Source organism: Acanthochromis polyacanthus, chromosome 9 (assembly GCF_021347895.1).
Source record: "Acanthochromis polyacanthus isolate Apoly-LR-REF ecotype Palm Island chromosome 9, KAUST_Apoly_ChrSc, whole genome shotgun sequence".
Classification (NCBI taxonomy): domain Eukaryota; kingdom Metazoa; phylum Chordata; class Actinopteri; family Pomacentridae; genus Acanthochromis; species Acanthochromis polyacanthus.
The window spans coordinates 31323647-31395735 of NC_067121.1; the positions used below are offsets into that span (position 1 = coordinate 31323647).

Here is a 72089-nt window from a genome sequence, read left to right on the forward strand (position 1 = left end):
AAATTCGACATTTTAATGTGAAGTTTGTTCATCTTAATGATTAAAGCTGTGAAAATTAGAATCCTTTTGATCAGGGAGTTACTCTAAACAGGCCATCACATGCTGCTGTTGTGATTAAAAAAAATCTTTCATGTGAATTTCTGGGTTTAATCTCTCTCAAAAAAGAAAATTTAAAAAAATGCTTAATTCAGTTGGGATTCCATCATCCAACTCGAGAAGAGAAATCCCTCTAATGTGGAATTCTACGTTTTCAAATGAGATTCATAAATCCCTGATGGTAGGTGATTGTGGTTTCTCATTTCGTTTCCGCATTTGCTACATCGACAGTCTCACACCTGCTTTCAGGCCAGCTCTCTGATCTGTATGCCGGTCACTATTAAATAAACATTAGCAGCAATAAATGATAACTAGCAGTCAAAGACACCTTGGCTGAGGCTGACATCACGCCTGGACGCTTTAATTTCAAAGTGAAAATAAATCAAAAATACTGTGCGACTGCGCTCCTTTGGAAGTACAGAGACGTGTTAGCAGCTGCTCTTGGGAAATCAGTGATCTCAGGTCAGTCATTAACAGCACAGAACATGTTTTTTCTTTTTTGATAGAAAGTGACTAATAACCGGAATGTCCTGCAGGAACACTGACGTGTCACCAGCTAGCTTGGAAAATCCAAACTGAATCTCCATATAATCTCCTATCTCCATGTTAGGAGATACAGGAGAATCAGTTTGGCATTGGGCGAATTGAATCGCGTTTCCTTCCCGGGAAAGTTTGGTACGACCAGTCATAGCACGGGAGGCGGGAGTTAATGCTGCGTCATCTTCACTTTTTTTTTTTTACTTTCGGCAGAGGAAAATCCCGTTCCAAACGTGTGAGTAAATTTAAGCAACTTTTACACATACGCACCGACTTGGTTTGGCTCCGATTTAAAATTATTCCTAACACCGCTAATCGTTCGGAAGGAGTCTTTTCTTGCATAGCCTTTTCAAAAATAAGTGTTGTACTTGAGAGTACCCCATGTATTCGCAGACTTTTGTGACAAAAACGGCAGTAATCATTCACCGCGACGCTTTCTCGGCTGCATGCCATTGTTGTTTGGACTACATGGACTTCAAGGTCGATTTGTTTGTGTACCAAACACCGTAACACATCCGTGTTACGGTGTTTGGTTCTTTCTCGTTCAAGCTGCATTCGTTAGCCCCTCCCTTTTGAAATCGTCTCCTATCATCACAATGCCAGACTGCCTTTATTTGTATTTATATTAATACATAAATAAAGTCAGTCTGGATTTTCCAGGCAAGTCACCAGCTGCTTTAAACACACTCAACAGAATTCAGTCTTGTGTTTTAAGCCTCTTTTACATTTGGATTTAATTCCTGCGCTGGTGTATGTTAAATGCTGTCCCACAGTGAACCTGTCAATTAAGATGCAGCCAGTGCACAGCAGTACCAGTCCAGCTGATGCGGATCCAGCCTCTGCTGCCGCTTGGACTATCATGACTCATTAACCCAAACAGAGAGTGCGACTCAGAGGCCTGCGGGCCAGAGAGCTGTCTCACTCGAAACAACTCTGTCTGCTACAAAACATCTTTATACACTGCTAATCTAATTTGCCACTTTTGAGTGAAAGTAGCTTCTGCTTGGATAGAGCAGCGTTTTTGGGTTTTTTTTTTTGTTTTGTGTGATGTGTTTATGGCAGAAACATCCAACGAAGCACGTTAGCTAAGAACGACAAGTAATTTAATGTAATTTTTTGGACACTTCAAAAACAGGTGCTTTAGAAATGTATCATCTCTGGGTTTATTCCTTCGTCTTGCCTACTCTTACCCTGCACAAACCCTAAATTTAAAATTAATCCCAAATCCTAATCCTCAACTACCAACTCAGCTGGGTGAAACGAGGACTGTCCAAAATGACCCTACTCCCTCCATCCAAAAAAAAAAAAGTCTGCAACTCAAAATGGCACTCACAAGCAAAATAAAACTAGTTCACAAACACACACACACACACACACACACACACTCTCCTTCCTGATCTCCTTTCCAGGCGGGAGGATTGGACACACTTCATCCACTGGACAGCATAATCTCACACCCGCTGTCTCCAGCACACTAAGAACTTAGTACATGAAAGCACTGGGTGGGTGTCGCTGTGTGTGCGGTGGTGGGTGTGTGGTTGCAAGAGTTGTCATGACAAACATACAGTAGCTTCAGGTTAATGAGGACCTCCTGCTCCTGGGCTCCTACACAGGTGCCGGTGACAGAGGGGGAGTGATTTCCATATAATGAGTGCTGCAGACCAGAGGAGTGAAAGGAAAATACTGCATCTGCGCACAGATGCCGTCAGATTTTTAACTAACCTCTGGGGGAAAAAAAGTGAAGCAGGAGTGTTTTACAACGCATTTAGTTCCTCCTCTAACTTCCAGAGAGGCTCAGAATGTGAGAGGGCTGGCGGCTCAGATTAATAGATAAGTAGACAGACAGATATACACAGAGACGGGGAATAGGGAGAAGACGAGCACATGAAAAGAGCAAAGACTTAAAATTCAAGTAAGAGGCTTAGTTTTAGTCAAAGGACTCCTTTTAGTGGTCCTTTGGTCCTTTATGAAAGCTGACAGGGCAGATTATCCTGACAGCAAGAGGGTCAGAGTGAATGTCATGTCACGTCTGTCTCTGAGCACAAAAGCAAACAATTCCTCCCATCAATAGTTCGCCTCACTGTGACATGATTCACTGCCAAATCTAAAATGTTACATGACATCCAAGTGAAAAAGGTGTCCTTCTTTTTTGTTCTGAGACAAGGACTTTGTATTGTAGAGTAAAAACGGGTGCTTTATCGGAACGAAACACAAACAAGACAAAGAGTCTGCATGGCTCGTTAACGGCTCTGTGAGGCTCTGCTTCGGCACGACGATGCTTTCAGCTAAATGGCAATGTCAGCATGCCATCATGCTCACAGTGATAATGCATAACATACTGACGCTTAGCAGGTATAATGTTCACCAGATCATATCTGTAATGGCTCACACAAGGAAAAAAAAACAAGAAATAGTACATTAATCAAAATCTATCAGCTACATAATGCTGTGTACCTAAAAAGCCTGTATTTTAAACAGCAAACATTGAACAAGAAACTGCAATGTTTCCATAGAAAATAATCTATTTTACTCTAAATGGGACCATAATTTACTAAGTGAACATCATGTTGTGTTGAATAAGGCTTGAAACTAGTGATTGTGACAATACATTCACTCGGAAAATACTTCTTGAGGTAATAAATCAAATGAGAAGTAGGGTCATTTTCTCATCCACTTCTATACAATCTCATTTTTTTTGTGCAGCCGGAGGTATCGCCCCCTGCTGGAGAATAGAAAGAATGAAAGTTTAGGAAGTTATGGAAATCTGGATGTGCCATAGTAAAATCAGAGTGCAACAGTATTTATCTCTTGTATTTTTTGAAGTACAAAAGGAGTAATAGTGAATACTAAAGAAAAGAAATGCAGAGTGAATGTTTCAGCTGAAAGGGCAGAGCTCACACACCAGGATCAGGTTTAGAGGTCTGACCAACAATAAAACAAGACAATGCCAGTTCTTGTAGCATTTGTCCTTCAGACATGACAGTCTCAGCTTTTTGTGAAGATAATGAGGAATGTAAATAATGCAGTCAAAAGCAGACTAAGGTAAAAATTCTGCTACAAGATATTTGCCAATACTCACCTGGACTCGGAGGTTACACCCGTCTTTGTAGAATAGTGTACGAGCTAAAGCCAGGGAGTACGTTTTTTCCTACTACTGTTAAGGTGACGTTATATTTATGCAACACAGTGAAACACAAAAATATATTCCATATTAGAAAACTGAAAAGTTACTTTATGCACTGATCACATCATCCCATCTGTTCCATTAGCATTTTAGCATGCCCACATTTGCAAATTAGCAGTAAAAGCACAAAGTGAAGCTGAAGCTGGTGAAATGTGATTAGTTTTGTAGAAACCCAGTCACAGAGAATTAATTACTGAACAAATGTGCAACGTGAAAACCAAAGTGATCCAATTCATCCTGGGTGGGACATGAGGGTGTTTTGCAAATTTCACCACAATCCATCCAAAAGTTGTTGAGACATTTCACCCAAAAACCAAAAAAGGTCAACCTCAGAGCACCACAAACAGATTCCTCAGGGGATCGCCACATTCATGAGGTTTCAACCTCTGGGTGCCACGACTGTCTGTGGAAAACCCGTCAAAACAATACAACAAAAGATAAAAAAGGAGGAAGGGAGTCGTGTCTGACAGAGATCCAAGTGGGGTCGAAATGCTGTCAGTCAATAAGCTATTTGTGGTATTCATCTAGCGCGCTGTTAAAATAATTTCAACCTGCTGGTGACATTAGATGAAAAGTCAGGGGAGCAGCAGAGTCAATATCATACTGTGGGGACCACATTTGTCTACACCAGGTCTCATGGCAGTCCATTAATGTTGTCGAATAATTTTCCCAAAATGCCACACTTTTTAGAAGAGAAAGTTAGTCATTCACCTCTTCTGTAACTTTGGATGTGGAATTTCACTACAACCTATCTAATAACTGCTGAGATTTTTCAGTCTGGACCGAAGAGGTGGACTAACCTACCCTGTAACATCCACTTTCTTAACAGCTTTATCAGAAGAAGATCAATACATTATCCAAATCGCACAAACCACGAGAGGAGAAAAATGACTCCCTGTCTTTTCTGACCAGAGGATACAAGATAAAGTCTGACCTTGCACTTAAAATACATCATTATACATTCCTTTAGTCTAATGTCTCTCCTGCAGAGCTTTTGGCAACTGAATTTCACAAGCAAATTAGTAACACAAAATGAGAACTGAAGGTCACATTTTGTTCCAGAAAACTGTCACCTGAACAGCTTCGAAAAAAGTTTGGAGGTGCTCGGGAGAGCCAGCAAACACATTTGTGTAGAAACAGTGCAACAGGTTTCAGAGTGTGTACACAGCTTTGCCCACAGCGAGGAGGGATATATTAGCAATTGTTTGGATTAGACGTGATGTGATGTATTCAAATAACAGTACCCTGGCAAAGCGCTCATGATGATTTCTTTCCACGTGTTAATGCGCCACTGACCAAGGAATCATTACAGATTCACCAAAGCTCTGCAAAGCGACGCCTGCGCTAGCACTCACAAAAATACATTAGGAGCAATTATGATGCATGAGGAACATCGGGAGGCTGTCAGACAGAGCGCCGGTAGCATTCATCTTATATAATAATAATCAAATGATAACTTTGTACTTCTATATGACGAAGGTGACTTGAATAGTTCATCCAATAATCCTCAGTGGCCCTCTGTGAGCCTCTGAGCGGTCGACTCTTGGACTGAAACACACTGTGAGCTCAACCCTGCCTCTGAGGCCAACTGTGTCGATCAATAGAGCGGCCCAGCATGGGAAGTGCAAGTTCATTAGTGTTTCACAGTCGCAGCTGAGGAAAGTAATGATTTGAAACGATTCAAAGTGAAAAAGATCCCCACAATTTTATCAGCTGTGACCAGGAGCTGGCTAAACAGTTACACATAACACATGTTTTAATAAATATGGTAAAGAACTGCTAAATGTTCAGGGAGCTGTGCTGGATGCATTTGTGGTTTTAATCTCCACCAAGAGGACCATTCCTTCTCCATTTTTTTCCCCCCACTGGGATATAAAAATCAACTTGCTCAGACTTTCAAGTTACTGGAGATCAATACTCCATCACAGTGAGCATCATACAGTATTTGCTTTTGTTTTTGTCCAGGTTAAGTCTGCTGAGTGGCGATGTGGTGCAGGCTGCTTTGCTGCTTGATAAAAAGCACTCTTGATGTCCACTGTCATAGATTATTAATCTCACTCAAGTATCAAGTCAAGCGTTTCAGTAAAAATCAAGTGACTTGAAAAGAAAGCATGACAACTTGATATTTAAAGCACCAGCAGCGACCAGACGGGCTGTAAGAAGTTCCGTGTGAAGTAGATAATCCACTGAGTAAAAGCAAATCATGCAAAAATGTCTCAAATTCAAATCAAGTTCATTTATGCAGCACATTGTGAAACAATCAGAGTAAACTGAATCTTTGTATGTGTCAGAAAACAGACAAACATTTATGCAAAACAGCAAACAGGATAACAATTAGTGAAATCAATTTGCGAAGCAAAATAAAATTTAAAATTTAATTACTAAAATATTAAGACTACAAAGAGCAACTGAAAGCCACTGAAAACATGTATATTTTTTAGATTTTTATTAAAAGTGCCAAAATAAGCCATTTCAAAACTGAGTTGCCACCACAAAGTCAAAGTTATTCGAGAGTTATTGCTCCTACAACTCTGAATTTTTTATGATGGAACCCTTACAGCCTACCTACCTACATGCATTTTGGTTCTTACTTACATTTATTATTGGTTTTCCAGAAATATGACAAAATATGCAACATAATGATGTGATAAAATGTCCTTTGGCCATCTTCACCTCAGCCAGGCGCTTACGGTAGCCGTCCACAAGCTTCTTGTTGCATCTTTGACCACTCCTCTTGACAGAATCCACGCAGCTGAAATGAATTGGTTCAGTTTCTATATTCAAGCTTCAAAAACTTTATTGTCATACACAGAGTGGTTACCCTGATTGATGGAATTCTTATTTTGTGAATCCCCTTCACACAACTGAAACAAATAAAATGAGATAAGAAAAAATGAAATAAGGAATAATAATAATAATAGAATAAAATAAGATTAAAAAAATATTTACAAATAAATTCTATGTGCAAATGTTGGCAATATTGCAATACTGTCCTATGTAAACAGTCAGGGGATGTTGTGTCTTCAGCACAGTCCACAGATTCTTGATGGGGTTTAAGTCAGGACTTTGGGGAGGACAGTCTAGAACCTGAATCCTATCCTGATTTTGCCATTTCTTTACCGTTTTGATATATTTGGGATCGCTGTCTTGTTTGAACGCCCAACTGCATCAAAGACTCGACCTTCTAACTGATGATTTTACGTTTTACTGTAGAATGTGGGGGTAAGCCTCCTTCTTCTGAATTCCATTTACTTTCGGTAAAGCATCAGTCCCACTGGCACCAAAACAGTCCCAGAGTGAAACTTTAAATATATTGTAATTGGTTGAATACACTCTTCCTCGTTACACTTTCGCATTTTGATAATTGTACTGTAAACCAATAACGTTGCACACATATTTGTATATATTTTAATATTGATTTTGTTTTGCTTTGTTAATGTAATGTGTTTCATATGCATTGTTTTACATAAGGAATGTTTGTTTTTTATGGACCAAGGACTACAGATGGAAATTAGCATGATGCTAAATCTGGTGCAGCCATCTTTTTAATGTAACTGTACGCTGTCCTTTTTCAAATAAACTATACTAAACTAAACTAAATTTGTGTATCAAATGGGCTCTATTTAAATCAGCTCAGAGGAGTCACCAGCTGTAGTCAATCGGAATCACTCATAAGAAGTTCAGAGGCCAGGTCACTAAGAAAAGAAAGTTTTTGTGACAGAGACTCATCGATTTCAGTTACAGGAGTCATGGGAAACTCAAGGCCGCCATGATATGTTATGAAATGTTAATATATGTTCTTTATGTAAACATTTGTTCACGACTGTGTATGGAGAAATAGTCAACTTTATCGGACAAGTTTTCAGTTTTACAGGTAACAATGCTGTATGGCACGGTTTGCAGTTTTTTTTTTATTTTGCTGACCTTCAAATAGACAAGAGTCTCCTTTTCAATCTACTATTAGATAACAGGAAAAATAAAGCATTTTAAAAAATTGAAATAACAAAACTAAACTAAAAAATGTAATTAATAGTGTGACAATGGCATATCATGATTTTAACAACTCCTGATACAGGCTTAAAAAATTAAATTTAAAAAAATGATTTTTTGCTGTATGGAAATGAATGTTGAAAAACACAGGAAAATGCACATTCAGTCAGGTTTCAAATACAAATTTTCCTGCCAAAAACAAGCCAAAACGGTCCTTTGAAGCAAGTGAGACTGCACTGAAGTGTGTCACAGCGAAGGGCAAACCTTTGCACCTGGTTGCAGCAATGGACAATTATTTTTCATTATTATGCAATTTTTTTTGGCTCTTTTATCTTGATTGAGTCAGGAGCTAAAGAAGATGAGAGTGAATGGAGCAGAATCTGCTTTAACTGATTAACAAAAAACAAGTGCTACTTGTCTTCAGTGCTCTGATGTTAAAAAGTAATAATCTCAGTCCAAGGAGAAACAGATGAATAGGTGTATTTGGTGTTGTCACTGAAGGCAACCACTAAATTCTTATTGTAAAAGAAACAATCAAACAGTCAGCTTTGATATTAAGTTCAAGGTGATTGCTCAATTTCTAATGAGAAACCGCTTTAACTTATTCATTCAAAGCCTCACAGGAACATAATAAACATGTCAAAAGGCAACTCACAAGGATCCGACTGTTCTGTGTGTAATTATGACAAAATTAGACAGTTATGAAATTCTTTTATCATAAATTATGTTCTTATTAACTGGTGCAGGGCAGCGTGTAGGTGCTTTAGAGAAAAGGTGGCTCACTTATAAATTATTTGACATTCATTCTGTGTAAAAAAAAAAAAAAAAAAAGTTGAAGTTGTATGACAAATAGGAAAGGACACAGAACATGAATTCATAAGAATTCGTCATTATTCTTTAAATTAAGTAAAATTTCCCATCATCTCCTGAATAGCGATCACCTTAAAAGAGGTATGGAGAACGGAGAACTCAAGGGAACACAAAAGTTGCTTAAAGTTTCTGAAATGTTCTCTTTTGAACTCTGGCGACTGCATGGACATCCCGGTGAGATACCTTCATTTACATAATTTCAGCTTACATGGCTCAATTTCTTTTTATTCATTCTCCTGCCAAACTTCTCCATGTTCTTATGGCATTAAATTCTTTCTTTCAATGTACTGTAACTCTTTCAGGAACATGCCCGTGGTGAATTCGAACGAAAAAATGGTAATTGGTAAAATTCTGTACATTTCTCTAGACAAAAAAAAAAAAAAAAAAACAGCCTACAAAAAAGGAGGAGATGAAAAAGACGTTGAAGGAATACTTTAGGAAAAACTGCTGTTTTTCAGGGATCTTGATAAGACAACAAACGTAGTGCCTATTAAAAATGTTCACCTCCTTTGGATGTTTTCCCTTTTTTCTTTACTTGTCAGCCTTGAATCAGGGCCAGTCTAATTTGGCTTTTGGGGTAAGAATTTACCAAAAAAGATTCTTTCATGTTGAAGAGAAAACCGATTTCTGCAAAGCGATGTCAACTAATTTGAAGCAGAAAATATAAAATAAGTGAATGCATAAGCATTTACCCCCTTTAAAGTGACTCACCTAATTCAATACAGGTACAACCAGTTGCTGCAAGAAGTCAAACAATTAGTGAAACGGAGATCGTCTGAGTGCAGTAAATGTTCCTCCAGTGATTAAAGTATAAAGACACCTGGATCTGGAAGGTTCAGTCGCTGGAAAGAAAGTAAGGAAAAGCCTAGCTATGGAGACCACCGATGCAACTATGATGCAACTGTTGCCTGTTCTTCACCTGCCAAAGTCTTATGAGAGAGTGATGAAGAGAAAGGCACTGTTGAAAAAAAACAAAAATAAAAAATTGACTAGAGTTCGCCTGAAGGTATGTGGGAGATCTTAAAGTCAAACGAAGGTCCTTTGGTCTGAGCTTTTTGGCTATTAGACTGCCAGATATCAAACACTGTTCATTATCACAAACACACCAAGAAGCACGTTGGTGCCAGTACCATGATGTGGTGCTGCTTCTCGGCAGCAGGTCTTGAAGGGCTTGTAAGAACAGAGTGTAAAATAAACAGGAAAGTGTAGTGGAAGAGAACTGTGACTTGGAAGAAGATTTGTTTTCTAGCAAGACAATGACCTGAACATTACAGTTGAAGCTACACAGAAGAAGTTTTAAGACAACAAGTTGAATCTTCTGGTCTGGCCCTGACTTCAATCCAATTGAGAATTTGTAAATTGACTTATAAAGGGCTGTTCACTCACCATCGCCATAAAATTTGACAGAGTCTGAGCAGTTACAGTATGCAAAGACAAAGGAGATAAAACTGCAGTGTCCATTTGTGTAAGGCTAACTGACCTGGCCTAACTACACAAGTTCAATGCTATAGAGTCATTCCATCTCATTTCAACAAATCTGAGGAAATTTTGTTGCATGACCTCCTCTGATCATCTCCAAACTTTTTTTTTAACTATCCCAACATAAGAATAGATTACTTGCAAAGTTTTAACATCATATGATTGCTATTTGCTAAGTTATAAAATATTTAAATCCCTATTTTTCCACTCGGAAATTGATATTTTAGGTAGAAAGGCTTGATTTAGGAAGATAATACTGGGAACTGACTGATGATATAGACTTACAAGTGATCTGAAGGGTTCAAACACCTTAACAATAGAGCAGGAAAAAATAATTTGGAATGAATATACCCATTTCTCTGTGGTACAGGGCAATTTAAAAATTTGGCGAAAATGGCATTTTTCAAGAATTTAGGCATTTTTTTCACAAATTTTAATAAGTAACAAGGTTCATATGTTATAAAAATCTCAAAGTACCTTAAAAGTTCTCTCTAACCTAAAAATATCCAAGAGCTAGCTAGTCTCCTTAGACCTCAAAACGATGCCTATTTATGAAACAGACTGAAAAACACCATACATATATTGGCACAGAAACCAATGTGGGACATGGAGTAGAAACATGAAACTTTGTCTGTATAACAATAAACATCCGAATAATTGATATCTGAAGTATCAACATTGTTTCTTGAATCCTTCATGGCCAATTTAACCAAGAAATGCACTATGTTTTATAGGCGTTTTTTTAGGAATTCTAACTAATATATTGCAGTTAAAATGAGTTATATTGCCTTAGGTCCCATGTAAAACATGTAATTTGTCCCCAACTTATCACACCACTATTTCTGTCCTTTGAACTGCTTGAATTTCTCTGAAATCAGGCCATCATCTGCACCAGATATGTGGTACTGTCCACCACGGCGTGTTGAAGGAGCAGTGATTGGACAGAGGATGTGGGCTGTAGGCACCCACACTACGTCATCCTTTCTAGGCCATGTGAACTTCTTGCTGGGACCTTTTGGGTGCATGAATTTCACTTGCAAATCTTCAAATTCAGCTGATAAGTCAAATACGATACCGAGGCTGTCCTGAGAATGCAGTCTGGGAGTGATGCCATTTCTTCTTATTCAGTTACTGTATGAAAGAAAAAACAATGTCTATATAATAATTAACTTCAGATATGCCCTTTGTAACTTATACTACGATGCTGATGCTTCAGATTCATCTTTCATCTTTAGTTGGTCATGTAAATGGTTCCTAAAAACAAAAACGAGGATCAAAATATATAGTAAATTGATTCAGCAGTTGCTCATCTTTGGCACAAGAAACAAATATGAAAGTAAGTTCACACATACTTCACACATACTAGTTCCTCCAAAAAAAATTTGAACCGCGTACCATGTATCCCACATGCACTTTTTAATGCCTAAAGTTAGGCTATTTTGGGTCTACACCTGAGTTCAACAGCCTATAAATCAATAAATAAGCTTTATTTTAATGTTTTAAAACTTTTACCTTATGCAACTTTCATTAGTAAAGAAGAAAATTCATTCTTTCAATGTCTTTTCACAAGAATAAGTCCTAAAATAGAGGCATGAAAAACCCAAAATAAAGTCGCCCATGAAATAATAAGGATATTTTGGGAAATTCCACAGTCCAGTATTTTTTTATTTTCATTCATTTCTATACTTTTCTCACCAGAAGGGTAAAAGTTTTGGAAGGGGAAAAAATTCTGACCATGTAAAAGGAGTATAAATTGCTTTTTTTAGTAGTTTAAAACCCTAAAATCATAGGCGAGGATTAAGTTTGGACTGACTATGGGTATTAGATTAGATCATTACTGCTTATACTGTATGTTTATAACCATAATACTTTGCATTTGTTCATAAAATTACCCAAATAAAGCCCAAAATTTTTTTGGGAGGATCTGAGAAAGTGGTGCAACAAGCATTTGTTGAATTGACATGGAATGACTCTATAGCTGTGGCCAAAGGTGCATCTGTTGAACACTGACGCAAAGTCAGTGAATACCTAAGCAATCACTTATTTTACATTTTTAATGAATTGACATTACTTTGGAGAAATTTCTTTTTTTGTTTTGACACAAAAGAACCTTTTCCTTTGTATAATCGTGACAGTAAGCCTAATTATATTGACATTGATTCAAGGCTGAAAACAGTAAAAGGGTAAAACTTCCAAACATTGGTGAATACTTTTAATACGCCCTGAAACTTAATCCTTATTTAATCCTCATTAGAGTCGCAGGGAGGCTGGAGTCTATCCCAGCTGACTTAGGTTGAAGGCAGGACAGGTCACCAGTCTATTACAGGGCTACACATAGAGACAACCACACTCACATTTTCCACCTACGGATAATTTAGAATGACCAGTTTACTTCAGCATGTTTTTGGACTTCAGGACGAAGCCAGAGTACCTGGACAAAACCCATATATGGACAGGGAGAACATGCAAACTCCATGTAGAAAGATCCCGGGAAGGCCAGGACCCGAACCAGCTATCTTCTAGCTGCAATGCGAAAGTCCTAACCACCAAACAACTGTGCAGCCCACTGTCATGTCTGTACGTTAAAAATCAAGCTAGAGACTGAGCCAGAGTTAGTGGCTTGTTGCATTGAGCCCATCAACTTATGTGAGGTCCTCCCTGTCAAGTTAAAGCGAGCTGGAGAATGCTACAAGACTTCCATCCTTCATTTCCACAGGAGGAAGATTCATAAGCAACCCCCATTTTGCTGATAACATTATGGGAAACGGGAAAACAGAAAAACAGGAGCTTAATATCAGGTTTGGGGGGTCCTTTGGTGCCTATGGAATGGAAACAAGGAGGATTCTAGTCAACAGCTGCAGCCAACAATCATTAGGGTTTAATTGCCAAAATCTGGAAACGGGGAAGGTTGACCTCGGGTCTTTTGTGAAAGATGAAGTTGGTTCTACAAAAGAAACCAAAGCAAAGATTGGCACAGCAATCTCAGTCATGATAAGACTTACCACCATTTGTAGAAGGAAGGCATGAGTTTCCCTCTGAAGATCAAGTACTACAAGACACTGGTAGTGTCTTTGTTTTCGATGTGACAGCTGGACATTTACTGGAACTATCAAATAAAAGACAGAGGCACTAGAGAGCAAGTGCTATAGAAGAACATTCCACCTCTCGGAATATACCAAGGAATATATACTACCACATCTGCTGGAGAACTCACCTGGTACAGACACATTGAAAAACACATCTACCAAGCAAAGACCCTGCTCTGCAGGAACAGAAGAAGGCAAACAACAAAGAGGTAGACAGAAAAAAATCCTGGCAAGACAAAACCAACAAATGCACTGACTGCAGCTTCCCAATCTTTGATACACACTGCAGAAGATCAAGAGCTGTGAGCATCCCTGACTTCCCAAGCATCTATCAGGACGCCCCTACAGCGCCCGAGGCTACAGGATGAGTAAGTGATAAACGCTAAGAGCTGTTTATAACCTGCAGCCTGGAAAAGATAACCACATTGTGCGTTCATATGCGCCTGCGCAAAGGGGAATTTTTGCTTTCGAGCAGCGACCTCTGCGAGAACCAGTCTGCTCGATATATGGATGAAATGTCGCTCCCTACAGGCTGGAGCCTATCCCAGCTGACTTAGGGCGAAGGTAGGGGACACCCTGGACAGGTCACCAGTCTATCACAGGGCTACATATAGAGACAAACAAGTGCACACATTCACACCTACAGACAGTTTAGAATTACCACTTAACCTCAGCATGTTTTTGAACTGTGGGAGGAAGCTGGAGAACCCGAAGAAAACCCACACGTGCACAGGGAGAACATGCAAACTCCATGCAGAAAGATCCCAGGCCCAGAGGATCTTGTAGCCGCAAGGCGACAGTGCTAACCACTGAATCACTGTGCAGATGATAAAATTAATAATAATTTTCCTTCCTTCTTACTCTTACACTAGCAGATGGAGCCAAAAGGAGCGAGGATTGTAGTGGGACTACAAGGGTGTCAGGTGTCACTGAGTGAAAGTGGCATATGGTTTACACATCTCATGGGCTAGTAGGGCCCTCTAGCAGAATTTTGATTAGGGCTCCGGGGAGGTCAGCACTGGCTCAGGCTGGAGCAGTGGCTCGTTAGCTTAGTAAATAAAAGTGGAAACAGAAGAAAGAGCTAGCCCTGCTATGTCTGTTGTACTGTGTATCAATAAAAAGTGAAACACAAAAGCTACACATTGTGGTTTTACTGTACATGTCATAGACCATCAGACTACCTTACCTACTGCCTCCCACAGTGCAACACACTGGAACATGTTGGGCTTCATAACAGCATTCTCGACATCACAGAACTATACAGATCTTTCCACCAGAGGAATTCTTGTCTGGCTGGTTGTATATTGCATTATTATAACATCATAAGAAACAGTTTATTTGTGGTTAATTTGTTTGCATTTGAGTTTTATCCCCATCATTGTGATCTATGCTCCTGAATTAGTGCAGTGGCACGGGAAATATATTGAAATTACGCAGCTATTGGATAAAAATACCATCAGTTAGCAAGTATGATGAAATGGCATCCAGTTTGATTGAAGCAAGAAAAATGTTACACTCCCAAAGCAACAGAAACAGCAGGAGAAGGAGCTTAGGGTTGCACAGGAAACTACTCTGTATTGTGGACAATACCTCTCATCCCCTGCACGCCTCACTGGTGGCAATCAGAGCAGCTTCAGCCGCAGCCTGAGACCACCGAGGTGCATCACAGGAGGTCTTTTCTACCAGCGGCCATCACACTATGTAACTCCTCCTTCTGCAGGCATCACAGCTGACACATCTGACACTTAAATCTGAAGAATAATATCAAAAATCACTGCAATATTACTTTTTCTTTGCGGTATCAGTTTTAGTATTATGTGCAGTATTTCAATTCCATGTGCAATACTATTTCAGGATCCTTATTTTTCTCTGCTAGTTTTATTTGAGTTTACTTTTTTTTTTGCTTTAATTAATGTATCGTACTTATATCTTATTGCTATTCTATTAGACACTGCATTATGTGGAAACGGATAACATCTAGAACAAAACTTTTCTTTGGAATTAATAAAGTATTTTTCTTATCTTAACTTAAATTCATATTAAATACACAGTGAGCTTATGCCACAAAATGTAAGTAAATCAGGTCCTTTCTGATTATTAAACCATCTTAATCTTTGAGAAATCCTCATTTTTAGCTTCTCTGGGATGTTTAAAGCATAGCCGAGCGCTTTTTCCAAAATGCAAACCCAGCTAAGTTTGTTTGCATGCAGCAAACGGAGAAAGGCTAGTTCTTTCCCCAGCTTCCAGGCTTTAAGCTAACAAACTGCCACATATTTAATGGTCAGACAGTGGCAAGAAGGCCAGCGGTTCCCAAACTTTGCTTCCCTTTGACAACTCTTCATATTTAGCTCAACAAAAAGGTAAACATTCACACAAATAACACAAAATAAGCTGAAGTTAATCGAAATTAAGTACATTTACTCACTGGCTAACAGGAATTTCGTGTGATTTGTAAATAAGCACATTGCCTCTGAATTAAATTGAATCACATATGCAGCTTAGCCGGTTTGTTTCTTACCTTAGAAACATATGCTGAAAAATAATATTATGGTCTTTAGAAAAGTGCCACCACTTTATTAGAAGCCTTATAAGCAACAGATTGAACTCTAGCACTCACATAATTACCAGACAAGTGAATAAAGTGTACTTTTGCATATATGTGCAACGTTCAAAGGCGCCAATCATCGTCAAGTGCATTCATTAGCGCTCCTATCAGGAGGTTATTCAGTGAACATAAGAAGCACTTTCACTTCCTGAATGGTGTTACAGTTTAGTTACCTTTCCTCTGCACAGATGTTCACGTCTTGTTGTGCGACAGGCTTTCAGTATTCTAGGTCAGCCCCGCAATGCTCCAGTGTGACTCAAGAATGAAAGGGCATGTATGGGGAAGAAGCAAAAATAGCAGCTGGGCCACAGAAGCCAAAGCTTTTGACAAAGCCTCGGACATGTATGTTCCCTGACCTGAATAACCAAGAGAGTCGAGGAGTGCCTGACCAGGTAGACAATGGGCATGTCAGGAAAGGGCACAATCCCTCTTTCACATCCATCTGCACTTTTCATTTGTTGTTTACTGCTTCTGCTTACAGTAAGAGATATAACACCGCTGACAGAGCATTTAGCTAAAAGTCAAAAGGCAATACAGGCGAGCTGATCAAAGCTGAATTCATTTCTAATAATAAATCTAGGCGTTGAGATCATGTTTAATGTGCTGAAGCGACTGCTCACGGCGCCTCGGCCCCCCTCACATCCCCATAGAAGCGTGGTGGCGGTGGAGGGGGCACTTGCTGTTTTGTTTCCAAACATCTTTTCTGCAACGCCTGCCCAATTACTCACACCAGAGAGGTTTGGGTCCAATCGCTGTCTTCACTCCAGAGTTAAATGGAATTAGCAAAGCCAGGACCTCATCATCATCCATTCCATTTCGTTTGCACTTTCACATTCACCACCTGCCAACTTACATTGCCGTTCCACTTTGGAGAGACTTTCAAAGAACAATGAGCGTGCAGCACACTGTGCGTCCATGATCTGCCTCGCACCCTGCTCATCAACCACAATCCATTCTTTCACAATAAAAGGTGCAGAAGAAGTAATTACTCAGTAAAACGTTTTTTCTTTTTTTTTCTAGTCAGGCGGGAGGCTGTTATCTATTGAAACAGAGAGAAGTATGCAGAACTCCTTGGATATGCCATAGCAGAATTAGCAATTGTATGTCATTTCTGCAGCCATGATGTGAAGCTCCACATGCACACATTCCAGCTTCATGCCAGAGCCATCGTGTCATCTAAGGTGCATTCGAACCTTTCTTTCTGTGCACTTTCTAATGTGGGAGGAAATCACAATGTCACTCTTGACTTGTGATTACTTTGGCACATCACATATTACCAGGCTGGGGGCATTTGTTTTCAGGCATATTAACACCGCCGCACGTCAAGCCCTTTCACATCATCTTCCTGGACAATTCTGGGTCCCTCCGCCCTTTTATTCTCGCCTGCTGGAGGAGCTCGGTTAGGCGGATGGCTGAGGCGCAAATGATCAAAATCGGCTGCATTCATCCTAAAGCTCAGCAGGCGGTCGGCGAGGGGAGGAGGGAGGGGAAGAGAATGAGTCAAACGAGAGATGACAGAGAATCCAAATAGAGAGGAAAAAGCAAAGAAGCTGAAGGAGGAGAAAGGAGAGGCTGCTGGTTGGGGTTGGTGGAAGGGAAGTTGTGGCGTATGTCGGACTGGGAAACTAGGATAGAGAAAGGAGAGTGGAAGGAAGCAGGAAAAAAAGATGCAGGGGGGAGGAGGAGGAGGCTGGAACTTTTCAATTACAGCACACACAGACAACAAAGACCCAGATTTCAAGAGACTATAACAGTGTTCAGCCCAAAGGGAGAAGCTCATTTAGCTTCCTTCATTTCTCCTTTCCTTTCTATACACAAATTACGACCTGGAATATTTAATGCATTTCTTTTGTTGCAGTAGCAAACAGAGGCGTCACCATTATTACAGATGTCCTCGATGCTAAGATCAGCTATCTGGGGAGGCGAATGCTCCTGTTGGCAGATTACAAGAAAACTGCCTCCTGCTTTAAATTTCAAAGAGCATCAGTGGATTGAGTCGACGCAGACGTCTGTCAACAGCACCGACGGTGACTACAGATATTTGGGCTTTGAAGATGTGACTCCTCATTACAGAATTGACAAATGGTCTTAATTTAAGCTTCAAAAGGGGTAAAGAAAAAAAAAACACATCCTGACATTCTGAGGGGCATTTGCGAAATAACATTAGAGCAAAAGGGAATCGATGGAAGCAGGCTATTGATTCAACCCCATCGTGGACAGCAGACATTCTGCTCACAGCCCATTTAACACAGGGAGGTCTTTGTCAATCAGGTTTTGAATGTAAATGACAAACATGATGACAGGAGGAGACAAACGTCTCTCTTTGCAAACATAACGCCGACATAAACCCACTTCTCACTGTGAATCTTAGCCGTTTTTCATTCCTGCAGCCCCTGAAGAACAGACACAAGACTCTAATTAGAGATTCATCTCCTGTACCTGTGGATCCCTCAACACACCACGTCCCTGCTTTCTCATGCGCCATAATTTGAAGGATTCCTCTCACATCACTCAGCTTCCGCATGTGCATCAAGTAATAGTGATGTAGCTGCAGGGAAGGTAGGCCTGGGGGGGGGGGGGGGGGGGGGGGGTGAAATTTTTAAAATAAAAATCTGCATCTGTCCCTGCACCTGTCTCAGCCATCACTGTCTGAAATAAATGCCATCCTTAATGAGGACTCTCCATAAGGAAATGCTTTGAGTATTCCAAGTATATTATTTACAAGTTACAGGTCAACGATTTCTTTTGCATAATTTGGAACTTAAGCATCCTTTTAGACGGAAGAGAGGTAGTTTCTGTGCAAATTATGAAGCTCAGGGGCAGCAGACCGAGTGCACTCCTGAACTCGAATCACATTACCCCAAGAAACCTGTTTCCCTCTTAATGGCCTGTAATTATTCTCAGGTAAATCCAGCAAAACGTGCGTGTCATCAGGAGAGGCTGGCGTGGGCCGTTTAGTGATGCAGGCTGCAGGCTGTGGAGCTGTGGCACAGGACAATAAAAGAGGGGAGAGAGAAAAAACACACACAGGGAGATAATTAGCCTATTATCAGACTGCATTTAACACTTTTTACTGAGCAACTCCGAGAGGTACAAGCTGTGATGGCAAATAATGAGGATGTATTATGAGGGGTGAATGATGGAAGCGGTCCTAATGCAAGCCAGCATCACCCCTGAAGAACTAGAGTCCTCTCACTGATCATTCTCACTGTATATATTGCCCTCATCATGATGCACTTGCTCGCCCTCTTGCTATCTCACTTAGAGAGAGAAAAAACTGGGGAAGAAAAGCTCTCTTTGTTGAAGCAGGCGCACATTCATCCACCAGCTCACGCAGCTAAAAGGGGGGAGAATAAGAGCCTGAACGCATCATTTACACACATTTTCCTCCTTTTTTCCCCCTCGGTTTCACGCAGCCACTTTAAGGATCACACAAAACGAGTCGCTCCGAACAGGATGGTGTAATCTACCTTTTTTTGCGTTAAGAAATAAAACCTTCTGGAAATATCTTGGAAAACGGACGTCCTCACAATGAACTCCTCTGCGCCTCCGCTGCTGCAACTTCTCCTCGCCGTGGCGCGGACGGACGCGCGGATGCTGGAGGATCGTCTCCCGAAAGAAAGTTGAGCGAAAGAGAGAGAGGGAGAGATCAAGTTGCGAGAGAAAGAAGACGGACTTGATTCATTATCGGATCACTGAATCGCTGAGTTTTCCCCCCTCCAATTTTAGAATTATTCGCAGCTCTGGCAAGATCGGAAGAGTTATTCTTAAGAGCGCGTCTTTTTGGTTCTTATTGCCAAATCAGATCAGGTAGGCTCCGTGTGTTGTTTTTTTATCAGCATATTTAAACACTTGATCGTAGTGTTTGTGTGTTCATTCTCATGTCGGCATGAGAGGATTTAACATGAATTCTCGACCACAGTCCAAATCTGCACGACGCGCCACTTTTTCACCCCTAATATTTGTCCTCCTCCCAGTCCGGAGAGGATGAGGTGTCGCTGGGTGAAGAAGCATGAGCTGTCAGAGAATCAGTCATAAGCGGCTGTCTCTGCTATGGGAGGGGGCGGCTCTCAGCCTCTGGCTCTGCTGCTGCTGCTGCTGGACCTCCAGGGCCACCGCCGCCGCCTCTGGAGCCTCAGCCGCCGGACAGAGCGACGGCGCCCCCGGCTCCCTGGGCTGGCTGCTGTCGGATAAAGGGCCCTTCCAGCAGTCCCTGGAGTTCACGGAGGCTGCGGAGAGGTATCAGCAGGGCTTCAGCACCAGATACAAGATCTATAGGTGAGAAGTGTGTGTGTGTGTTTTACACTACCTGTGATGTATGCATGTGTGATTCTCAGACGAGTTTCAGGTTGGAGGCTGTGAGCGTTCACTCAGACAGGATCTTTTTACTGATGAGCACTTATCAGTGAGAGCAGCTGCTGAAGTGTTTGGAATGAAAACCAGCCTCCTCTCAGGGATGCCCTCACAGGTATCACACCTGCACCAAATTAGTTGCAAGCTGATGAGCAGATCTGAAGTGCTGAACCACTGCAGCGACGCAAAGTGTACTCTTTGCTCCTGGAGCCTGTGATCTGAATACCAGCAAACATGTAATCCCATCTCCAGCTCTGCATGGGATGGTTCATGTAATTGCTGCTGTTTCAGAAATGACCCCTGCAGCAGGAGTTAATCCCAGGTACACATCCCCCCAGCGACCTCCTGCAGCGTCCCCGAGCTGCTGCCCGCCTTTGTCTAAATAGTCCTTGCAAGCTTTCATTCAGACAATGTATATCCGCTCTGACGCAACTGTTGGATGTGTGCAGAAGAGTGTTTTTCAGTGTACAAGGTGCACACATGCACTCAGATGGGCTTGGATTTGATTTGTGCTCGTGATTTTGTCGGAAGTCGATGTGTGTTGATATTTTCTTCCTGCAATCTTGTGAGGTTTGATTGAAGACGTTTTTGGTGCTCAACAAAGTGAGAGAAAAGATTCTTGTGTGTATCTATAGGTGCATAAATCAATTCCTCCATTATCTTCCTTCAGGAATCTTTGGGGCTGTGGTGTTTATCTCTCTCTGACACCTGTGTCGCTTCAGTGGGCCTGAAGCATCAATTTGCCAAGAGTCCCCTGACTTGAGGGCCTCTTGTTTTCCATAATTAGTGAAAATCATTGAAAGTGACAAAGAGGCAGCTCAGTGTATGGAGGGCTACCATGGTCTGTACTGGCTGGCTGTTATCTCACCTCTTGAGGGTCCTTTAACCCCACAGCAGACTGATCTGTGCTCTGAAAAACACATTTTGATCCCTGAAGGCTGGTCTGAGGATTCCAAAATAAAACCCAGCTGAGGTAAAAATAAAACGAGAAACTTTCCGTAATAAGCTGATAACTGACAGTGAAGTCCATTTAAAACACTCCTACAGTTCCTCCGCCTGATGTGACTTATTATTTCGTGTTTCAGAGATAAGGGGAGGAACAGAAGCTGTGGAAACACTGAAGGCAATTATTCCCTAAAAATATGTCATAACTACATTTTACAAAGTTCCCATAGGCTTGTACATATTCCATATTTTTCTATAGGTATTTCTACTTAAATAGCCTTGGGCCCTTAGTGCTATTCATCCCCTCTGACCTCTTTAATAGCAGTAAGACTACAGTAAACATCCAATGCCTGTCAGTCAGAGCACAGCATGTGATTAAGCTGTCGATTTGCTCTCAGCTGCTCCTCCTTTTATAGCCTTTCTTTCCATTTCGCAAAGTTGTTTTCGTCACCGTTTCTTTCTATTTGTATTGCTTTTCTATATGTACAGCAAGCCTTGGGGTTTGCATCCGCTTTTTTTCCTTCTTTTTTAACATTTCTCTCGCGTGCCACATGCTGATGGAATAGCTGTAGGCTAAACCCTGGGCCGGAGCTACAATAGCCATCTGTCCATGAGAGACGGACTCTCAGCCTGTCCTCTCGTTATGATGATTGGCTGTAATGACACACTCCACACTGTCCCGGTTCCCCAATTATTTCTCTGCCGATCATTTTTCTCATGGCAGTGATTTGATGGCCTCCCAGAAGGAGGGGGAGGTACACAGAGCAGCAGGCAGCACTGTGGGAGAGGTAGACATTAACTGGTGCTAAGGAGGGAAGCAGCAGCAGAGAGGCGGTTTGTGAGTATCCAGAGTTCAGCGAGACTCGTGTCCAAAGGGCACAAGATGACAAATGATGGCAGCTGATGATGTGGGACTATATTTCACGCCTGTGGGAGTCACAGCCTTGCATCCCAATAAGTTTGTGTTTCAGCCGTGCAGCAGTTACTTAAAGCTGTACAAACAACCCCGACACTGATTCTCAACCACCTTAGGTATTCTTTCCAAAAAGGCGAAAAATTATAGATTACGGTTTGGTAAATTATATACACATATTTAGGAGGAAAATAAAGGCACAAATAGGGTAAAAAAAGAATCGGTGTCATGCTGATCTTTGCTGATTTATTGCATCAAGTTCTGCACAGGACATCCTTTGGACAAGCCTGAACGCCACAAGCTGTGATCCAAGCTGTGATGGATTCGAAAAACACTGAGGTCAGGATGTGAAAAACTCTCCCTCTCCCAAATGTAAAAGCTCCTCAATGATATTTTCAGTCAGTTTTATTTAATGATATTTAATTAGAGCGCTGGTAGCTCCATGCGATAAACACCGCTCTCGTGTTTGTATCCTTAAATCTACAGCTACCGCCTGCAGCTGGTTAACTTTAAGTCTATATGCAAAAAGTAAAAACCATGCTCACCAGCAGTATTTAAAACATCATATTTTCTTTCAAATCTGTCTAAAAAAAAAAGAAAAAATAAATAAATAACAAAGTGACTGCTAAGCTAACAGGCAGCTGGTGACAGCCTGAGGCTTCAGGCTGCTATAAAAAAAGAACCGACTGTGATTAAGAGAGCATAAAAACTAGTTATCATTCAGGCACCGTTGAAATGGAGGTTAAAATGCTGAGTACATGGTTCGAACATGACTGCTAATCCAAGTGGTACTGAGGCAAACTTGGCTGAACCCAATGAAGAGAATAAAAAGAGGTCAAGTGTAAAGGTCAACAAATCCCTGGATGACTTGGACAAAAAACAATGCGAAATTTGTATCAAACATCAACTTTTATTCTATTAATGCTGCTAAATATACCACATTTTGGGTGGGCTCACTGTTCTTTTTTTTATCAGTAACTTATAAATGACTAGATTTGACTTTTATCATTAATCCTAATAATAAATATATGAATTGTTGGCGTCAAGAAAGTTTATGATCTTTGAGTTAAAGTGAATCGGTGATTAACCACCCTTGTGCATTAAACATATATCAATAACAGTATAATTCTACATTATACATACACATAAGTGTGAAGATACAGAAAAATAGACATGCATGGTAGAAATACCACATTGTCTCTATGATAGAGACCCCCCAAAGTTTTATTAATCTTATTTTCGAGGGCACTCATGTCTTATTAAGTGAAGCCAGGCAATATCATGGCTCCCCTGTGGTTCCCATGTTATTTATGTCATTTCAAGAAGTCCATCCATCCATTCTCTATACACCGCTTTATCCTCACTAGAGTCGCAGGGGGTGCTGGAGCCTATCCCAGCTGACTAGGGCGAAGGCAGGGGACACCCTGGACAGGTCGCCAGTCTGTCACAGGGCTACATATACAGACAGTCACACTCACATTCACACCTATGGGCAGTTTAGAGTAATCAATTAACCTCAGCATATTTTTGGACTCTGGGAGGAAGCCGGAGTACCCGGAGAAAACCCACGCATGCACAGGGAGAACATGCAAACTCTTATTTCAAGAAGTGCAAATGAAAATTTCAGTGGTTAATAAATGGCCGACCACAGCCTTAAAGGCATTAGAGGAGATTTAATTTCCTACGACTTTGAACGTAGCATGCGCATGCGCACATACAACCTCTCCCTCACCCCCCTCTAACCTCCCCCCTCTTAACATTTACGAAGAAACGCCCCCCTCCAGAAACTTGTGTAGCACTCGTGAAGTTGTCTTTTACAGCTGGGTCCTCCTGGATCTTTATCTGCCATTATGTAAAAAAAGAGGAGCAAAACAAGTCGCCAGCTAACTACGAAGCTATACCAAAGCAACACATACAGAAAACACGTAAGTCCAAGGCGTACGTAATCTACGTAACTAGGCCTGAGCCGGAAGATTTTTGATTGACAGGAAAGGGAGCAAAGCAAACGCCTCGGTCTGAGCGCATTGATTGGCTGATGTTTTTCAGGTCCTGCCATGTCCACTGTTATTTTTTTAAATTTTTTTATTCTTTTAGAGACCATACATACAAGTCCACTAAAGGTCAGTATATTCATTTTATGTGAATCAGACAAATTAAACAAAAAAAACATCCTCCATAATGCCTTTAATTAAATAAATACAACAAGATAGCTATGTGTTTTTCTTGTACATCAGACATATGATTAGAGCTCCTCAGAGAATCACAGCTTCATCTATAGCGTGTTAACTATGCATGTGTGTCAGTACACTGTACACATTCACCTCCTTTCACCGCCGCTTGTTAAACAGCAGTCCGGAGCCCTTGAACGCAATGAAAGGCGTCAACAAAGTGAGTAAATGTCTCTCTGTGGGTGTGTTTTGTTGTTGCATTTCCAGGGAGTTTGGTCGATGGAAGGTCAACAGCCTGGCGGTGGAGAAGCGGGACAGTTTTGGTGGCAGCGGCGGTTTGGCTCTGCCCCTCGACCCCGACTTCATGCACACCATCCGCCAGCTGGGGAGGCGGCCAACCCTCCAGACGATTACAGAGAGTCTAATCAAGAAATATGGCACCCACTTCCTCCTCTCTGCCACTCTGGGAGGTACAGTAGAGCACGCTGAGCTTCAAAGTAAAGCCTGATTCACAGAGCTTCTAATGTGATTTTGTGTCTTCCTTTTTCCAGCATATGGGGCTCTGATTTTACCGTCTGTTGCTTTCTAGGCAACAAAGCATGTAATAATTTTTCTGGATCAGTGTTTTTTGGCCCGCAGAAAGCATCAAATCACTCTGGTTTAGTGTACAACAAGTAAATTGGAGAGACAGATTAAATGTTTCTGTTTTGTTTTGTTTGCTGTCAGAACAGCAGGGTTCCATAAACGGCGGTCGATCGCTGTCGAACAACACTATAATTTCCATGCGACTGGCTCATCTTGTCTTTCTTTATTAAATTATTGTCACAAAGTATGCATTATTAGAGGAAATTGAAGTGTGGGTTTCAAAAATGTATGTTGTTCATGGGAGAAAAAAGTGCTTGGATGGAGCTATTCAAATGCTAATTTAGTTACAACTGTTGTTGCAGATGTTTCACGCAATTTAAGATTATTTTGAGGTTTGGATTGCTTTTATCTTATTCCCAGAAATACAATAACTGGCCAAACTCCAACAGAGTACATACTAGTTTTGGCTGTCAATATCCAAGAAATAAATCACAGGAAACACAAAGATGTAATTGTCTTCTTTGTCAGTGACCACAGTCGACCCAAATGCAACTCAAAACATTTTAATAACACAGTGAAACTCTTACGAGCTGGCCTGAACGTGAACTTTAGAATTGTTGCTGTTACTGGACAGTCAGTGCTAGAATGATGGAGCTGAAATCGATTTTTGTTGCATGCAGAAGTTTTAATGTGTTTTTGGAGGCTTCTTTGTTGCCTTTTTAGATTATCATTGCCTCAAATACCTGATATGACCTGTGTCTGTTAATTTGATATGGACGTTTAGCAGCGATTGGAATTTTATGTCTATCAGAAACTAAGGCAGAAGCTGTGTGAATGTTTGTAAACCCACAAAACGTTAAACGAAAGATTTCCCAATGCACAGATACGTCAACAAAACATGTAACGTGGATGCAGAAATCTCTTGTTTCCTTCTGAAAACCTAATCCGTTTTCTACCACTCTTTTTTGCAACAGTTTTTGAAAGTAGTGACAAAGAATAACGGTTTGGACTGTCCACTCACCCACTATGTAGTTTTTTTAAAATTTAATGCCGCTACATAATTATGCACCAGTTATTCTCTCTGTCGCATAAACAAACGTCAGGACACCTGCAGCACATTTGAAGCACAGGAACACCACAATGAGGCGATTTTTATGGCACATCTTTCCTCAACACTGAAGAACTTTATCTATCACACAAGCGTGAACTAACCATGACGTCACCCGTTGGTTTCAACGCCGAGAAAATGAAGCCCGGATTTTGCTACTTCCTGGTCGCCATTTTGGATTTTTTGGAGCCAGTGACGTAAAAAGCGTCATCAAACAGGCTGGACCGGAGAGCAACTAGGGGCAGGACCAGTCTATGGGCGGGCCAGACTGAGAGCTGAAGACTCTCTTATCCCGCCCACATTTTACCGCAGAGGCTTCTGTTGCTGCTTTCGGAATAAAAGGATCTGTCAATCATTCCAGACAAGACTGTCAATCAAGTATAGCCACGCCCCCTGGCTCCGCCAACTTTAACGATTTATTTAAAATTCAGTATTGATTTATTTTAAGATCGGCCACCTGATCTCTCATTTTGACCATGAAAACTAATGGGAAAAAAATCCTGAGCTGTAGAAAATCAGTCTATCAAATTTTATTTTTTCCGGTGATGAATTGGGGTCTATGGAGCAAAAGCTTTTTGGAGCCAACCCTAGCGGACGGCGTGATATTGCAAGTTTTTGACACTTCCGGGTGGGCTTCATTTTTGGAGCCAGATGCTACGTTCATCTTTATATACAGTCTATGCTACCACATACTTTGGCTGTGCTGTTGCCACCTGAACAAGCATGATGCACACTGCAGCTGCAAGTATCCAATTATAGACTAATCTTTAATAATTCTGCTAATTGCACAGACCCACTGCTGTAGTAGATCAGCTGCAAATATTTCACAAGTGTACTGTAAAGTACTAAAAAGTATCACTAACATGTGAGCAGTTCAGGCTGAGTAACTACATTTTCACATACGGTTTTTGTCGGCATTTTATTCAGAATTCTTGACATCCTGCTGCTCAGGCAGAGGAGATGAGCCACCGCACGGTTGAGTCATCTGAATGCTCACCAGTTAAGGAAATGACTTTCACTAGCAGCTGACGTTGATGCCAAACCTTCTTTGTCTTCTTCTCCTCCTGACATCAGAGAGACAGGCCACAATGCACAATGCTCTAAGTCGATGGATGCTCTGCGCTCAACATCTGGTGGGTTTGATGACATTTTTGTGGCGTGCAATATAGTGGTTGAAATTTACAGTTGAGAATTCGAACGTCTTTTACAAAACGGCTGATTCATCATATAGTGGGCGAGCGGACGTTCTGAACAGGGCAAATGTCATCCTGCCGATAGGGATGTCAGCTCGGAATGACTCTTTATTTTTTATTGTCTTTTGGCATTTTCATTTTTTTGTTAAACAGTGGCAGTAGCGAAAGACCGGAAATGTGGGGGAAGAAAGCAGGGGAGTGGGATGCAGGGTCGGCCATGGCTCAAACTCAGGACTTACGGCTAAAATGCGTTTGCACCTATGTGGTATGAGCCTGACTGTTTTTCTGTGATTGTGTTTCAGTTTAGAAAAAGCTCCAGAATTGCTTGGATAAGTTTGGGAAACAAGAGTGGTCAGAATTTAACCCTTCATGGGGGAACTGATCATATTTGGTAACTTCCGCACATATTAAATATGGTGTTGCTCCCGCCTCTCAGTGAGGTCAAGAAGCATGTGGTTTTCACCCAGCCAATCAGCGAAGACCACTCTACATTACACTAGGAGAGGCCTGGAACGTATCAAACTTTCTCTTTTCTCCGAAGTTGGAAAAAGACTGATTTGCAGCTCGGTCCTCTTCCATATTTATGATCAAAACATCAAAACTAACCATGGCTTTTTGATAAAACTCAAACATTTTACAGTTGAGTAGTTGTGCTAAGTGATGATACATACATTATTGGAATGAGTTTTTTTTTTTTTTCAACCACTAACAGGCAAAGAAGCATATATAGTAACTTCACTGACATTGAATTCAAACATGATAATTAGAAATTTTGAAAAATGTCACAAAAGTAACAAAGTCTTACATCCTCCAATAACACGCTTGGATTGAAATTGTGAATATCAAAATATTTCAAAGAATGCCCTTTAAAGGGATAAAAAAGACAATGTTGTCCATCGACAGAAAAATGGAAACACACAAAACCACCTCACCCTAACCAGTTGCGGCAGACGTCTGCCCACCCTAAACCTGGTTCTGCTGGAAGTTTCTTCTTTAGAGTTTACTCAAAGGGATAATGCTCTTTATCTGTGAAGTGCCTGAAAAAATTACTTGCGTTGTAAATTGGTGTTAAATAAATCAAACTGAAATGAAACAGTGGTAGATAAAATCATACGGAGCCACATAAACGTTGACAAAAAAAAAGGCTCTGTCATTTTGGAAGGAAATCACAAATTTCACATCAGGACTTGTACCTATCATAATGTCACAAATCTTCACATGTTAGCGCAGGTATTTGAGTAGCAATCAGAAATAAGTCAACACGGAATTAGATGAGAGATTGAATATTTTCTATTGTAGTCAAACTGGGAAGCCTTGGACGGGTTAAAGTGGCTTCTGAGGAAAACACATCTGCAGGGAAATAAGAAAGACTAACAGTGGAACTTATTGCTGGTCTTTGTTTGACACGTGTGGAGGTGGGACTGTTTACTTGTGTATTTATACACTGACTGTATGTTCCTATCCTCTGTGCAGTAGAGGTTGTTCTGCAGCCACAAATGTCATCCTATATGGAAGTGCTGGTGATGGTGATGAGAAACAAGTTTGGGAATTGAGCCAATAAGATCCGTATTGACAAAATGGTCTTGACATGCAGTTAAAGTTAAGGGACGATTTCAGGTTGTTAAGGTTTGATAAAGAGCATCTGCTGCGGACACATTCATCCCTCCTCTGATTGAAAACCTCAGACACTTGATGTATTCCACTGATAACTCAGCCTTTTAGTGACGGGCCTTTTTTATGACCTTTTTACCCAGTGGTGACTGCAGCGATTCACTGGAGAACATGGAGTTCTGAGGTTACACTTAGAAAATTGGGAAAAGCAGCTTTTGTAATAGAAGATGAGGCAAGCTGGAGAAAAGTGACATCACTTCTTTGAGAAAAAAAAAAGACGTGCTGATTTTCAGTGTTAAGAGTTTTCTTTAAGAGCACTTCAAACAAAATCTAAGAAGTTTGAACACACTTAATGAAGCTTGCATGTTTTCGCAGCTGACAGTGGCATTAGTGTGGCGTCTAAGAGAGGCAGCGCTGACCTCAGATCTGCTTTGTTTGTAATGTAATTCTGGCTATTTTAATTAGGGTAATTAAAATAATTAAGCAAACTTGATCAATGATCTTGAATAAGCCATTTTTATTCATAAGTAGTTTAATAGATGCGGAGACCTTGTCTGTGCCTTTTCCTCCAATCATCCAAACCATCAGTTCCCCCACAGCACTTAATCACCGCTGCTCTTTTCTATCCGATATCTGAAAAGATACTAATGAAAGGTGATTAGTGCTGCTCCGTCAGAGCTAATGAACCTCTCACTCTCTCTGCCTGACTGTCACCAGGGGAGGAATCTTTGACGATATTTGTGGACAAAAGGAAGCTCAGCCAGGAGTCTTCGGCCTCGGGGCCCGAGGGCAACCGAGGCAGCAGCAGGAAGTCAAATACAACGGGGACGGTGACCCTGGAAGCCCTCCACCAGCTGGCTGCTTCCTACTTCACAGACAGAGAGAGCACCCTGCGCAGATTGCACCACCTCCAGATTGCATCCTCTGCCATACGGGTATGTGGAAGTAAGAAAACTGTAAATACAGCATCAGTAGCCTGGTGGGAAATGAAAACGCTATATACTCTGTGCCTGAAGGTAGCTGTGTTGCCCTCCTGCCTCACGGTTTGTTAGCCTCCAGCATTCACACAAAAGAATGGGCTGATATAAAGCATCGAGCTGGGCTGGCTCGGCTTTTGGTTAAACTTATTGAACATTCACGAAGGACTTATTCGGGGAAGGAAAATTACTTCAGACCTGATGCGTACACACATTATTATGTTCAAGTTGTATTAGGTTGCTTTTCATTGCAGTGCTGCTGCTTTGATCCAGTGTTCTTCAGCATGCTGTTACATACCTATGAGTTTTGAGATACAAGTCCCGCTTTCAAAATGTGATATTATATCAAATATAAAAATGGCATTCCCAAATGGAAAAGCTTGCAGTTTCTGAAAATGACCCTAAAACACAGGGCTCAATTTTTTTCTTTATATGTAATAAAGTAATCTGAATAACAATAAGCAGGCCAAGCCACAACAAATAAAATCCCCAAATATGTTCTTTTGGGAGCAAAGGGTTGAAGTGGCCGGCCGAATTGAAAAAAACAAACAAACAAAAAACAGTCAAACCGATTTAACCACATATAGCAGGTCCACATTTACAAACGTTTACACAGTTATATCTTAAGCTAAGCTGCATTGAACTAATCACCAGTGGGGTGTACTATGAAGTGAGATGGTCAACTATGTAGAGCATAAAGTCAGTTTCTAAGAAGGTGGCTCTCTTTTAAGCCGCTACATCACCATGGTAACTGATGCTGCACAGCTAACCTTCTCTAGAGGAGCTTTTGTTCAGACTCTTGGATGTAAATCATTGCCATCCTTTACAAAGTTGTTTTTCATTGTATGTGCAAACCTGTTGAGCCGTACGTCAGTAATACCACTGAACGAAGCCTTGCAGCTACAGTAACACAAACTGTATGTGTTGTGTTGCCATGGGAACATATATGTGTCCAGTTGATGATGCAGAAAATGTATAAATTTGCTTTTGTTTGATCCTGATTTACAAGACTGCCAAGACTGTTTTGCATGACTAGTTCTGTAGCTAATAGAACACAGATTATAAACTTGAGTAGTAATTATATTTATCAGAGATTATTCAGTCTATAATATCAAGGCAAAGGCTTAAATCTGTGTATTTAATATCATGTTTAGTAAAGAAAGTTTAGAATTTTAGAGCTCTGATGTACAGCTGTCATGTTAGACATAAACAGCAGACATCAAGTACACTAACTGGTAAAATACATATATGAGTGTTCACGATTCACGTTTGTTCTCTTGCATTTGCAGTAACAGGGCATTTTGCCAGACGAAATGTTCATTTTCTTCATAGCTCCCTGTCAAGTTCTGGGTGTGTTTCGACACAGCTTTGCTCAAACTTGAAAAAAGCCTGTTTGGCCATGAGGGTCACAGAGGGACAACTCAGTCTTCTTTCTTTCCTTTGTTTTATTGTTGATTTTGATTTAAACGTGGAATGAAAGGTGACAGGTTGATACACTTTTACTAAATAAATTTAGATTGACTTGAGTGTGAACCAAATTCATCAAATTAAACCTTAATTTCTTTATACAACATAAACATTTCAAGTTCTTCACCCAAAATAAACATTTAAGTCTTCTTATTCAGTCCTACCAGTTGCATCCTCAAGGTCCAAACAGCAGCCGTGTCTTGCTTCATGTGATGACCATGATCAAAGGAAGACTGACTGAACTGATCACCAGACATTTTATAGCATGCTGGATGGGACGGTGCCCAGATAAATTGTGACCCTGTGGAAGCACTGGTTGTCATTTTTTGGTTCCACTCCTTTGCTGATGATGTTGCCCCTTCAGGCCTGGAGTGTGTCTTACATCCACCAGTGGGTGTTTGGGGATGCTCTGCCTTTGACTTCACACTCCCCATTAAAGCAACCTGTTTTGCTATTAGCATGCTATTAGTCCATTTTGTGCAGAAAACTCAGTTGGCACAGAGCATAAAATCTGCATTTACAAAGAAAACTGATAACCAACGTTATGTCTGATCAGAGTTTAAGGTTTTGTTAATCCAGCTAATGCAAAGAGAGCCTGACTATATTAATCTGGTTCCCTCTGGTAACTGATAAGAGGCTAAAACAAATTATCGGTCAAAATGTTGTATTTGCCGACTTTCAGCGGTTGAGCTTCTCACTTTGCTGGGGTGATGCAGAGACGTACTCCATGCGACATTACATACAATGTCAGTGGTTACAGTTACTGTCAGAAGGGTAGCATGAAGAGTTTATATAAGGTATCTTCACTCCAAGTAACCAATTTGACTGCACAAGCATCTAAGCTAATGTAATCTGTAAAAATGTGTCTTCAATAGATCATACGGATTACAAATAAATAAATAAATAAATAAACTAGTAACCACAGCTTTAAAATAAGCGTAGTGTAGTAAAATGCACAGTGATTCTTTCTTCACTGTAGTGTGAAGTAATATTAAACAGAAATATTTAAAGTAAAAAATTGCTAATGATGCTCTCCACTGCTGACATACATGTAGAGCAAAGCTTTAATTCGTGACACTTTGAGAACTTAACTTGAAGACAACTTACTTTAACAAATCCCTTAATACCAGCTCAGGGACTTTCTACCCATAACTTCTTTAATCAGGTGGGATTAAGAACAAATGCTTATTTACAGAAGTGGCCTGACACGAGCAGATTCACCTGTTGTGACTGCAGGGGAGCAGCGAGACTGTCAAATCTGGTTTTCCACTTTTTCCTCTCACGTGTATTTTACTACGGCAAAAAAAAAAAAAATCTCTTAGCGCAGAAAGAAGCGGGAACAAGCAATTCATATGATTCTTATCACGATCTGATTCATTGTTACAGGCAACAACCTATAGCGCACCAATTAACTGGCTGTTTTCAAGCAGCAGAAGAAGAAGCAGTAAAATATAAGGTTTCTAGGACATCGCCTCCTCGGAAGCGAGCTTTAAAGAGCAGCAGCAGTTGTGCGTCCTGAAGTATAAAACACCAATCATGCATTTTATCATCTGAAGTGGCTATTAGAGTGTGCGCATTAATCAGCCCGAGGGGCAAACGTAGATGCTAAAGCGAGTAGCCACTGATGAAGACAAGTGCCCCCCCAAATGAGAACGTGTTCCTGCGGTTATGCATCAGCTTGATGGATTAAAGATATCATTCCATTAATTTCCAGCCGGGCTGACTTCCATTCATTTGCCACTTTGCAGTGGGTGTGGAGTTTGGACAGATTGAAGATCAGAGCAAGAAAAAGGGAAGGGCAGGGGCAGATGAACACCTCTCGTTTTTATGAGCAATGTGAAGCAGCACCTGCGATGTGTAGCCATTTATTAAAATCACATATGATATCGAGGATTCAGTGAGAAATAGGAAAGACTCTGAGCAAAAAAATAAAAAGCATATGCTAATTCAGTGTAAGTTATGTATTTCTGTGGATGTGCGACTTCGACATCAAGATTAATCACCTTTAGAAATTATGAAGTGAATCAGTTAAAAGTTTTTCAGTCGGAGGGGAGTTGATTTCTTCTCACATCAGAACAAATTATTCTGTCTGACTAGAGAAGGCGTTCTAATTGAAGACCTTTTCAGTATTACTTCACAGTGATTCATCGCATTGCAAGTCGTTTTGAGGCAGAAGATGCCTTTGATGACACTTTTTCTCTTCAAACGCCACAAGGAAAAAGAATCAAAACATGCAAGTTAAGAGGAGAGTGACGGGTGTCTGAACTGAGACGGGGTTTTCTCTGTAGGAACAGGGTTGGGAGAGGGAAGAAAGTGTCTCTCCACTGAACTTGCATAATGAAAAAGCGCAAGACAGAACGGTCACGCTGCTGTGTTCTCTCGATATGCTTGCAGGTGACTGAAACCAGAACTGGGCCGCTGGGATGCAGCAACTATGACAATCTGGACACTGTGAGCTCCGTGCTGGTCCACAGTCCAGAAAACAAAGTTCAGCTGCAAGGTAACCGACATGTTTTGTGCTCTCTCTCATTTTTGCTCGACATTCTGCAAAACATTTTCTCTTTCTTATGCAGAATTAGATGAGATACTCTTCTCATGCCTGTCTGGCTGCTAAAACCACAGCTTGTCTTTTCCTCTGGTTTTAATATGAATTATATAAACAGGCTGCAGCATGTTAATTAGAGCTGCTGGTAGGTGGTCGGTTTTTCACCTTTAGACAGGCTTGCTGTTTCCCCCTGACTCAAGGAATCTAAGCGGAACAGCTGCTGCCAGTAGCCTTAATATTTATCATCTTCTCATCTGTGCAACGATTGAAGAAGCTTTATTTTGCCAAAAGTCTAAACTGCGGCTGTACAAGAAACATCTGACGTTAAAATATTGCTTTCTTATTGTTAACAAAGACCAAGAAAAGCCCAAAACCAAGAGCACTTTAATCTGTCTCTTAACAAACAGAAGTTTCTGGGCATTTTTTCCCCCCTTGTCTCATGTTTTTATTCATTGTTGGCTCATTTTTCACTGCAGTTTATAAAGTAATGCACCTTTATAGAAACAGCATAACCATGACTAGAAGTAGAGAAAAATCAATGTCTTTTGTGCAGCATAACAAAGATATAATACCATAAATCATAAAAAAAGAATGTGGAGTTTCTTTGTTTTTTATGATACAAAAATGGGAAAATTTGAAATCAACATACAAGACTTTACCAAGTTCCCACTGGCATTAAGCAGTTAGAAACATCTACTACTTTTATTTTTAATTTGCTTTCATACTTGTCTAAAATATGCTCTGTGTAAACACTGCCTGCAGTTCAGCCCTAAAGTCCCTACATTTTTGTCAAGTAACTTTTACTGAGTCACAAATGGCTTCACAGTTGCAGAAAGAAGCATAAAATTTTCTGTTTTTTACAGAATTTAGGTGTGCATATGTTCTTTTTCCTTTTTTTTTGGCAAGACGCATAGAATAAAGTCATTTTTTGGCTGCTAAAAAGTGTTATTTTATAAATATAACATGCCTTTTAAACCCACTGGCAGATTTTGGGGTTCAGAGGGTTAAAAGCTGCGACAGATATGTCATTTTATGGGCAGTAATTTGCTAAAACAGCTGAAATCTATAAAAGAGGAGTAAATAGTCAGTTTCTGAGGGACTATTCTCAACAGCAGATTAATACACATTTAGTTTTCTTGTGAATAATTACAGCTGCAGGATGATATATGTGAGCTTAATGACTTTTAGACAACAGTGGATTACACAGAGGAACAAGATATACAGACAATGCTTGTGTTAAAAGGATATATTTATTATTTTTGGCTTTTTAATGGGGTTCAGTGACTTCAAGAAGAACGCTAAATGTGCTCGGCTTTACGCTTCCGTATGTTTGCAAGTATTTTCTTCTATAAATACATCTTGTCTTTGATGCTCCACAGGGCTGCAGGTCATCCTACCGGGGTATTTACAGACCCGCTTCATTCAGGCAGCTCTCGACTACATTGGCTGTAAATCCGAGGGCCGGTTTGTTTGCCAGAACAGCGACTGCTGGTGTGAGTGCGGCGTGGATTTTCCTCAATGTAACTGCCCCCACTCAGACCTGGACACTCTGGAGAACAACCTGCTGCGCATCAGAGACGCCTGGAGGCTGACCAACCAGGAGTTTGAAGAGTCTGGTGAGTCAGAAATTAATTCACTATGACCCTCTGAAATGGAACTTGAAAATGTCAGCGTGAATAGCGCTTTCAAAAAAACATAAAAAATGAAAAAAACACAGATGGAACATTGGCTTTTAAAATCTGCCTTGCTAAGCTGGACCGCAGGACACAGGTCATTTTTTTCCCCCCTCAAAAACAAATACATTTAAACTTGAATTCAAGAGCTGAAGTCATTCTTGTTTTTGTTCTAAATGCATTGTTGGCTGTCCAACACTGGCAGCAGCCTGGCGCCGAATCGAGAGACCCGTCAGTCATTGTGTCAGATCACGATTGTGCTGATGCCCTGATGTGCTGAGGGCTGCTTTAAGGTTTCAGTCAGTCCCTCTGTTCTCACTGAAGTGTCGTGAAGAAGTACACAAGTAAAGCATGTTCAAGAAATATCAAGCACCATATTCAACTGCTTTATTCTGTACTAAAACCAAACTGTAACAACAGAAAATTGTTCATTTGTGAGCTTCGGAGGTCCTGGTAGAGTCTGAGGAGCTCTGTGCAGTTATTTGCATAAACCAAAATGAATCAAATGAAAAAATGGGATTAAAAATTTTATTATCCTTTTTGTTTGATTACTTCACAAATGCATAATTGTCTCTCAGTTTAATTTTTCATTGTTTACTTTCGGGTTTTGGCTTTGGAATTAGACTTTTCAACCAAAAAAAGCTAGAAATTCACTCAGTGTTCTTATTTTCCATTTCTGTGTTTTGCACTGGTTGGACTGTAGCTTTAGCGCTTGGGGGAGTCTTCAGGCAGCCACAGACCATCGGATCACACAATAATTTCTTGGCACCTCTATATGCTTGGCATTATTAAAGTTATAGACAAACTCTTGTTTAATGTTATCTTTAAATCATGTCTTTATCTGACCACACTCCCTCTGGGTCGGCCGCATTGGTTGGGGAGAGAAACGTCGGACGACAAAGTGTTTTTTTTCTTTTTGTTAACAAAGACGAAGAAAGGCCAAAACCAGCAGCACTTTAGTTTGTCTTTTAACAAACAGAAGTTTCTAAGGATTTTCTTTTGCTTTTCTCATATTTTTACTCACTGTTGGCTCATTTTTCACGGCTGTTTATAAAGCCCTGCAGCTTTATAGAAACAACATAACCATGACCAGGAGTACAGAATGGTTCATTTGTGAGCTTCGGAGGTCCAGGTAGAGTCTGAGGAGCTCTGTGCAGTTATTTGCATAAACCAAAATGAATCAAATGAAAAAATGGGATTAAAACTTTCATTATCCTTTTTGTCTGATTACTTCACAAATGCATAATTGTCTCTCAGTTTAATTTTTCATTGTTTACTTTCGGGTTTTTGCTTCGGAATTAGACTTTTCAACCCAAAAAGCTAGAAATTTATTCAGTGTTCTTATTTTCCATTTCTGTGTTTTGCACTGGTTGGACTGTAGCTTTAGCGCTTGGGGGAGTCTTCAGGCAGCCACAGACCATCGAATCACGCAGTAATTTCTTGGCACATCTATATGTTTGGCATTATTAAAGTTATAGACAAAACCTTGTCTAGAACATTATTATAATAATATTATCTTTACTTTAAATCATGTATTTATGTGACCACGCTCCCTCTGGGTCGGCACCGGTTGGGGAGAGAAGTACACTAAAAAGAGTATGAAGGCGTTTTAATCCAAGCAGCAACCACAATAACAGTTCTCATAGCTGAGTGGTTGGGGAGCGAACCACATGGGTGCAAATGCCTTCAAGCAGTGAGTCCCTGATTCAATTCCTGGCCAACATAGACCTTTACGGCATGTTGATCTTCTGCTCTCTTTCCCCTCATTCTCGCTCTCTCTCCACTACAACTGTCCAATAAAGGCAAAAATGCCAAAAAATATATATTTTTTAAAACAATGCATTGGTTCATGGCTTCCGCCTGTGAGTAATGTTCACATATGTCTCCAAATCCTTCAGCTGGGCTGCATTAAATACATAATACGACTGCTCTAGCCAGTCTACCACTGGCTCCAGGCACAGTCTGACTGAAAACACAGAAATGGAAAATTTCAATCAAGTCTTTTTGTCATTCAAAAATCTAATTCTGAGGCAACAACTCAGACTGAAACTACTGCAATTTAAACTGACAAACAATTATCCAATTCTTTATTAATCAAACAACATGGATAATGAGAACATTTGATGCAATTTGATGCTGCAAATTTAACAAACAATCGCAAGAACACATCCTGGTAAACAGATTTCACTGCCTGTTTGCCCTTGTTTACACTGTTTCTGCTAAGCAAAGCTAATCACTGTCCCAAAAGGGACAAACTACTACTTTAAAGTCATGTCATTAACTTACAAAAATAACAATTATTTAATTCTCTAATGATGACAGAACAACCGCTGCCGAAATTTGTCCAAACAAAAAGGAAAAGATGACTACGAAATCCAAATGCCAATTGTATCTCTGCTCCGGTTCAAAGCTCTGATTGTTTGACACCGACTCAAAGGTCTCATGTGTACATTCAGACTGTGTTTTCCTCATTAACTCCTCTTATATTTATGCCCTTCAGTGGTATAAAAAAATAGACACAAATAAATGAACTAGCAATTACAGCAAACCTGGCCTGTGTTCCAGGCACGTAATGATGCATTATTGCATTGTTTTTGAGACACTGCTGTGATTACCATAAACACACAATACCACGGCGGAGAAGATTAGTAGCCTCAACTGCCATTTACACAACAGTTTACACAGATATTCGCTGCCGGTATGGTGACACAAATCAGCCGTATAAACTGGATGTTGCCTCACAAAGCCGTGGACCTTTGACCTCTGTGGTGCTGATGTTGACCTCTTCTGATTTGCCCGTTTTACAGCTTGAATTCAGCCTCTTTCTGAGTGAGAAACTGGCGGTTTTGTATGCAAATGTTGCACTGACAGGTTGCTAAAGTTCCCCCAAATCATCAACAAACTTTTCTGACATACGGTAATTTTTTTGTTAGGTTTGACACGATGATTACTGTTCTGATGGTGGTGCAGGGGCTTGTACTGTCACCAGCTTGAGTCTACAGCACGTATTAGCTTAATTGGTGATTTTAAATGAGCCGTAGGTGTGAATGTAAGTGGCTGTCTGTCCCTTTGTGCTTTGATGGACTGGTGACTTGTCCAGTTTGTACCACACCTCTTGGCTAATGCCAGGCTGGGATGGGGTTTCAGCCTCCCTGCTACCGCTAATGGATAAGCGGGTATAGCTGGACGGATAGATGGATTACTGCTGCCATGGCAACCTGTCTTACTTCCACATTGTTAATGGCAGGAACAGCAATTTTGCTTTCAGTGTCACTCATGTCTAATTAGAGACTGGTTTCTTTGAAGGTAGACGCCGCTATATATGTGGAGAGACAGACAACAGGTGTGAATAACGTCTTTTAAAAGAAAAGAGTTTGTTCTCTGATGTGACGAGATCAGATCCAGAGGGAAATCAAAATTACACAACATACTTTCTTGGCGAGCTTTTTAGTCCTCCTCGTGAGCTGTTTGATTTTCTGGGACAAACAAAGAGGAATTGAGAGTTGTTCATGTTTTTTTTTTGGTTGTTTTTTTTGGATATTGTTACCCTGCAGCTTATAGCCACGGGCAGAGTTTACTTATTCATGTTCTCCTTCCTACCAGAGGAGTTCCAGAGCTTTGTTGGGAAACTGCCAACCCATTACGCTGTAAACACATCTGTCGTGGAACACTTGTGGAGGACGGACGCCAGCCTGCTCCAGCGGTACAGGCAGCTGGAGACCAGTAGCAACCAGCTTTTCACCAAAGCTCGCCGCACTACTAACAAGCTCTTCAGCCTTAGCAAGAGGTGCCGAAAACATCCGAAAATAATCCTGCAGAGGCCGAGGTAAGGAGCGAGACAGGAACAAGAGGGAGGAATATTTATACTGCAGCCTGTTAACCCAAGGTGCTCCCCAAAACTTATAATTATGAGAATGATTTATGCGGCAGGCTATGAGAGAAAGCAGCAGAGCGAGACGGTACTTATTAGAAGGCACTTGAGGAAAAGTAGTTGTGGAGTGAGGTGAAAAGTGCTGACAGGAGCAAAGCTGCTTCTCTGTTCCAGCCGGTGGGAGACAAACGGGATGGTGTTTGGCCAAACAGACACGTTTCACTGTCTGCAGCTTTAACCTGCATCACAATCAATCCTAAGAACTCCCATCTAATAGTTCATTTATTGTATCAGAACCACATCCAGGAGTTAAAGCTGCTGCGTGCTGTAATACATGTTGCTCATGTGCTATATATCCTTATGTTCTTTTAGGGTTTTTTTTCTTACCGTTACTGTTTTTTACTGCCGTTTCATCAGCACTTCCACCTGGATGTTCTATTTCAGCAGCCTATCTGAGATCACTGTGGTCATAACTTCAGTCAGATTTATTCCTCTCTCATGAACACTCCATGTTGATAGCTATTTCTGGCAGGGAAATTAACTAAATGACACAATCCATCAGCGTAGTACTCAAATGCAGGCACTGCTCCCTCAGTCCACGCTCCAATTATACTTCTTTATCACACCCCTTGTGGTTGTAAAAAAGAAATTCAATAGTGGCTTAGAGTACCTGGTTAAGTCAGGTTGTTATTTTTGTATCCCTGTGAGGCATAATGTTATTATTTTTTATTTTTCCTTTTACCCATAGTCATTTTTTCAAACCATTATTATATTTCTGAAAGTAGCATAAAGTTGAGAAAAAAGACAACAAAGCTTCCTGAACAGGTGCATATGTTTATATGCAGGTCTATGCATCATTGCCACCCATCTAAGTCACATTCAGCAGATTAAAATATTCATTTTGATCTGATTTTGCTTCTGTAACTCCGGCTGAGTCTGAGTTTGGCTCGAATTGTTTTTGCTGCAGATCAACAACAGCAGACGCAGGATTCATCTTCTTGGGCAAAACATTTCTTTTATTGTATCATCACGAAAAGTGACAAATACAAATGAGATATTACATCATAGCCAAGACTGAACTGTGGCATCTCTAAACCCGATTCTGGCACTGAAACACTTCTTGTCTCTCCCTCAGGCCTCTGCACTCCTGGTTGAGCTACGCTCTCTCGATTTTGTACTGCAGTGAGAACAACCAGGTCGGCGTATACAGCGATGAGAGTCGCAGCTGCTCCTGCCCCTACAACCATCCTCCCTGCCAGGGCCTCATTCCCTGCTCAGTGGGCGACGGTTCCCGCTGTGCCTCTTGTTCCACAGAGAACCGAACTCGATGCTCCAGCTGTAACGCCGGCTTCTCTCTGACCCAGGGAGCCTGCCGGCCCGCTGTACCCGACCCCACCGACCCCTACCTTGGCCTGGAGAGTGACAGAGATCTGCAGGATCTGGAACTGCGCTACCTGCTGCAGCGGCGTGACCCTCGCATCTCTCTGCACGCTGTATTTGTGAGCAACGACGTGCGCATCAACACTTGGTTTGATCCCTCGTGGAGGAAAAGGATGCTGCTCACCCTCAAGAGCAACCGGGTGAAATCCAACCGTGTTCATGTGCTCCTCGGACTCACTGTGCAGTTTTGCCTCACCAGAAACAGCACGGTGGAGCCCGCCCTGTCGCTGTTTGTGAATCCTTTTGGAGGAAGCCATTCAGAGAGCTGGACCATGCCTATAGGTCAGCATGGATACCCTGACTGGGAGCGGACCAAGCTGGATATCCCCTTGGACTGCTATAATTGGACGTTGACTCTTGGAAACAGATGGAAGAGCTTTTTTGAGACTGTTCATTTTTACCTGAGGAGTAATATCAGGGACGCTGTGGGAGTGACAGGAGGAAACAAAACGTGACGCTGTTCTACGAGTCTCTGGAGGCGGCTGAGCCGTCCAACAACATCGGCTACATGAAGGTGAACAGCATGCAGCTGTTCGGATACAGCGTGCACTTTGACCCCGAGGCGATCCAGGACCTGATTCTGCAGATAGACTACCCGTACACTCAGGGATCACAGGACTCGGCCCTGCTGCAGCTGGTGGAGCTGCGCTACAGGGTTAACCGCCTCTCGCCTCCAGGGGCCCCACACGTGGATCTGTTCGCTTGTCTGCTCCGCCACAGACTCAAACTGTCCAGTGCAGACGTGACCAGGATACTCACTGCCCTGCAAGCTTTTAGTGCCAGACAACCAAACTACACGGAGTACGAGGCAAATAAACTGTGCAGCTAATGGCCCCTGTTTGATGATTTGTACTATTTCCTTGCCACAGACAGGCCTGTATCCTTTGTCAGCTGGATCAATTTGTGTCAAGTGTGTGGTTTGTTGTGCAAGACTGTGCTGTACATACACAATGTGCAATTAAATTTGATGTTTTTATAATTCCCTTGTAATGTTATGGATTAAACCTTCTAAAACATGGCTTAACAAGCAGAAATCTATTTAAACTTTTACAAAAACATTCTTGTTTATTATTTAACAGTTGAAGCATCAAAAACTTGAACTGGCTTCATCAGGAGGGGGTCTTTCACATTAATATCTGGTTACAATTGAGTCATTTCTGAATTATCCTCGCCATCTTCCTCGTTTGTGTCACACTTTCACCCTCTATTCCCCTGGAGAGTCTTAGTGGTGTGTGTTGTGTTATTTTTGCCCATCTGGAGCCTCAGAACACAAGGTCTCCATTCTCCATTCAGGGAACAGCGTTGGCACAGATTACTAAGTATATAGCGAGAGACGGGAGGGTCGGGAGTAGCCTTCCTCTGTTCCTCTGCCGTCCCCGTACGCCATTCACAGTTACTGTGATAGATGAGCTGGAGAGCCGCAGAGACATGCCCAGCATCAAACAACAGTAAGCAAGGTATCAGTGACAAGGGTAGTCCTCTCACCCGGCGCCAGAGCAAGTTGGACCCCCACAAAAGTGACTCTGGCCAAAAGGGAAATCAGCTTTAATCCCCCGAGGGCAGTCGACAGTGGAGCCGCGGGCTAGCAGCATGCAGCGGCTTTGATTAAACGAGCATCTAAAGAGCTTGTAGCAGAGACCCATCTTCATCAAGATTCACCAGACATATTTCTCCCGAGATTAAAGCCAGACACAATTTGCTCTGATGCTGTCATTCAGAATGAATGTGAACAAGGTTGCCGATGCGGTTTTGATTGTGAGATGAGGTGCTGAGCGTACTGCAGCTACCACCAGCAACACCCCACTGTCATTCACATTACTGTATGATGCATCATGCTGCAATGTTGCAGGAAAAAAATCACTGTTTAATCAGTGTATATGGCACAGAATTGATTGGCAAAGCTTAAAATTGTGCTTGAGGCATTGATTTCATCACAAGTTTTAGCGTCTTCCAAAGACTGCCTTTGAGCTTAAACATTGATTTTGCAGCGTTATTGGCCAATCTTAAGACGCAGCCTCGTTGTCTCCAGGCTGTAAGTCTTTTATTGAGCTATCACACATCACAGAATTCCGGTATTGGCTAGTTTGGTCATATCATGTTTAAAATCATTCCATAAAACTCCCCTTGTACAACACAGCCTTTTCCTGTTTTTTCCCCTCAACTTCTCCAAAAAAGTTTAAAGTAGTTTATGTGTGGGAAGAAGTTGTAGCAGAAATATTCAACATGCCAAAATCTACCAAGTTGCACTGAGCATTTTAATTGACTACAGGGAAAAGGCTGTGAACGAAGAGCACGCTGACTCTGGATGACGTCCCAGTAAAGGGTTAACTTCTCACTAAATAGTGAGCATCTGCTGTGACTTTAAAATCTTTTTAACAAGCAAATATTCTGCATCTGGGTGTGAGAATGTGGTGCAGCATTATTGGAAGCAGTCCAGCAGACCTCTGGAGACCGACAGGAAGGAAGGAAGGAAGGAAAGGAAGGAAGGAAGGAAGGAAGGAAGGAAGGAAGGAAGGAAGGAAGGAAGGAAGGAAGGAAGGAAGGAAGGAAGGAAAGGAAGGAAGGAAGAAAGGAAGAAAGGAAGAAAGAAAGAAAGAAAGAAAGAAAGAAAGAAAGAAAGAAAAAAGAGAACAGAAGTAGGTTTGCAGTTGATGATGCACACCTTTTCCTATTTATGGTCCTATTTGATTCAAGAGGCATTATCCTTCGGACTCGTGCACTTTGAGAGCAGCTGTGTTTATCTGATTAAACTGGATGAAAATGGACAAATAGCATTTTCCAATAGGAAACAATTACAGAGGAAAAAACGTAGGAAGCTTGAATTAACCGTTTAGCCCAGTGCTTAGCCCCAAAGCTTTTGAAAAAACCTTTCAAAATCTTCAGGGGAAAAAAAAAAACAAAAAACTCAAGGATTAAGTGAAGAGAAGAAGAAAAGGGTCAGAACCTGGGATAATGAATAGGCTTTATGCATCCATTAAAAGAAAAGTACAGACATAATAATAACAGCCATTTCTAGAAATATACTTATCCGTTTTGTTTCGAGAGTTAGAAGAGAAGGTCGATACCACTCTAAATGTCAGTACCATAAATACGAAACTAAAGCAGCAATTCTACAATGCTATATAGTATGCAGGAAAAGATTTGATTTGTCCAGGTACAGAATACAGTATATCAAATGCAGACTGCTAAAAAAATACCAAGATGTACTACTACTGCTGCTCTTCTGCTAACAATGCATCATGGAGTCTAATGCAAGTATAAACAAGCTTGAGCTGCTGAGAACACGCAGACAGATGAACCTCGTATCGCACTATAGACTGTAATGAATATTTGATCCATACAGTAAAACCTAAGGCTCAATATTGTAACGAAGTAGCCTGTCCCATTTGTATGCAAACTGCATGAAACAGGCTGCACTAAAAGTAAAAGTAAGTGAAGCTAACATGTATTTAAACTCTATGCTTTGTAGCTAATAATTAAGCAAGATATAATTACTGAACTAGTTTGGCTTACTCTCAGTCTGCAGATTTAAACAGCACAGTATGCAGCCAGAAAAAAAGCTTCCCCGTTTTTCTAATGTTTGTGCTCCTCTAAACTAACTGGATCCTGGTTGTAACTTAACATTTAGCAAACCAATATGAAATCTGTATTCATGTTCTCATCTAACACTGCTACGCCTTTAACATTTTGCCTTTTAATGTAACAAAACACTGCTGTGAAGTGGAAGTACACCATGTGGGTTGGATTTGCCAAAAAAAAAGGGCATTTTTTGCAATTTAATCATCTGTGGTATGCAGACCTGCTAAATTTTAATTTCTCTCGCCTGTTATTTTGGCTCCGAGATAAAGTACTTCAAACTGGAGTGTGGGACTTTTACATATAAATGAACATCCATTACATTCCAACTCTTTCTGAATGACTCCAAATGATACTGATTAAGCCTGTGAGATCTTGTATTATCGCAGTATACAGGAGTTTTGAATGTGGTTTCTGTTAGTGCTTTTCTGCACCAGCAGAAGTATACTAACTAGATCGGTTTGCTCCCAGAGCTGAAGAGGGGAACAGCCATAGCGACAGAGACAACAGCAGCTGGTGATGTGGTAGAAAAATATGGGACAGAAAAATGTGGATGCTTCAATTTAAAAAGAAACTCAAAATTCACACTGCAGGTTTTGGATTCTGGGCAATTACTCTTAATGCCGGGTGGGGGAGACACTGCAGGTATACCAGCTTGCATGATCTGTGATTGGTGAATATCCAATTTCAACAATTTCTGAAAAAGTAAGTTTCAGAAATGTGCTTTTCACAGCATGGTTTGCAGGTACCCAGCGGACTAGCTGTCAGGAGCAGTGACCAGCCAACAAACAACAAGAGCAGATTTTAAATTCATGACCAGGATGTGGCTAAAAACTGAATCCATAACGAGGAAATCATGAAGTTAGCTTACCAAAGATTAGATTAGAACAGTGAGGGGGGGTTGATCTGTTTATTTTCATGCTAATACTCGTCTAATGGCCTGTTTCTGGTGTCCACGAGGAGCCTGCTGTTTGTGCTCATGCACAAAATTGATGCTTCTCCAGTTCAGGGAAACAGGATGCTACACTGCACTGACTCGCACAGACCCAGATCAACACATCCTGTCTGCTAGTGCTGCAGATTTAGTTCTTCACACTGATGTTTTGATTTGGCTTTGCTGGCTGTTTCCCTGGGGTAAGTTTTTTTTTATTATTATTATGTGATACTTTGGAGCAGTTTTGATGTGTTTGACCTCAACATTAGTGTCTAATGCAGATACATTGAAGCTATTGACTCCAAACTCCACGTGTGGATTTATGCATCAAAGACAGCATTCCTCTTGGCGTTGATAACTTGGAATATATGTTGCAATAATAAAGTTAAACCACATATCAGAATATATATATATGTATTTCCAAGACTCCTCCTTTATCAGGATATTCGTGTTTTCATTCAAGTGGAGAATTTCCATATGTCCTCCACTGCAAATGGATTCTGAGTCATATCTTCAACAGTTCAAACCAAACACACAAAAGCGATTACGAGGCAGGATGCCGGGATAAAGAAAGTGCACACTCTTACTTTGAGAGGTTTTATCTGAGGGCAGGGCAGGGGTATAAATGTGTGCAAGCAGCTATGCTCACATGCAGGGGGGCAGAGGCTGACTGATAAGCAGGAGCTCCGGGTTGGCAGACTTGTGGGCCTCGGAGGAAACATGAGTTAGACTAATGTGTGTGTCTGTTTAACAAGCATTCTGGTGATGGGAGGCAGGGGCTCAGTGAAGGGAAAGAGTTTATGGAGAGGACAACCCCACGGGACGCATCAGGAATAATAGCTGACGATACGTCAAGAACAGCCCAGACAGCTTGCTTTAGAAGCCAAGAGGGAGACCTTCCTTGGAAGCTAACTGGAGAGCATCAATTCCTTTTAGGATATTTTATGATAAACAGAACACAAAGAGGAGCAGGAAAGCTGGTTATTGATAACCGTATTTCAGTTTACGATCACGTTTCTCATTTGTATTTTACATCCCAAAAACAAAGCACTTTCTTTCGGGGCTTTGTACCTGCAAACCGCCTGCTTTAGTGACTCTCTTTGTTTGCTTTGTGTCCTAATCTGATGTCCAAAGGTACCATTAGTGTTTAATAAGAATCCCTTTTGTCTGCAGGAGAAGTGGGTGGGCGATGGAGGCATTCATATAGCTTTTCTTCCTTTCCCTCTAAATGCTGTCTACAGAGAGCTATTAAAACCCCATTCAATTAGCATAAGGACATGTTAATTTAGAAAATTAAGAGTGGGGCTATGTTCTGCCAGCAGTAATAAGGGGCCTAATGTCGACAGGAATAATGATAAGACATCAAATAATGTGGAGCCAATCCAGCAGAGTAATATGACACTTGCAAACCAAATGAGATCTGACACGCCACTGTTTGAATATGGTGCCACGGCGCATGAAGTTTTTCTTGGGCTTTGTTTTTAGAGCTTGACTGGCAGCTTTGTAATGCAGTACTGACTTTATTAGACTGAAATGACGCCGTCAGTAATGCATCTGTGAAATGCGCCTATTTTTACGTCAATAGTAGCAAATATAAAGTGCTTCTTGCAGGATCTCACTTTTTGACAGGGCGGAAAATCGTTTCAATCAGCATAAACTGCAGACCATCTACTGACACTAAAAATAACACGAAATGGCCGAGAACTGATGGAACGATGAAGTTCTCCCACCGAGGCAGGGTGACAACCATAGTACTTAACATTAGAGGAAACTGTGAGATACATGGAGTACTTAAATTAGGACTAAGCTTCCAAAAACAGTGACTGGCTTTGGCCAAACAGAAAGAAAGTCAACAAAATAATGTGTCAATTCAAATTTTCGCAAATTGAAAATTGCATAAAAAGCAGCAAAAGATGCAACAATAATGGCTGTTGCATATTAAAATGGAGAGCATCCCACCTTTATATCTGCAAACCGATGTATTGGTTTGTGTTGCTACTCCGGAAGATTGTCCGTTGTGCGATAAAATGAAATGAAGTTACGGATGAGACTGCGCAGAATATTTCAGGCCTGGCAATTTGCTCTCCCACTATCAGCCATAATCAACATTATCATCTTATTTTGAGAGCTGTATGCTGCACAATAAAATGTTGAGAGTCGCTTCCCTTACCAAGATTAACAACAACAGAGGCTTTTTGGATTTACATAGAGTCTCTTTATAATGAGTAGGGCTTGCTCTCCACACACACACACACACACACACACACACATTCAGACACACAGTACAAAGCAACGCATCATGAAGGTTGCAATTCTTCACCCCAATCTCTCATTATTGCCGCAGCACTAATGACGCAGTGAGGATCAAGGTGCCGTATGGAGATGAAAGAGGAGATGCAAAGGATTTACAATGCTTCCCAGATCACTGATAAAGCACAGCGTAAACAAAACTTTGCCTGGGGTTTGTGCCACCAGGGAGTTGGGATTTAGTCTCCTGATTCAGCGTCATCCTCTTAAAACTGGCAGCATTAGAGAGGCAGAGAGGAAAAATCCCGATGAGGCCCACCGGAGCTCCAAACTGCAACATTCGAACACAACCTCTCGGTTTGGATTTCCAGGGCTCGCACGCAAACGCGGTGTGCTCTCTGTACTCATTATCCCGCTGAAACCCTGATGTTTCCTCTAAGTGGCTCCAGTGCAGAACATACTGTGTAATAGTCCATTAATCAGCGGCTCGGGAATACTTGTCAGCTTGGAACTTGAGCATCCTTGAAGTGCAATCACACTTAATAATAATCATCAAGGCCACTTTCACATGCGTCCAAGGTCCCCGTGGCCATGTAAGTATGACTCTTTGTTTTTCCGTGTGAATGACGTACAGTTAAGTGAAGAACGTGTGCAATGTGAGGTAAGCTGTGAGAGAATGTTTCATCATCTCATTAACAGAAGCTAGTATCTTCGCCAAGATCTCCAGCAGTTTCCCCTACAAATGTTTACCCCCCAAAACTTCACAAAAATATTATGTAAGATGCTTTAATTATAAATAGACACGCTTTCTCTTTCTTAAGGGAATAATTACATCAAAGTCCAACTAATGTGGAATCAACATGAATGCGTCCTAATGCCAGGGCAGCTGTTTCTGTTAATGGTGACATGAAGCTGCACCGCACATTCGTCCCAAACGGTGACTTGAGCTGACTGCCTCATACATCCAACGTTATTAATATTTCAAATCAAAAACAAACAATTAGTCCTGTTCATTTATTCAGTGGAGTTGGGTGACACCTCCGAGCACGGCAGCACTTCCAGCAGCACTCCCAGATCACATTAATCAAACTGAGGCTGACTCGTGCAAAGAAAAAAAAAAAAAGCAGGCATCTGGAGACCGGTTTTGTGATTAAGACAGAATAAGTTCTCTTATAAAAGCACTCGGAATCAGCACTTTCAGCCTGCGGGGACTGATGGAAAGCAGAAGCTGCCATAACCGGACAAACGGCAATCTCACAGCCGGGAATCCTGCGGCCAATTATTGAGGGGAAACTGGCATATTCACAGGCAGCTTGGAAAACCTCGGCTGGATGTAATAATTATGTCCCACAATCACACGCAATTCATCTCCCCGACGCAATTCACCAGCGGAATAAATAAGCAGATCAAGATGGAGATTGTCGATGGCTGAGATTAGATTTATATTTCTGCCAGTGTGGTAATGATTGTTGCGGTAATTCCAGTCTGAGCCCCGGCGCTCTCAGAGCAGAGGGGGAAACGGCGTGAAGTCGTACTGCTCGATGACTAAGTCGATGACTAAGTTCACCTCAAGTGAAAATAGACCACCTACCTAAATGCCCTTTGAAAGTTGTTGTAGCTCTCCTCACTAAGCTGTCTCTTCAATTAAGGACGAATTTAAGAAAGCGAAGCCATGTTGTCTGAGCAGCAGCAGCTTAACTGGGTCACGGTGAATCCAGCCGGGCGGTCCGAGCTCTCCGTGTCCTTCGATGTAGACCGAGTAAGGCCACTGAGCTTTAGTTCAGCAGCACAGTGACTCACCAACACACACACACTCACACACTGACAAAAGTGGTTCAAATCACCTGAGAAGCACTTTGCGGCTTAGCACTCGCTGCAAAACAAGGTTCAACAGTCACCTGCAGCTGTGTGGGACTTACCTGCTGAGATAAATGCTGACGTTCATGCCTAAGTGTGCAACATTTACCTTCCCTTTTGACAGTGAATGTAAGTACACAAACTCTGTTAACACGTTCTTATTACGAAGGCCTTGGTTTTTCTTTTGAACTGTAATCCCTCCTCTGAGCACTGAGTTTCTTTTTTATCTGGAGCATCACAAACTTTTTCGGACTCCTTCTTGGTTTTTCCACCACAGGCTCTGCCAAAAGTTGCTTCCTTCGTCTCCATCGCCACTCTTCAGCTCAGGCAAATAACTCATCGCTGGTTGATAAAATGCATCCCTTTCTATGGACGCAGTAGCCAGATTTAAAACTGTGGTGCACTGCAATATGCAGATACATTTACCTACCACTGACTTAATTAGCACCCAGTGAACCCGCTTGGCAAAGGCTTGAATATAATGGATGTTCATTTACATGTTCACGTCTCGGCTTCTAGCTTCAAGTTGTGCTCAGGCGAGGGTAATATTACACACTCTGCAATTACATACTGTATAAAGTTAACGTATGGACAGAAGTTGGAACAAAAAAAGAATCTGATGGGAGTTGAAAATGTTTTTCAACTTGAGTTATCCCACGCTTTTATCTGTTTCGTGAACATACAGAGCCAATAAGAGGTGCAAAATGAAAGCGACTGGGGGAAAATAACACAAAGCACTGGAGCTTCTAATGAGTTCTGCCATTAAGGCACAATACCACGTACACATAGTCAATGAGTACAACGCTAGGTTGCTTAACCCGGACTGTTGGTACATTTTGCTCTTTGGGGAAAATAAACACAAATGGTCCTGCAAGAGAAAAATTGCTTTGTTGTGCATCTGCAGCTTGTTAGTATGCCAGCATTTGCTAATTAGTCTTAAACTCCAAGCATAGCTGAGGCTGAAGCGATGCAAGAATTTGGTTCGAAACAAAAGGTCTTGAACCAACAACAATTGGATCTGATGAAGCTGGATGAACTCTAATGTTGCTACAGTTCAGCCTCATGTCTAATTTCATGGCATATAAAACCCGCACATGTCGATCTCCAACCTATTCTCCACAAAATTACATTCCTATACAGTTAAACTGCATTCTCATTTACGTTCTGAAAGAAGCACATTTCCTCCCGGGAAGGTAACAGTATGATGCAACAGGGAAACGTTTCCACTTTCAGAGCCACAAAGTCTGTATTAGGAGAGTGGAGGGGTGGTGGTGGAGTAAGTGTAACACGGCACTTTCACCCAGGAGACTGGCCTTCATGTGTCATATGGGACCATTATTTTTAGATTTAAAGCTGCAGAAGCCAGTAATCTGGAAAAGGCGAAATATACAGTGCGAATAAAAGCATCCCGCTTGTGTTGCTATTCTACATTGAATCACGGCTATTTTAATTTGGCTTTTTTTTTTAACAAGAATTTACAAAAATTTATGAGGTAAATTAAACAATTGCATAAATATTCCCTGCCTCCAGTTCAGTATTTCGTAGACGCACCTTTGACCACAATTACAGCACTGAGCCTGTGTGGATAGGTCTCAATTAACCTTGCACATCTGGACACTGCAATTTTTCCTCGTTCTTTATTATGAAACTGCCCAAGCTCTGTCAGGTTGCACGACGATTGTGAGCAAACAACCCTTTTCAAGTCAAACCACAAATTCTCTATTGGATTGAGGTCTGGGCTCTGACTTGGCGACTCTAGAGCATTCATTTTGTTGTCTTTAAACTTTGGCTGCATGCTTTGGGTCGTTGTCTTGCTGGAAAACAACACTTCTCCCAATTCACAGTTCTCTTGCAGACTGCATCAGGCTGTCATCCAGGATTTTGCTATACTGTACTGCATTTATTTTACCCTCTAACTTTAAAAGTCTTCCAGGACCTCCTAAGAAGCAGCCACACATCATAATGCTGCCTCCACCATGCTTCACAGTGGTATTGATATGCACTGTTTGGTGTCTAGTATGATGGCCAAAAAGCTGGTCTCATCAGGCCAAAGAAACTTCTTCCCATTGACTTCTAAGCCTCCTACACACCCCAACTGGCATTCATATTTAATAAGTGCTTTTTCTTTTGTTTTTTAACAGTTCTCTTTTCCGCTCTCCCATAAAGCTTTGACTGATAACAGGCAACAGTTGCTTTATGCTCTCTCCCATGTTGAATGAGGGAAGAAAAGTTTCAGGCATTTTGTTAAAGACTGTATTTAATGCACAGCATGCTATTTTCCTAACAGTTTGGAGCCTAAACAATGAGTTAAAGTAAAGCTCAAGCCTAAAATTTTATTATGTGGGATGTGAGTCTTGGTCTCTTTCCTCCCGCTTGTTTCCAGTTGCAGCTTCTTCCGAAGGCTTTCATAATATTTCGCAGTTGTATCTTTCAGGGAAAATATAAGTTTCTTTCTAAATATAATTGAGAGTGTAGTGTAGCAGTTTATTTCTTGGCAGGCTTAAGTCTCACTACATGAAACCAAAGGATGCAATCTAATCCATGGAGAGAATGCAGAGATGTTTCAGAGGATACATGCTTATTGTGTTTGGTGAAATGTCAGGGGTTAACCAAAGTTGATTGGCCGGTAGATTTGCATAAAAACAGGGCAATTGTTCCTCAGGGGAACGCATCCAACAGTTGTTGAGATATTTCCACTCTAGCCAAAGCGGTGCACCAACAACAGAATCACAGTGCCGTCCCTACAGCCACGCTGCTAGCATGGCTAACAGGAAAACAACTGACTTGATGTGGTGTGACTTGAACAGTGACAACAGTCCAAAAGAAATCATACTGCAAGAAGAAAACTGCCCAGCCTTCCCCTCCAATGAACTCAGCTTTCAAAACAAACAAGAAACTGTAGCTCCTCACGTTGCCTTCTGTCAGCCTGATGAGGAATGCTCCAAACACTCCCGTGCTCTTGTTATGCTGCATTGTGAGGCTGCCACTCTGAGCTTTCACTCTTAATTTCCACACACATTCATCAGGCGCCATAACAAGGCTAATTTCAGGGTAAATAATTGTCACCTGCCTGTGTTCCTCGCGGTGGGTGTGTTTCGTGTGTTTAATGACTCCTCGCTCTGCTTCCAAACACGGCAGGACCTGAAAAGCAATACCAAGAGGGGAAAGTGAGAAGAGGATATTCTTTGAAAGTGAAATGTGTCTTTCCTCCCTGCAGGTAAATGCGTCTCTGCTATGAGCATGCACATTTTTCAGATGATGATGATGAAAGAGCAGTTCAAGTCTGCCAGAAGATGAAAGAGATGTCTGTGCCCCTCTCTGGATTCATTACTCTCAATTCAGGTGTCTTTTACACACTCCTCTGTTATACCTTCCTTCCATCTTTCCATTCTCACCCTCCCCACCCCCATCGCTATTCAAACTCTGAGCCCCCCCACTCCCTCGCCGAGCTGTCAGATCCCCCCCACTCTGTGGCTCAATGAAGTCATCTTCGCCAAGAGACGTCTGCTAATGGGATCACAATGATGCTCAAAGGACTTTGATGGGCAAATTGAGACAAATCGGCTGAATTTCAGAGGCCGCCCTGCGCTAACTGATCTCCTCGATGCAAATCTCATTCTCAAGGTTTAAACAGACAAACGAGTGCTTTGCAAAATGCATGTTCACACTCACACATGCTAATGAACTAAAGGTGGCTTGTTTTTGAATGCTTACATTTCGGTTTATTCCAAACCTGCAGGATGTTTAAAATGGCCCTCGTCAAACATTTATTGTGTTTTTATTTCCTTGCTCCATCGCTCTTGTTTTAAAATGGTCATGCTGTGCAAATTGAGCGAGGGTAGATGGGCCAGGCTGCATGGTGTGCTATTTTACTTTGTGCTTTGTTTTGTTTTCTTGTGCTTCGTTGTGTTGTTTCGACTGAATTCCATCATTATATTTTCTGTCTGACTCTTCATCAAATCTAGGTTGGCTCGTCTCTAGCGTTTTGTTTTTGCAGAGAGACTTTTTTTCATTCCGATAAAGGCCATACTGTGTAAATAAATGTGTCACCTTCCAGCAAGCATCAGAACTATAGAATGCTCATTTTTCATGTCCTTTAAAGTCGTTTCAAAAGTTAATCTGACAAGACAAAAGAATGTAAAATAAAAAAGCGAATCTGCACAACAGACTTTTGAAAATAATGCAGAGTGAAAGTATGAAGTATCTTTTTCATTCTCTGTCTGTAACGCCTGTTGTTGCCACTGTGTCAATATGACAGCGAGAACAAATTACAGGGAGCAAGGCTCAGGAATGAGACTCTACCTGACGGTGTAACCTGACGCCGTTGTACCGTTAGTCAACCTGATTGACTGTCTGACAGGGTTGATAACCTCGCATCTGCTCTATCTGTCACTGGCTGTCCTCCTCATGTGGCCCACTCGTCTCCCCTGGCAGGTCAGAAAGGAGAGAAGAAGAAGAAGAAGAGAAGAAGAGAAAAAAAGAGGGCAGTGTCAGCTTTCCAAACACCTACATCTCCAGGGTCTATTTCACAGATCATAAAGCGTCAAAGACATGCAGGGTGACAACGACAGGTCTGACCAGAGACACTGTCCTCATAAATCCTGCAAAAGAAGATGGAGTGATTTAAGAACAATATCCCAAATTCGGTGCCCCGGGTGTGCCGCTTGATGTATTGAATGAGATGAATGAAAGTCAAGGGAATAACGTGTTTGCGGCGGCTGATGGACTGTGTGAATGCCGAGAGTGAATCCCACTGAAAACCAATCTCCTAAAGCAAGTTTTGCGGCGCGGCGAGGGAATGTTAAAGAATGTGTCGGTTAATTTAACATTTTTCTCCCAGACTTTGATGGTGTTTTAGCTCTTTTCCGTAACTCTCTGAACCGTATTTATGCAGTCTAATGCAGATCAACACATCTGCACCTGTACAGCCGCAATCTTACTGTGCCTGCTGAACTGTGCCTTCATAATCAGAGTGAACTTGCATTTCATTTCGCTTGGAAATGGAAATGTGGGCAGCTATCCAAGCAAACAGAATCTCTCAGCTGGAGACAAAAAAACCCCTCTTTTTTGGGTTTCAATAATGTATAACACAAAAAGTAAGGACTGTGTAGAAAGTTACTTTGCGCTCAACGAAAGGTCAACACATTGGCCATAAAATCCCCTGTGGTTACTGATTAAACCTCTAAAAGGTTATCTCTCTTTTCATAGTTAAATAGGGGTCATTCCATCTTAAATCATCAAGGTCTTTCTGCACAACCATCTCTGATTTACGTAAACATCGTTGGTATAAACTATGAATATTTAAAAAGGTATCTGTAAAAATGTATATGGATGCATGAAATACTTCACAAGATATTTTTTCTATTTCCTTAGTTATATTTGCACAATTATTCAAAAATTCCAGGATTCTGTTTGAAATGCAACGAAACAAGTTGTTTTTCATTTTTGTAATCAAATATTCTCCGTTTAATTTTTTATTATTGTGACATACAACTACATGTAGTTCAGAAAATGTCACTAGTTGCATTCTGCATTATAAAATGTCACTTTTTATAAGCGCTTCGATCCTTTTTTCTCTTTCAACTCACCCATAATCAGAGACTATTTGATCTGCTTGTACAATATTGCTGTTATTATTATTGTTCTTGTTGTTAATACTGATAATAATCATAATAATAATTAGCCTTTTATACTTAACAGTTCGTGTCATTCAAAGGGAGCTTCCAATTTCAATGTGCGACAAACCTAAACTTACAACCTGCAAAAAGTGGGTCAATGGTTTTTTATTTTTTATCTTGAAAAGTATTTGATAAACAAATCTCACATTTTACAAATATCTTTATAAATATTCATAATTTGTGCTTTAAAGTATTTAGGGAATTCAGACATGGCCGAGCAGAAATTGTCCTGAAAATTTGATGACTTGAGTTGGAATGTCACGTTTCTTTCTTTATTAAAAAAAAATAATTTCCTAAAAATAACTCCCTCATACCTTAAAATGGCGGAGATGCCAGCTAGCTGTCTGTCTGCAGTGATGAAGCATCCACTGTGTTTATCAGGACTTTGAATAACAGGTCTCAACAGATGCAACATTCAGATGAAAACTCTTTGAAGAGCTGAGGGGAATTTCAGGTGATAACTGTGCGTGTCACTGCAGGCATCTCTTTTTAAAGTGTTCATCGCTGTTTAGTTCACTGTTATTTATCGCAAGGTTGTGTTAGCAATGTACAAAATTACTAAAAATATTGTTGTCACCTTTTATAATGCAAACATTGTTCAAAATTACATCACTTCTGTCACGAAGCCACAAGCAAGAGCACAGAGGATCTTGTCGGTTTCTATTTTAGCACACTTGTTAACTCGCGGCTTCCCACCACACCCAACCCTCTGTACAAACCTCCAGTGGCGCTTGGAGACACTCCAGTTATGTAAACTGCTCCCTGTAGGCTCCCTGTGATTTTTTTCCTTTCAAGTGATGACTGAGAGCTGAACAGAGAAATAAACCAGCATATCCCATGTGATAGGGCTCGGGGCTGTTTTCCCAAAATGATAAGCTTATTTACTTTATGAACTTACACGGTTGATCTGGTTTTTATTTTTATTTCATCAGTCACAAATTGGCTCAAAAAACAAGCTTTGATGGGTGGATGGATGGATGGATAGATGGATGGAGGAAATTGATGGATGGATGGTTGGATGTATGGATGAAGGCAATTGATAGATGGATGGATGGATGGATGGATGGATGAGAGATGATAGAGGAAATTGATGGATGAATGAATGGATGGATGGATGGATGGATGGCTGGATGAAATTGATGGATGGATGGATGGATGGATGGATGGATGGATGGATGAAGGAAATTGATGGATGATGGATGAAGGAAATGGATGGATGGATGAAATTGATGGATGGATGAAATTGATGGATGGATGAAATTGATGGATGATGAATGAAGGAAATGGATGGATGGATGGATGGATAGATAGATGGTTGAATGATGGATGGACGGATGGATGAAGGAAATGGATGGATGGATGGTTGAATGGATGGATGAAGGCAATTGATAGATGGATGGATGGATGGTAGATGATAGAGGAAATTGATGGATGAATGAATGGATGGATGAATGAAATGGATGGATGGATGGATGGATGGATGGATGGATGGATGGATGGATGAAATTGATGGATGGATGATAGACAGATGGATGAAGGAAATGGATGGATGGATGAAGTGGATGGATGGATGGATGGATGGATGAATTCACAGATTTCATGCAGTACATAAAACAGAGCAAAATATTAACTTCTTGGGTATTGTTTTTGCTTTTACAGAGTAGCCATTTAATCTTATTTATCACCAGCTCCAGCAGTCTAGCTTGTATAGCCGGTATTGGTTTTAACCTTGTGAGTCTGTCAGTATATGTCTGCAACATCCACTGTAATATTAAATACCATAAAGGGGGTTTGAATACTTTGACAGGTGTTTATATGCCTGACCGTGGACAGATTTTGTCAATGCAACACCATCACAGCAGCACAAGATGCAGTCATGAAACTTTATTTGTGTGTAGCTCAAGGAAAGTGTAGTTTTCAGTTGTGTGTGGTCCAGCCAATACTGACTGAGGACTCATGTTTTATTTATTTATTTATTTGACCATTATTTTACCAGGTAAAAGTATTTGAGAACTAGTTGTCATTTGCAAACATGACCTGGCCAAGAGGCGCCATCTCAAGATTACTAACGTAATCCTGTGATAGGATCAAACCAGCCATTATATCGATACGCTCTGACGAAATCTGTCCACAGACGTACATACAAACACCTGCCAAAGTGGTACATTCCTTGTCTCCAGGACCACGTTTTCCATGATCACTGACTCACAAGGTGAAAACGATATCAGCCTCACTGTCACGGCTAATAATGTAGTAATAACTACTGAGTGCTTATGGGTCAGAGCATGTTGACGGGTGATGTGACTGCTGTGATTCCTGTGCTGTAGTTTATCTCTGCATTACAGTACCTGAATGTGCTCTTGGAGAAATGTCAAACAAAACAGTATCAGAAGACTTTTCTTTTCTTTGGTGGCTTGAATAACTCTGAAGTCATCATCACTGTGATCTGCATTTATTTATTATGCAAGGACAGATTTCTTCATCTCCAGTGTCATGGGATTGGTCCGATGTGTTGGTGAGTCAACTGAGTCCCTATTCAAATGCCAGCTTTAAAATAGGCTTTCAAAAGTTATTTATTGTTGTATTACTTCTAAACATTAATTCAACATGGCATATTACCTACAGCAGCTAGATAATTAGGAGCAGGTCTTTGGGATTTAGGAGTCCTCTGCACCGCCACTGACTTTGCTCAGACCTCAGAGCAACTTAAATACTCTGTGAATTACTCCTGACCAAACACTAAGCAGCCCTAAAATCAGGACTGACATGTCCTTTAAATTTTGGAGTCAACATCTAACTTTGGCAGCTGGGAGACACTTTCAGCCCTCTGATGTTTAGCTTGTTCAAAGTGCAGCCTCACAAAGCTAACAGAAGTAGACCATCAGTCTTGTTTAATACTGAACTCTAATTCAGGACAGTTTGTCTAAGGTCCATAACATGACCTCATTTGTGCAGATGACAGAAATCACCAGATAGTGAAAACCTTTTCCAGTTCCTGCTCTATGCGACTCCTTCACAGAGAGAAACTGGGACTAAACTACCTCTGCAGGACACTCAAACGCATGATCACTTATGCATACAGTTTTAATTAAATGACTGGCTACTGTGATTAACCTGTGCGTCACCTCCACACGCCGCATCAGGAAACGGCTCTTATCTACGTATCATAGCCATGAGAGGTGTTTCCAAAGTGACCCGGGTCTCTTCAGACATGTTATCCTCTATTAGTGAGACGTTGGACCCACAGTAGGCATTCACAAGTGATTCTTAATTAAACACGATCAGCGCAGGCTAAGTCTTCATTTCTGTCTTGATAAGCCATAAGAGCTCTCCAGGGTAAAGCGAGCGCTAACAGGCAGTGTGGGGGGATTACGATTAGCTTTAAGCTCTGCTTCGTTCCCGCTGCCCTTGTTCGTCCTCAGCAGTCTGTCTTTAGCAGGCTGCGACGCCCCAGTGAGTTAAAAGAACACGCTCTTATATCACCAACGTGGTCGTTAAAACTCTCCAGAGTTTTCATCTCACTCCGAACTCCGAAACTGACATTTTAAGCTGCGTTGCAATGAAACGGCTCACATTTGAGTTGGGCCTCCATGGGCACCGTTGCCATATGCTAATTTGGCAACTGAAGGCTCGGTGAATTACTTAAGAGGATGAACTATATCTACGTTTTATTACTGCTATTGCAGATGGTTAATGACCCTCAACAATGATAAAATATTTTATAATGATCAAACTTTAGGAACTGCAGGCAGGGGTGCTGCAAGATGGGTGGAGGGAGACAAATAATTTAACAGCCCGCTGTCTGTGCAGAGCTCAGAAACATCTTAAATACATCATGAAGACAAAATCACAGCAGCTTTAAGGGCCCTGATGTCAAATGTTTCACTGTGGCCTGAAATTTCTGTCAGCACTCCTGACTGGCAGTCTCTGACAGAAGGAGCGTTTTGATATTAAAAGCAGTTTTCATGTTTCTTAAAATATTCAGCGTATCTAATTAAAATAGCCCATTGCGTATGCTGAGAACACGCAGAACTCCCACACCAGTAGCATGGCTGTGAATATCATACCTGATCCCGCATCTGCTACCTCTGGCTTGCAGCATTTTGTGAGCAATGGGAGATAAAAGTCGCTCTAGTCAGTATGGTTTTCTTAACAAACTGATGTATCTTAAATGAAAACACTGGGATCTATAATCCTTTTATCTTTAGCACTGCACGTTAAGCATAAATTCATTCATTATTGCAACATAAATATGATAAGATTAGTGATATTCTTAGTGTCGCCTGCTGAAAAAGACTTCTTTGTTATAGCTAATGGTCCTATAAGAGCATAGTGCTCCAAATAGCTCCCCTCTTACTGAAAAGACTATTGAAATCTCTTTGGAGGGAAGACAAATCACTTCAATGGCTTTCATCTCCATTTATGAAATTACCCTTTTAGCTTAAGTGCTCTGATGAATTTGCTCAAAATTGAACATATTGCAGGCGTATTTTTTCCCATTTTCCTATCTTCATGCAACTGTAATTCTCTTTTAACACGTCCAGAAAATTGCTGGGATTTGTCCCTTTAATGGCAGTTAGATGGCATGGGCCGCACTGTGAGCATATTGTCAACTTGGAGGTCAAACTGTGGCACTCTGCAGCAAAGCACCAGCTAGAATGGGCTGAACTTCATTGCTATTTAGAGCAGTGAATGTATTAACACATCATGGTGGTATGTGAATAAGCTAACAAAATGACACTTTAATGAATTATGTTATATATATACGTACAAAGGAAAAAATCTGCTGGACCAAGCTGTGCTGCCAGAATAGCTTCTACGCTTCTTGACATGATTCTGTAGGTTCAAATTTGCCATAGCTAAGTTGAGACCTTGTGAGTATGAAAGAACTCATTGAATCATTCAGTAACCCTTTATGCCCAATGGATGTCGGTGAAGGAGGCGAGCATTCAGGCCTGTACTGTTCTCTGTGTATGCCAAACATCACTTATTAAAGAATAATAGTGAAGGATGACTCATCTGAACACATTACTTATTTCTACATCTCTGTCAACCAGGACCAATGGGTTTTCCAGACTAAAATGTGCATTCCTGTGTCCTCTCTCTCTCTCTCTGCCTGCTGATGTTCTGCTTTTGCTGACAGTCTGATCACAGCCTGCACTGATATCAAACTTGCCCAAAACAATTTCTGACCCTGTTTACGTACATATATTACACAATTTTAAATGCAGATGTCATTTCAGTCACTGTTCCTGTTAAAATCAGCTGAGCAGTTTTTGTGACTGAAGCTCCTGCCATCTGTGCCCCAACAGTGAACCCTCTTTCAAAGTCACTTAGATGTTTTCCTCTTGACAGTTTGGTTGAAAATCAGAATCAACCAGAGCTGCTGAGCATTTTTATTCACACCACAGAGCATGATTGGATGTTAATTGTTTAATTGCAGCATGCAGGGCATCTGTGTGAAAGCATCTGGGTTTGTTGTGTTTCGAATGTATTCAGGCTTTATTTAATTTGTCATCCATCTGTATTTTTCTGTTGGAGTGCATTAGATATTACCAATTCAAACAACATGTTGAGGGAGGGCAATTGCAGTTTGTAGCTACTGAATGATTTGCACGTAATTTTGCACAGACATTCATGGTCCCGGCCCAACAAAACCTATTCACTTTAATGGTGGAATGGTTTTAAAATGTGTTATAAGATTTTGCAGTTTCACCATCATCAGGTTGAAACATTTACATTTTTCCAATAAGTTTGTTTATGACCAAATACCTGAAAAGGCCATTCCCATCAGCCTCAACTGTGCTTCGTGGTTCAAGGTAATTAGCAAATCAGCATGCTAAGATGCTCAACTAAGATGGTAAAAATGGTAAACATTACATGTTTTAAACATCAGCATCTTACACTGTCAGTCTTGAGCATGCTGTGAAGCTGACATTAGCATTTAGCTCAAAGCACTGCTGTGCCAAAAATACAGCCTCGCAGAGCTGTGTGCATGACTGTAGATTCCTAATCCTCAGTCCAAACTGTGTGCATAGCACCAGGCTCGATATACAAAGGTTCATAAAGGAACAACGAAAAACCAACATTGATCTTTTTTTTACTGCTGAAATTGTAAATGTAAAACAACACGGCAGAACGGTTTTGAAAATACAGCTTTCATTATTCCCCACACGTCCAGAATCACAGTTGTCAGTGAAGGGGGTGCCAAGATAATGTGATTCCAAAAGATTTATAACAATCAAACAGTGAATCGGCCGAGGAGATTGAGCCATTTCACAGATCAGGGGATAGACATCACCACTGCCTCAACTCCAGCCCCCATTTCCACCTCGCATTGCAAGAGAGAATACTGATTTAAGCTATCATCTTCAGACAGGTGCTCTTAAAGCCATCATCCATTCCCATTAGGCTTTAGTCACACCCACTGTTCCAAGGAGACAAAATAAGTCTAGAAAGAGGCTACTCTTAAAAGGACGTATTAAAGCCACCTAACTCAAACATACTCGTAGGAGAAAACTGCTCATGGTGGTGTACTGTAATATCCACCTTGGCTTTTTGTTCAAGTGCACCCTGAAAGAAAAGAAACGGCAGAGATACGGCTGAAATGATTGGATTTCTTTACAGCTAAATACTGGCATACGTGATAAAATATGCTTACACTTGCATATCTGCTCCCAGTGGATAACACATGAAAGCATTATAAACACTTTCTCTCTTGTCTGCTATGGAAATATGCAAGATAATGTGGCCCGTCGGGGGGAGATGCAAGACAAAAACAATACAAAGTACCCAGGGGTTTCTGCGGGGTAAGAAAATTGATCGGGAAAACAAAAACAGCTTTTTCTCGCTAGTTTCTATTCATCACTCCTATCTGCAGAAAATGGGGCATGCATTAAAATAATACACAACTTCCAACGTACAGTGTTTAAGACACATTCTGGAGCTTGCAGGCATACGCGCTCACACAATCCTATTACATATGACACAAAGCATGCTTAGTGTGTCAAAGACCTTCAGTTTAATGGTTTATTTGTGCTCAGTGCCCAATGTCTCCTCTATTTCTAGTTCAAAGCAAGCCGCTGTTTGGAGTGAATGCAGTTTGCGTCAGTCCTCGCATATCACTGATAGACGTACGGCTCAACAGAAAACTTTTTTGCTCTTTTCTTCAGCAGAGTCTTAACTGTCCCTCTTGAACCTTGCATAGAATATGTGGAAATGAAAATCTATATGATGAATTGTTGTTAATGTAAATGGATTGCGAGGAGTGGTGTGGAAATAAAGCAGCGCTGTGGGGTTATCAGGAGAGTCCCAGACACACAGCAGCAACGGGACTCTGCCTCCATCTGCTGGACAAACGCTCAACATCGCACTGTTCAGCTAAAGGAGAGATTTTACACTTGTTATAGCTGCAATTTGCCAAAAATAGGATTAATAGAGAAATGTGGGCAAATAGCACAACTTTATTGTGAAAGGAAACTGTTTTTTTCCCTATCAAGAACGTTAAGATACATTTTGGAGTGACTATTTGTTATTTCACCATCACAGATAGATTAGAAATACATATTAGGATCAAAATATGAAGCAACAGTGGTCTTATGTAAGCCGTTTAGGTCACATGCTGCTTCTTCAGTGATCTCCAAGGTGAACAGCGAGCAGCGATGCCACAGAATGATTTTCATACCGCGGTCCTTTGTCACTGCCGCTGCAGGAATGTCTCCGGCACCGAGGGACTGTGTCTGATGTGAGAAATAGGATTGATGTAATCTCACTAAAAGAGGCGTGACTCCCTGCCAAACCACTGGAAAGCAAATAAAGTGAGACCAGGAGAGGCTTTACAGAGCTCATCTGCAAAACCTTTGGAAGATGTTGAATTAACTGCCAGTGACGTATTTGATGAAAACATGCCAAGACACATGTGTCGAAGTGTCATTTTACTGAGGAGAGATGTGTGTTTGTACCAGGATAGCGTGTTTTTTTTTGTCTCACTCAGTCGAACAAGGAGCTATTTTTGTTGCTTCAGTGTCAGGTGCAGCTTTGGCTTTTGGTTCATTTCCAGTATTCCCACCGTCTCAAGAGATGCATTTTTGCAAATGAAAACAAACTTTCCTGGGTTTCAGGAGGCCTAAAGTCAAGAATCCTCTTTCCTCAGGGGGAAAGCCAAAGTTTGGAAGTCACCGCTGATAAAGGCCGGATGTGATTTCAGCAACTTTTAGATAAAAAATATTGTCAACCCCATGACAGATGTTGTGTCATGGAGTGATGCATCGCTGTCCTGCCTTGGGGAGCACAACATTCCCACACTTGAGTCTTTGGTTTGTGGTCCGATATCGGGGAAAAAAAAAAATCCACTGAGGCTAGAATGTGGCAACATGGGAAGATTGTTGTTTACCACTGTCACATTCACTCTCAATTTAATGATGAAAAGCTTCCAAAAAGCAACATTGTCAGCCTCTAAAAGCTTTAATACATATAACAGTGGATTTACAACCACCGTAAAAGCCACATGTATTAAAGCAGATAAATCTGTATTTTACTATTCTGTCAAAGCTGCTTTGGGAACTGCAGAACCACATAGTGCACTTAATGGCCTCTTTTTATTCTTTTGGCTCCAACAACAGAAAACATTTACTTTGTTTCCACGGACCACACGGTTTAAAAAGCCAACAAGAGTTCTGAATTAGCATAAAAATACACAACCTGCATAAATTTGTCTCCGCTGTAGACGTTTCTTTTATATAAGTTTTACAACTAATGTCTGCAACTCAGTGAATTCAGCAACATTTTACATTACATCTAAAACAAAATGAACAGTGGACGTGAATATGAATATTTAAACAATAGCCAAAATCTGCAGCTCAGTTTTTGTAGGATCAGAATCGTTTGTGTTTGAGTGAAACAATTGTTCCTCATCTCGTAATTTTTCACTGATTGGTGACTCAGAAGAGCTGATTATTTCTTGCTTCCTTCGGCCTCGTGGGCCAGAAATAATCAAAATGGATGTAATCATGTTGTAATTGTGATTAAATTAAAGGTTTTTCATCATAAGTACCAATTTCACTCTTAAGTAGACTGAAAAATGGCTGTATTTTCTAAAAAAAAGTCACAAAAATTATACTATTATTGAAAAGATGTACATCAGATGACACTGCTGACACTTTATAATCCGTGACAGTATTTATCAATGACAGTATTTACTGATTTTGTGTTCTGTGTCTCTGCAGAAAACTGAATGAAAAAAAAAACAAAAAAAACACATACACACATAAAAGGGGCAACTCGGTGACATGAGATTTTTCCTGTTGCTCGAGAAAAAACTTTTGAAAATCCCAGTGCAACCTGGGACATTTTCTTTAAGCTTTAAATACTCAGAGTGCTGAAGATTATCAGTCAGGTGTCGATAAGCATAATTAACTTTGAGCAAAATATCTGTTACAATGCAAGATGTTTCACAAATATGACTCCATGCAATACAACATTACATAACAGCATCCTTCACATAGCAGCTGAATTTTTTTTTTATTTTGTGGAGTCTGTCCCTTTGTCTGCTCTTTGTGATCACTGGTAGGTGCACAAAGTTCAGCGTTTTACCTTTGCAAATGACTCACAACTGAGCCAAGGCTCTTGAAGGAAGCAGAGAATGCGGTTGCTATGTGGGTGGATGTTTCACACTGCTGTTTAATGACCTTGAGCCGGTTCTAAAGCTGATTGTTGTACAGTGAGTGGCGAGGCTGCCAACTCCTCCAGTCGAAGATGGCGCGCTGTGAAACTGCCATTATGCCTCACTTAGTAAGCAACCTCTACTCTTAATGTGAAACATTTAGTCTTTTATGCAAACACGGGCGTGAAAGGACTGCATTATGGTTAAACCTTCCAACGTAAGTGGAGGGGTTGTGGAGACAAAAAGATGGAGGAGAATCGGCAGGTATTTATCATTTCAATTACTTGGAATTGAGAATCTATGATAATTAAAGGAGCACTGAGTAATTCCTGACCTTTATCAATCTTTGTAGCTGTCTCATCCTACACAAAACCTCTGATGTAGACTCATCATCCTGCTCTTTTGTCCTAGATTTTCTCTATGAAGAAATAATGTGAAGTTCCAACAGTAAGGAGAGCCGTAATAATAGTAAAGCTTTGTCACCGATTTTATAGCGTCAACCACAATTTTTGCAGGGTAATATTATATTAACAAGTAATTTATCAAACAACAGTGTTAGCTTGTCGTATTCCTTCAACATTGAAAGAACAAGTTGTGATCTTTGAATGTAGTTTAACAGACTTGCTGACCTTCACTCTGAGTTTAACTGTTTTCTTCTTGCTTGTGGTGCATTATACCCTCATTACATCATCTATTAGATGATATAACACACTTTACATTGGCTTAATTTCATAGGCTGACAACAAAAGCCGGAGCAAAAATATTCCCCACGCTGCCTGATTTACATGAGGACCTGCTGAGCTCTCAGCTGTGTGATATTTGACAAGAATGACCTGCTGCTAATTATTACCAACCACTGAGACAGAAAGTAAAAAGAAGCATGTCCGACTTACCTGTCAGACATTAAAAAATGTGACTGTTCTTTAAACCTTCTCTGATACTGTATCTTAAGTGTTGCTTTGATAAAACCAATGGTACTCAAATACTGCAGTAAGTACTAGGTAGGGCGGGGTGATAAATCGAATTAATTCGATTAATTCGCCTTTTTAAAACCTGACGATTTGAAAATTTGACAAATCGTAAACTCGAGGCGAGCTTAAATATATAACAATACAGATTGTTCTTCTGCCTTTCACGACTTGTGCACTGGCGTTTGCTTCCGCCTCTCATCTCCTTCCGCCAAAACACTCACATCCCCGTCATGGCGGACACAACAGCAGACGAAGAGTTGGTCGCGAGAAAAGGCCCTCATGTTGCATCGATTATATGGAAGTGGTTCGGCTTTGACAAGACTGACACAGAGCAAACTACAGTCATGTGCAAGGTTTGCAAAACTACTGTGAAAACGAAGAGTAGCAGCACAACTGATCTCTTTCAGCACCTCCGGCAGAGGCATCCTAAAGAATGGGAAAAGTGCTCGTAGCTACGAGAGTGCGGCATGGCTAGCACTAGCCATAGCAAACAGACCACAAAGAAACAACAAAAATTGATTAAAATTGTAATCGTCCAAGATGACTAAAAAAAATAATAAATCGAGATTTTATTTTTTGGCCATATCGCCCAGCCCAAGTACGAGGTACTCGAAAAAAAATTATTTCACCTTTCTGCTGCTTTCTACATCAACTCCACTCTATTACAGGCTGAAATGTTCTTCTTTTTACTCCATTACATTTTCCTGACAGCTGGAGTTACTTGGTAACATGTTGGGATTGTGAAAACCTGTCATGTTGCAATGGATGCTACAGAACACTGAACTGTCAGAGTAAGCTACACCACCTGAACGTGTACATAGAAATACAGTTAAATCAGCTGTTCCCAAGTCAGACAACATTAGAAAGGCTTCTTAAATGCTAAAGCATCAGTTATAATAATCCAATAGAACACCAACTTTTAAACTTAGGTCAAATCATTGCTCTTCATGCGGCGCATTTAAAACTACAGCCATTGAGCCAAGGTGCTTTCCAATAGAGAAATAAGATTCATGAATTCATCTAACAATTATAAATATTAAGGTTAAAGCCCTACAGTGTTATTTATTATGTACTGCATTAAATACAATAAAAAACTGAAATGTACTCGAATAAATTGGCAAAGACCTAGTGATATCATGTATAATACAAATTACCTGACATAGTGGCAGTAGTGGCGAGGAAGAAGTCCCTTTAAACAGGAAGAGGCTTCCAGCAGAAACAGGCTCATGGAGGGTGGAAAGAGGACAAAGCACAAGCTGTGAGAAAGAGACGACAAAAGCATATATAATATAACGCAAATGTAATATAAATAAATGTAGTATAAATGCATGGAGAAAGTGACAAAAAGCAGAGAAAACATGAGTATTAACACATGTAAAACAACCATATGAACAGGGCAGACGAGGTAAAGCACTATAGCTATTAAAAGCAAAGGAGTAAAAGACAAAACTGAGTGAAACCAGGCAGCCGATCAATACAAAACAGCAGGGTGGTAAAAGCCTTTAAGAGTGGGCATGACTGAGGCAACTTCAGGGGAAACTAAACGCAAAGGGAAAATAAGGTGAGCCTTTCATTATAATTTCCATCCATCCATCATCTTTAAACCGCTTAATCCTCATTATGGTCGTGAAGGGGCTGGAGTCTATCCCAGCTGACTTAGGGTGAAGTCAGGTGACATCATGGACAGGTCACCAGTCTATCACAGGGCTACACATAGAGACAAACAATCACACTCATGTTCAGACCTACGGGCAATCTTAGAATTATCAATTAACCTCAGCATGTTTTTGGACTGTGGACAGAAGCCAGAGTACCCAAAGGAAACCCACACATGCAAACTCCATGCAGAAAGATGAGATTTTGATGACCACACTTAACAGACCTCTGCTTAATCCTTTATGGGGTAAGTGATCATATTTGGTAACTTCCACACACATTAAATATGGCGTCTCTCCCGCCTCTCAGTGAGGTCGAGAAGCATGTGGTTTTCACCCAGATCACTCCATGTTACAGCACACTACATCGTGGCATTTGACCAATCAGCAGAGGCCTGGAACGCATCAAATTTCCCTTTTCTCCGAAGTTGGAAAACAATGGACTTGTGGCTCGGGTTTTTCAGTTGAAACGCCAAAACTAACCACGGTTAGTTGATGAAACTCACGCATTTTACAGCTGAGTAGTTGTGCTAAGGGATGATGTGTACATTTCCACTAATGGGCAGGAACCATATATGGTAACTTCATTGAAATTGAATTCAAACATGAAAATTAGAAGTTCTGAAAAATGCCATAAAAGTAAATTTAAAAAAAAAAAGAAAAAAAGTCTTATGTCCTCCAATAACACTCTAGGGCTGAAATTTTGAATTTCAAAGTATTTCAATGTGTGCCCAGAAAAGGGTGAAGTAAGGTTTGGAATGTAGGACTTTTACCTAATAGCGAGTAAACGACAGTACTGTAGCTTTTACTTAAATGAAAGTACTCCTTCCATCACTTGGTAAAAAGAAATGATGTCTAGTATGCTCACAGCTGTGCTCTTGAAAAAAAAACAAAGCTACAAGACTTTCCTTCAAATACTTAAAATAGTTACCATGGAAATTAAAGAGGAAAAGCAAGTTTTCACCAAAATGAGTAAAATGTAACAAAATGATCTATTATACAGAGCTCAACCTTGAGTGTGGAGATGAATACACGGCAACAAAAAAGAAACTTTGAGTCAAATCTGAGAATCTTGTGTCAGATGGCTAAACTCTCCCTCATCACGATCACTCCCACTCTTCTCCATAAAAGGCATTTAGTCACATCCCTGTTTGTTCTTTGACATCAGACTTGGTTTGTGTGTCCTTTCCGTCGTAATTTCATCAGGTTTTGTTTGGAATGCTGCACACGCTTTCCTTTTATATACATATTGTTTTAACATCTGGCCTTGGAAACAGGAGCAGAGAGAGACTTCCGCAGGAGAAAGTCTGAGATCTTAAAGATTTACCACCGCAGAAAAAAAAACATCACAATTTTCTTCACAGCATGGTCTGATAAGTTCTGCCAGCTACATTCCAGTAAGATGCAGAAAATGCATTTATTGACTGATACTCTGATTTTAAGTACAGAACAGCAATGTATTTACAGGTGCATCAACACCCGTATCACCAAATCATGGTAGTCATAGACAGGTAGTCCGTGTACATGACATTATATGCAGCAAAAGGAAGATAAATGGGGGTTTAAGCTGCAAGGACGTTGAGGCAAACCACCAGCCACTCCCTCTATTTCATCAAGTACATTTTCCATTTTCTCCTGCAGAAAATGCTACTTGCTCAGTCTCTAACCTTGACATGGAGGCTTCTTTTATTGCTTCGCTTGTGCCTTTGACACAAGTGATTACAGTCAACAAGAATCACTAATGTCTCTTGGAGATTCTGATATGAGCCAGGCAGACAGTAAAAATTGCTAACTTCAGTTTCAATCTGCAGTAAGAGCAGAAATGAGCGACTAAAGGGCCGATATTATTAGTGTTGCTCACTTCTTGGCTTGTATATTTTAGATATTCTGTATTCTGTGTTTAGATATTGATATGCTTGTTGTGTTTACAGCTGGAGTCTTTTGGAGAAAGCATCATATGGATGTATTCATTGCTAGCGCAAGAAAAATTCATACTGAAACTGATACTACCTAAATGAAGCAGAGATGAGAAGGAGGTGCACATTCCCAATTTAGGAAGTAACTAAAGTTTCTTCCTATACATAGAATACTGCACAACATTTCCTAAGTTGCTTCAGGTTAGCTGTAATGGCACTAAGATGCAAAGTTTTGTTGTCCGACTGTTGTTTTGCATATCAGTGAGAAGGATCTGACTCTTTGCATCCTTTGAACTCTTGTCTTTGCTACCAGCGACGCTCACAGCTCAGCTTTGTGTTGCAGCTGAAGAAGCAAACACCCTGCACATTAATTCTCTCTGAACTTCTCCTGGACTCCCTGCAGGCCACAAACAAGCTGTTTGCCGTCTGACTGAGACGGTCCAACATGCACAATCTGGAAAACAGCCAAATCCACTTCGCTTTCCACAAGGAGTGAGCTATTCCCTGTTCTGTGCACGGAGGGATCGATGGTGCAACGCGAGTATGTCACATGGAGACAAGGGGGGGAATCTCATCAGGATTACACGCAAAATCCCCGAGATTACACAGAATTAAATATGTACCAGACACACAGCAAACACTCACTTCTCTTGTTATTATTGGAACATTCATCAGCTCCTTTCTACAGGATCTCGGTCCAAAGAGATTACGAATTCAGATTTAGAACCTGTCGTCTACTTTAACTTCAGAAAATGAGATACTTGCACAGACAAACTCTTTGAATGGGCCAAATAAAGCTGCTGAACCTCCACATTTCCCAGCAGTAAGACCACTGAGCCTGCAGTTATAGTCTAATGTGCTATAAAGAAAATATTATAGTCAGAAGAATGAAACCAAAAACTTTCCACTGTTCCCAAAAATACGAGGCAAACGACTCGAAAAGTGCAATGAGCCATGCTAGGAGCTATTCTACATTAAATTAATCTTTACCCTCAGAGAAATAGAGGAAGCCAAGACACAGCAATGGACCAAGAGTTTTATTATTTTTATTTTTTACATCTAATTTCATCCATTGTTGCCTCCAGACAGCAGAAAACGCATAACTAGCCAGTAGTTAGCTGTTGTTAGGCTGCTAGCTGGTATGCCACCGTCATATGGAAGTGCTTCTATTGGCCACTTATACACAGACAGGTGACAAATTAAAGGAAAAACATGAACTTTTGACTGCAATGAGGCAATCTGGTGGCTCTGTTATGCTACAGTGACCTGTTTGTTGCCATAGTTTGGGCCCACTTGTCCCTGCTGAGAGAAGGGTCTCTGCAAATAAATATCAAGTTGTTCTCAGTGATCAGCTTTATCCCATGATGAAACATTACATCCAGTGCTTTCCGCCACCATCATCAAAACACCAAATGGGAGGATATCTTTTGAAATGGTGTTCATCCCTCCAGCAAAGTCCCAGAGATTTGGAGAATCAATAGCAAAGTGCACTGAAGCTGTTCTGGCAGCACATGACGGTTCCAACACCATACCAAGATACTTCAAGCTGTTTTTTTCCTTTAAATTGTCTCTTGTCGTTATGGAATTGGCCTCACGAACTGATCCTTAGTTTTACTTCAGACAGCACCAAGACATCCGCTCTTCCTATCAGTTTAGAAATGCTCAGGAAAGCGTAGCTTACTGCACTTATTGATTAATAAAACAATTCTGTAACTGAAGAACTATTTGATTCAGAAAACTACAACATTACCACGATGTAAAAGTCCAACACTGGTTGTCAACTCAGACTTTGACTACTGATACTTATAGCAATGTCAGCTCACCACTTTAGTCCACACTAAGATAGTTCAACCAAACTCAGATCCACTGGAACATTAATGCAAGATTTGCAGCCTCAGTTTAATGTTTTGTGCCCTCAATTGAAAGTCGAATAACAAATGTGTCATTAAAATGTGAGTGGTAAGTGGGAATTCCACCATCACACAATGCACTCAGAAGTTTTGCAGGTTTGCTGCATTGTCTCATTTAGCTGCACAGTGCTGGCTGAACAAATTATTGTCCACAATACTGCTATATGAATATTTGAAAATTATCCACTTTATGTTGAATTATAATCACTTAAGTGTCTGCACTAATGAACCCCAACTAAATTCAGATGCAACCTGATTGTGTTCTGGATCAACAACTACCAGATGGATTGTCATGTGAATGCATTTGTTGCTCATTCAGGTTGACTTAAGCATGGGACAACACTTACAATAATGCATCATGAGGTTGTAATTTGAAGTGAATGTCTCAAAAACAATCACACAAGCTTTCATATTCTGCACAGAACAAATTGTTGTCACTTAGGTGATGCCCTGGCTGTTCACTTTGCACCATCATCCATAGAGCTACAGTGATTAGTAGATGTAATCGATGACGTAGATGTGGTCACTTCCACCACTAAAATCCTGCTTGTGCAACCGTGAGATCTGTGCTGTGGATTTGGTTTTATTGTCAGAATCTGAAGCTCTTACAGAAATCAGAGATCAACTGCATAAAAGGAAGAAAAGGGGTTGCTTTAGCTGTGCTTGTGAAACATCCAGTGTCCATGTTGCACTTCAATCTGCAGACCAAACGTTCACTTTCTTAAAGGCATTAGAGGAGATTTAATTTCCTACGACTTTGAACGTAGCATGCACATGCGCACATACAACCTCTCCTCACCCCCCTCTAACCTCCCCCCTCTTAACATTTACAAAGAAACGCCCCCCTCCAGAAACTTGCGTAGCACTCGTGAAGCTTTCTTTTACGGCTGGGTCCCCCTGGATCTTTATCTGCCATTATGTAAAAAAAGAGGAGCAAAACAAGTCGCCAGCTAACTACGAAGCTATACCAAAGCAACACATACAGAAA

General features: G+C 40.9%; 1 protein-coding gene across 1 annotated transcript; it reads left to right on the forward strand.

Annotated features, from left to right (window-relative positions):
* The first annotated feature begins 19597 nt into the window (after positions 1-19597).
* On the forward strand, positions 19598-41714 carry LOC110964372 (BMP/retinoic acid-inducible neural-specific protein 3). The gene is given in 8 exon segments (XM_022213082.2): positions 19598-20125; positions 24494-24696; positions 29441-29658; positions 33562-33667; positions 35092-35328; positions 38989-39211; positions 40392-41115; positions 41118-41714. Coding segments are annotated over 8 exon segments (2385 nt in total). The 5' UTR covers positions 19598-19859; the 3' UTR covers positions 41526-41714.
* Positions 41715-72089: the final 30375 nt, after the last annotated feature.